Consider the following 72,089-nt stretch of genomic DNA (forward strand, 5'->3'; position numbering starts at 1 on the left):
TTTTTCATTCTTCTTTTTTTTTATTATTATCATGTTTTCTTTTTCTTTCTCTTCTACTTTCTGGTGCACGAAATTGCAATAACACTTTTGCAATCCCGCACAACTAACCAGCAAGTGTACTGGGTCGTCCAAGTAATACCTTGCGTGAGCAAGGGTCGATCCCACAGAGATTGTCGGCTTGAAGCAAGCTATGGTTATCTTGTAAATCTTAGTCAGGATATCAGAAATTATAAGGATTGATTGTGAAAAGCAAAAGAACATGAAATAGTTACTTGTTTTGCAGTAATGGAGAATAGGTTGAGGTTTGGAGATGCTCCATCTTCTGAATCTCTGCTTTCCTACTATCTTCTTCTTCAAACACGCATGTCTCCTTCCATGGCAAGCTGTATATAGGGTTTCACCGTTGTCAATGGCTACCTCCCATCCTCTCAGTGAAAGCGATTGCATATGCTCTGTCACAGCATAGCGGAATTCATCTGTCGGTTCTCAATCAGGCCGGAATAGAATCCAGTGATTCTTTTGCGTCTGTCACTAACGCCCCGCCTTCAGGAGATTGAAGCACGTCACAGTCATTCAGTCATTGAATCCTACTCAGAATACCACAGACAAGGTTTAGACCTTCCGGATTCTCTTGAATGCCGCCATCAGTTCTAGCTTATACCACGAAGATTCCGATTAAAGAATCCAAGAGATAACTACTTAATCTAAGGTAGAACGGAGGTGGTTGTCAGTCACACGTTCATGGTTGAGAATGATGATGATTGTCACGGATCATCACATTCATCCGGATTAAGAACAAGTATTATCTTAGAATGGAAGCAAGCATGATTGAATGAGAAACAGTAGTAATTGCATTAATCCATCAAGACACAGCAGAGCTCCTCACCCCCAACCATGGGGTTTAGAGACTCATGCTGTGGAAGAAAACGTGTAAAAATGTCATAAGGTCATCAAAAGGTAAAGATACAATGTCAAAAGATCCTATTAATAGTAAACTAGTAGCCTAGGGTCTACAGAAATGAGTAAATGACGTAAAAATCCACTTCTGGGTCCACTTGGTGTGTGCTTGGGCTGAGCAATGAAGCATTTTCGTGTAGAGACCTTTTCTGGAGTTAAACGCCAGCTTTCATGCCAGTTTGGGCGTTTAACTCCAGGTTTTATGCCAGTTCCGGCGTTTAACGCTGGAATTTCTGAGGGAGACTTTGGGCGCCGGTTTGGGCCATCAAATCTTGGGCAAAGTATGGACTATCATATATTGCTGGAAAGCCCAGGATGTCTACTTTCCAATGCCTTTGAGAGCGCGCCAATTGGGCTTCTGTAGCAGCAGAAAATCCACTTCGAGTGCAGGGAGGTCAGAATCCAACAGCATCTGCAGTCCTTTTTGGTCTCGGAATCAGATTTTTGCTCAGGACCCTCAATTTCAGCCAGAAAATACCTGAAATTACAGAAAAACACACAAACTCATAGTAAAGTCCAGAAAAGTGAATTTTAGCTAAAAACTAATAAAGATATACTAAAATCTAACTAAATCATACTAAAAACATACTAAAAACAATGCCAAAAAGCATACAAATTATCCGCTCATCACTTTCCCTAACCACGTTTTCTTTTTCTTTTTCTATTCCTCCTATCGGTGTTGGAATTTTATTTGGGTCATTATTTTTATATGTTGCTTGTGGATTGTTTAGGACTTGTTTAACAATTATATATTATTTTTTAAGGGTTACTTGCATGTTCAATCTAATATTTTCTATACCTTATTTAACATGCATGCTATGTGTTTGTGAAAACGCCCATATATCATTATGCACTATTTTTCGACTAATCTAAATGCTTGCTTTTCACAAATACCCCTTCTATATTTTATTGCTTAAATATAATTGTTATTACCAACAGATTATTAGTTTGAAAGACTTGGTAATATAATTTGGACATTGAATGCTTGATCTATGCTACTCATGCCCTTTGTCGGCATGCCAATAAACACCTTGCATTCAATTTTCATCACATGCACTTGCTATATTTCCATTGTTGATTTGGCACATGTAGTCATGACCATGTGTTCACTTCATTATCCCTTCATGTGCATTGATTATCACATTTCCCTTTCTTTTCCTTGCTATAACCCATGAGATATTTATGTCTTTACTTGTTTCCTTTCAGGATGGCCACCAAGAAAGGCAACAAAAAGGCTACCACCAAATCCCCAGCAAGGAAAGGCACAAAAAGAGCATTAGTGGCAGAGCCTTCTTCTACTGCAGTCAAGCCCTTAACAAAAAGAATTAAAAGGATTATAAAGGTTGATGAAAAGGAGAGAGCCTTCCCAGCAAAGGACACTGCACGATTTCCCAATCGCTACTATGAGTAGATGTTTCCTATTCTGGCAGCTCGGAATTACAACAATGAACACCTTCTTATCCTTCCGCCTTGTATTGCCGAATTTGCTGAGCCGCAAATTGCACAAAGACATTGGGAATTCCTACAGAGACAGCCACGACAGGTTAATCTTTCTTGGGTAGTTGAGTTCTACTCCAACTTCCACCTGCCGACCCTGCAGTCTGTTTACATACATCAGAAGCAAGTCCCCATTACAGAAGAGGCCATTCAGCGAGCCTTAGATCTTCCCCCTGCTCCAGAAGGATTGAACGCATTTCAAGAAGCCACACTCAAGCGCCAGGCATACAACTTTGACTGGGACGCTGTTCTCAGAGTTATCGCTTAACCTAGCAGCAAATGGATCTACGGATACCATCGTTCCGTCCTAACGGAATCTCAGCTTCCGTACTCACCTTAGAGGCTCACGTATGGGCACAGATTATGTCCCATTACGTCTTCCCGAGCACTCGTGAGTCCTCCTTCACCGCAGACATGGCCGTTCTACTATGGTGCTTCCTCACAGACCAGCCTCTAAATTTACCGAGACACATCTGGAATGCTATGGGACACGTGCAAATCGCGGGCAACCTACCTTTCCCCGCCTTGGTCTTAGATCTTGTCTCAGCAGCCGGAGTCTCCTACAGAGCTGGGGACACCAAAGCCATACTTCCACAAGATGATCAGTACGTCCCTAATGGGAGATATCTCAGGCCAACACTTGCCACTACCAGCCAGTCTACAGAAGATGCTGCAGTTCTTCCACCATCTACTAGTCAGCTACTGTATCAAATACTGAAGCAGTTGGACCAACAAGACCAGAAAGCAAAGCTCCGAGAGCGCTGAAACCACCGCCGATTCAAATACCTCAAGGAGCTACTCACAGGCAACCATAGACCTGACGAGGACCCAAGCACTCCGGACTCTACTTCCTTCACCAGCACAGGGAGCCATGACGGTCCCGACTGTGGAGATACTGCCACCAGCCCACCCTTGTTCCTGACAGATGGCACAGAGGACGGTGTAAAACCTTAAGTGTGGGGAGGTCGGTCAGTACCTAACTTCCGGAGGTAATTCTTTTCCCCCTAACACCAATTTCTTTCTTCTCTAGAATAGGATAGATTGCATATTAGTAGGTTAATTGCATGCATGTTCTACCTGTTGAAAAGACAATAAGTTTCTTTTAAGACCATATATTTTTCAAAATTTCACTAATTTAAATCAAAATATTTATGGTAAATTTGTTTGAAGTTGAAATCGGAACATAATTTTTGAGCTAAAAAGGACACACAACCCGTGAGACTTTGAGCCTAAATACATGGTTACACTATTTAACCATAAACATTTCTTTTCTTGTGTATTTACTTCTCTATGATTGTAATATGAATTTTGTTTTATCCTATATGTCCAAAATTAATGTGTTATGTGCATGCATATGATTGAGGCCATTGTTTGTTTAGCTCATGTATCCCAAATAAGCCAACCCTTTTAATTACCTTTGTTAACCACTTTGAGCTATTTTTAACCCCATTCATTCTATATTTTACCACATTACTAGCCTTAAGCGGAAAACAATTGAAAATCCCAATTGAATCTTAGGTTAGCTTAAGATAGAAATTGTGAATTAATTGAGTATGGGAAAATTGTGGGAATAAAAGGTGATAGAAAATATGTCATAATAGAACAAAGGGAATTTGGGTACCTATTCATGTAAAACAAAAAAAAAGGAATTACAAATCTATGTGCATTGATAAAAAAAATTTCTTTATTTTAGTAAATGAGGGGACAAAATTACCCCAATAATAAGTCAGAATTTAAATAATCAATGCACATGTGATAAAAATTAAAATAAAAGTTGAGGCATGAATATGGAATGCGAAAAGGAGATTTTGGGTAGCTAAGATGAATGTTGCAATTATATAGAATATATGTATGTTAGGTGAGAGCTTAGGTTAATTAAAGATTCAATATACAAGCTCACTTAGCCATATGTGTACCCCCACCTTTACCTTAGCCCCATTACAACCATGAAAAGACCTCATGATGTTTGCATTGGCATTTTAAAATTGTTGATTGATTAGGTGAAAAACAAAAATTTTTGAAAGCATGATTAGAGAAGGATAGAGTGATTACCCCATATACTAGAGTTGATTAGAGTGCACACGCACCAACAGTAAAGGTTCGATGCTCAGTCCTGTATTCCCTGCTTTCACAAGTTATCTTCTTACAAATTTTTTTGCTTTTACAATATGAATTGAATTAGTGAAATCTGCCCCATGTTTTGTCTTAGAGAACTTATCTATTTTTAATCATGTAGACAAACTCATATAGTTGCATTCATATGTATATAGGTTGCATTGCATTGCATGAGTCTTACATGTTCCTACTCATTCATATTTATCTCCTTCAATTTAGCATGAGGACATGCTAATGTTTAATTGTGGGGAGGTTGATAAACCACTATTTTATGGTTCATATTGTGTTTAATTGTGGGGTTTTATCCAGTCTTCACCCACTTATTCATATGATTTGCATGTATTTACAATTCCTTCCTAAAAAAATACTCTATGATTAAAAACTTGCTTCCTTAGAACTTTTAGTTGTATATTTTTATTTTCCTTTGTACCATTCGATGTCGTGATATGTGTGTTAAGTATTTTAGGCTTCATAGGGCAGGAATGGCGTAAGGAATAAAGAAGAAGCGTGCAAAAATGGAAGGAACACAAAGAATTGAGGAGATGACCAGCGAGAAGTTACGTGGTCGCATGGCTGACGCGACCGCGCGAAACGGAAGAAATCATAGTGACACGCTCGCGTGCCTGACGCAACCGCGCGGATTAGAAGCTGCACGAATGACGCAAATGCGTGGACGACGCGCACGCGTGGTATAAGATACGTTGAGTGACGCGATCGCATGGACGATGCGGCCGCATGACGTGCGCGATCTGCAGAATTTCAGAAGTCGCTGGCAGAGTTTCTGGGCCGCATTTCAACCCAGTTTTTGGCCAAGAAATGCAGATTAGAGCCAGGGAACATGCAGAGACAGAAGATAACATTCATTCTACATAATTTGAAGTTTTTTTTAGATTTGAATTTACTCCTCCCCTAGGTTTCTCACTTGAACATTCATAATTAGGATTTTGAAGATTTTGGCTTTAGCTTTTGAGAAGAATCTACCTCCGGTACTAGTCACTATAGTTTGTTATTTACTTTTCATTTATTCTTCCATATTCTTAATTCCTCCAGAGTTGACATTGGATTATTTTCACAAGTTATTAATATAGAACTATTTTATTTTTAATTAATCCCTTTCATTATTATTTATTATGTCTTCTTTTATTTTTCCCATTGATTCTGTAAAGTCTATAATTATGATGAGTGAGTAGTTCCATAACTTGATTGGGAGATGATTGAAAGGAAACCTTGAGTTGGATTACTCAATAGAAAAGTTGTAATTGGGTTTATTGTTGGATCACCCTCCAGTCATTGACACTAGCCTTTCCCAAGGGAGAGGATTAGGACTTGTGACTAGAAATAGCTTTCCAATTTGCTTGACTTTCCTTTACCTAGTAAAGGATAACTAAGCAGAGCAACCTTCAATCATCAATTAATCTTGAAAGTACTTCAACAAGAATAGGGCTTCCAACTAATCTACTCTCAGTCAAGGCTTTTATTTAAATTATCTAAATTCTCTGATTTAATTTCCTGTTTATCAACTCTACCATTTTTTTTTAAAACACCTGATTAATAAAATAGCACATCTTTCTGCAACTTGTTGGGAGACGACCTGGGATTCATACTCCCAGTATTTTAATTTCAATATTGTAACAACCCTTCTAAATTGATAAGCGGATTTTCGGCTGGTTAAGGACTGTACTTGCAACGTATATCTTATAATAATTTCTTAACTCGCCAATTTTCGCCACGTCAATTTTTGGCGCCGTTGCCGGGGAGTTGCAATAGTATGCTAATTTATTGATTGGAATTTATTTAATTGCAATTTTTCTTTTTATTTTTTTTACTATGAGCTGCACTTTTCTTTCGTTAAATGACGTGTTCACTTCCTGATCCAAGCTTGCTAGTATTTAACCCTGAGATTGAAAGAACTATTTCACGTATAAGGAAAGCTCGGCGTCGGCTAGTCCTCTCTGAGGACGAACCTGAGACGTCATCTAAGGAAGAAATAAGCTCCCTCTCTACTGATCTAGTTGATTTACGTGCAGGTGACATGGCAGCACCTAGGAGAGTCACTATCCAGGAGGAAGGAGCCCATGATTTTACACTACAACCATTCCAGACACACCTCCCAGCAGTGGCTATAGATTTTGAAATAAAGTCTGCACTACTCAACTTGATGCCCAAGTTTCATGGCCTACCTGCTCAAGAGCCTATCAAGTACCTTAGGGATTTTCAGACTGCTTGTTCTACTATTTAGCGTGATGGTACTGACGAAACTTCTATTCTGTTGAAACTTTCCCATTCTCTCTTGAGGGGAAGGCAAGAGAGTGGTACTACACTCAACTCAGAACAACTGTATCCAATTAGGATACGCTTAGAAGAGAATTTTTGGAGAAATTTTTTCTGTTCATACCCTGGGTCAAGCTGTCCGACCCGGGATGTTTAGCGACAAGCCGACCGACCTCTTCAAGTCAGACTATCCGACCTCTTCTCAAAGAGCTCGGCCAATGCCCGACCTCTTCTCAAAGAGCTCGGCCAAATCACCAAAGGAGCCCAAAGCAGGCCCAAAACGAAGAAACACAGCCCAATCTAAAGGCAGCCAAAGCCAAGAAAGATAAAGGCGGTTCCCTTGAAGATAAGATGACCTCACTTAAAGATAAGATAAAGATAAGATAAGATAACTAACTTATCTTATCCACAGGAGGCCACATCTCACCATTATAAATACACTGGAGCACCCAGGTATAACTCATACTCTGATTCTACTCAATACCTGCTCAATACCCTTGCTAACTTAAGCATCGGAGTCCCTTACAGGTACCCCCCACCCTCCAGGGACGAAGGATCAGCACCACCACCAAGTCCAACAAGTCAGACACACCAGCTCCGGCCGCCGTACACCTGCCGGACACGTCGACTCCGACCAACACAGAAGATCTCATCCGAGATCGACCTACAGTTTCAGGTAACCCTCGGAACACTTTCCAGCTGAGGTTGCTGATAAAGTGAGGAAATACATGTCCATGATCATTCAGGATGTATCTGAAATTCTCTATGAATATTTGGAACACTTCAATAATCTTCTGGAAGCATGTCGCCACCATATGATTGACAAGATAGTGCTGCTCAGCTACTTTACACAGGGGATGAAATCTCAAGATAGAACCACATTGGAAGGTGCTAGCAATGGGTCTATGAAAAAGTACAAGACTACAGAAGAGGCATGGAAATTGATTAGCGACCTAGCTGAATCTACTAGGAATCACAGGCAGAAACAAAGTCGGTCAAGAGCTGTTTCAGAGGTATCCTCTAGCAAAGAAACTGCTGCTATAACTTAGAGCTTATGTGAAATAACCAACTTATTGAAGCAGATGCAACTAAGTCAACAACAGGCTCAGCAAGTTCAGCCTTCTCCACCACAGCACAGCCAAAAGTTAGTTCCACAAAGAGTATACGGGGTCTGTGCAGATTACAGTTATTATACTAATGAGTGTCCACAACTCCAACCGGAAGACCACACTGTGGCAGCCACTCATAACTTCTATGACTACCCGAATCAAGGGTACAATCAAGGTGGAAGCTACAACCATGGATGGAAGGATAACTCCAACCAAGGCTGGAGAGATAATTATAACCAGGGTTGGAAGGACAATCATAACAGAGGAGGCAGAGATAACAATGGAAATCAGAGGTAGAATAACAATAATACCTTCAGGCAGCAGAATCAGAAGCAGGCCTATAGAGCACCTCATCTAAGGCAGCCTCAAGCATCTCAGCAGACCTCTCAGATCACTTATCCCTCTTTATCTCCTAATAATGAGTTACTACAATCTATTTGTCGGAGACAACAGGCCATGGAAAATAACCTTACTTCTACTCTGAATGGTCTGAACTCTACTTTGCAAGCCCTTGTCTCACAGATTGGATCACTGAACAACTCCAATAACCAGTCTTCAAGCTCTGGTGGACTCCCCTCTCAACCATTACCCAATCCAAAGGGTGGCATTAATGCCATCACCCTAAGGTCCGAAACCACATTGCAAGAGAGGAATCAGGAAGAGCCAAACCCGCCAGAACACGCCTCAGCTGAAGAGGTAGTGAAAATAGAAGATGTTGAGGAGGAAAAGGATATACAAGACTTGGCTGAAGAAGAAGAAGCTCAATCATAGGGAGAAGCACCAAAGGGCACAGACACTATAGAAAACACCATTCCTATTCCATTTCCACAACTTGCAAGGAAGCCCAGGAAGCAGTTGGAACCTGATCCCAAAATGGTAGAAATATTCAAAAAGGTTGAGGTAACTGTTCCCCTTTTTGATGTTATTCAACAGGTACCTAAATACGCAAAGTTTCTAAAGGATTTATGCATACATAAAGACAAAATTAATGAATTAGAAATTATTCCTTTAGGTAGTTCTATATCTGCTTTAATGGGAAATATACCTGAAAAATGTAGTGACCCAGGCCCATGCATGGTTAACTGTACCATTGGAGGTGTGATATTTTTCTGACTGCATGTGTGATTTAGGAGTATGTGTTAGTATAATGCCTTTGTCTATATACTATGTTTTGAGGCTCCCTCCCTTAAAAAGGTCGGCAGCTCGTTTTGTGTTAGCAGATAAAAGCATTATTACAATGGCTGGAGTTGCTGAAGATGTATTAGTGGGTATTAAGGGACTCACATTCCCTATTGATTTTTACATCCTGTAGATGCCCCAAAATGACTCAGAGAAGCCTTCATCAATCCTACTCGGAAGACCTTTCTTGAAGACCTCGTTCAAATTAGATGCCTTTTCAGGAACATACTCTTTTGAAATAGACGGCCGAGTAGTAAGCTTCAATCTGAATGGAGTTATGAAGCACCCTCCAGAAGATCATTCTATCCTCCAGTGTGACATCATAGATGAAACCGTAGCTGAAGTTCACCAGGAGGAGTTTGAAGAGAAGTACATAGGACAAGGTTCGAGTGTGGCGACACTTTCTGCGGACAATGAAAGTACTTTACCATTGCCATCAGCTCCAAACAATCCAGAGCCTGACCATGAGCAGAAGTTAGAACTGAAACCCCTCCCTCCACACCTCAAAAATTCTTACCTCGAGGACAAGCAGAAGTTTCCAGTTATCATTGCACGGGACCTCACTTCTCAACAGGAAGAGCAGTTACTTAGTGTGCTGAGGAGGCATAAGAAGGCAATTAGGTGGAGTTTGGCAGACATAGTAGGCATCAACCCTCAAGTTTGTGAGCACATAATATTTTTAGAAGAGAGAGCAAGACCCATTCGTCAACCCCAAAGGAGACTGAACCTCACTATCTTAGAGGTTGTCAAGAAGGAAGTGACCAGACTACTAGAGGCAGATATCATCTACCCCATCTCAAACAGTGAATGGGCGAGCCCAGTACAAGTGGTGCCTAAGAAGTCTGGAGTCACTACAGTAAAGAATGAGCAGGGAGAACTCATAACAACCAGAGTACAAAACGCCTGGAGGGTCTGCATTGATTACAGGCATCTCAACCAAGCCACTCGTAAGGATCACTACCCTCTTCCATTCATTGATCAAATGCTGGATCGCCTGTCAGGTAAATCACATTATTGCTTTTTAGATGGTTACACAGGCTATTTCCAGATTCATATAGCCCCTGAAGATCAGGAAAAGACTACTTTTACATGTCCTTTTGGAACTTATGCCTATAAGAGAATGCCCTTTGGCTTATGCAATGCACCAGCTACTTTCTAAAGGTGCATGATGAGTGTTTTCTCTGACCTTCTTGAGGACTGTATGGAGGTTTTTATGGATGATTTTAGCGTTTATGGTGATTCCTTTAGCCTTTGCTTGGATAGTTTATCTAGAGTACTAGATAGATGTGTCAGTACAAACCTTGTATTGAATTTTGAAAAATGTCACTTTATGGTAAGACAAGGGATTGTACTAGAACATGTTGTGTCTAATACTGGCATTTCTGTAGATCCAGCAAAGGTGAATGTTATTTCTAGTTTGCCTTACCCCTGCTCTGTGAGGGAAGTCCACTCGTTCCTTGGCCATGAAGGTTTTTACCAGAGATTCATTAAGGACTTTAGTAAGGTAGTACTTCCCTTATCCAGGCTCCTGTAGAAAGAGATCGAGTTCGAGTTCAATGAGGATTGCAAACAAGCATTTGATAAGCTAAAGACCGCCCTGAGTCAAGCTCCAATTGTGAGAGGACCTGACTGGATCCAGCCATTCAAAATCATGTGCGATGCATCCAACTATGCAGTAGGAGCAGCGCTGGCTCAACGTGAAGGTGAAGATCCTTTTGTCATTGCTTATGTGTCTAAGACTTTCGACACTACTCAGCCTAACTACACTACTACTGAGAAAGAGCTTCTTGCTATTGTTTTTGCTCTGGATAAATTCCGAGCCTATTTACTTGGTACTAAAGTAGTAGTGTATTCAGACCACGCAGCTCTAAAGTATTTATTAGCTAAAAAGGAATCCAAACCAAGGCTTATACGTTGGATACTGCTACTACAAGAATTTGATTTGGAAATAAAGGATATGAGTGGTAACCAGAATCTAGTGGCAGACCACTTGAGTCGCCTTGAGCACATTAAAGATGACTCCACTCCTAAAGCTGCTAATTTCCCATTTGATAACCTACAAGCAGTATCTGAGGTAGTCCCTTGGTATGCACCTGTCGCTAATTATCTAGTTAGCCGCTCCTTTCCTCCAAACTTTACTAAGCACCAAAGAGACAAGCTGAAAAGCAAATCTAAATATTATATATGGGATGACCCATATTTATAGAGATATGGCACTGACCAGGTAATTAGAAGGTGTGTGCCTCAATCAGAATTCCAGTCCATTTTAGAGGCCTGTCACTCATCTGAGAGTGGAGGACATTTCGGCCCTCAAAGAACAGCTAGAAAAATCTTAGACTGTGGATTCTGGTGGCCTACTATTTTTAAAGATGTTGCTGAATTTTGTAAATCTTGTCCCCCATGCCAAAGGTTTGGTAATATATCTCGGCCCTCACTTTATGTTTGGGGCATTGACTTCATGGGTCCATTTCTAAATTCTAATGGCCACCTTTATATACTGTTAGCTGTAGTCTATCTTTCTAAATGGGTAGAAACAATTCCTACCCATACTGATGATGCTAACACCGTTGTTTCCTTTGTTAGAAACCACATTATTTGTCGATTTGGATCACCACGAGCAATCGTGAGCGATCAAGGCACCCATTTTTGTAACAGGAGACTAACAGGATTACTGAAGAATCATGGGATCGTTGATAAAGTAGCAACAGCCTACCATCCTCAGACTAATGGGCAAGCCGAAGTGTCTAATAGAGAGATAAAATGCATATTGCAGAAGATAGTCAAACCTCATAGAAGAGACTGGAGCACCAGGCTACAAGATACACTCCGGGCATACAGAACAGCATACAAGATACCCATTGGGATGAGTCCTTTTCGCTTAGTTTATGGAAAAGCCTGTCATCTTCCAGTTGAGGTAGAGCACAAAGCTTTTTGGGCAGTAAAGGAATGCAACATGGGATTTGAGAAAGCCAGAGCTAAAGGGAAGTTGCAACCGCAAGAATTGGAAAGCCTTCGCCAAGAAGCTTATGAGAACTCAACGCTGTACAAAGAAAAGATAAAGGATGTACATGATCAGCACATCAAGAGGAAAGAGTTCCAACCTGGGGATTTAGTCCTCCTTTACAACTCCAGACTGAGGCTCATGCCAGGCAAGTTGAGATCAAGGTGGGAAGGTCCATATAGAGTCGAGAAGGCTGAGTTGTACGGAGTTTTTTACCTAAGTCACCCTTCAAGCTCTGAGCTCATCAAAGCTAATGGACATCGTTTGAAGCTTTACCATGGTGAGAAGGTGATGAAAAATAAGGAGTTAGATATCTTCCTCTTGGAAGATTTACTCACAGCAGAAAACTGAGCTAATGGAGCGTCCAACTTAAGGACGTTAAAGCAAAGTGCTAGGTGGGAGACAACCCCCATGGTATGATCGTTCCTTTCTCTACTCTTAGTTTTCTCTTTCAATAACTCTTCTCATTATTAGCACATTTAGTTTGCATCTACATTTGCATAAAAAAAAGAAGAAGAAATCGCACGCGATGCCCTAGCGTCGCTGATGCGTCCGCGTCGCATGCACGTTAGAAAGAAAGAAAATGGGACAGAGAGTTACGCATGAATGTTGCTGGAGGCGCGCCTTTGGCACAATTTGATCCACACGACTGCGTGGATGACGCAACCGCATCATTTGTAAATCAGCCTCCCCACGCGTCCGCGTCGACCACACGAACGTGTGGCTCTGCCATTCGACGTAAAAAGGGGTGAATGGCCGAAAGTTGAGCTGGACTTGGGCTGCATTTATGCTAGTCGCACAAGCCATGTCACGCGACCGCGTGCCCCACGCGTCCGTGCCGTTATCTTCATCTGGCCATCCACGCGATCGCGTCCACCACGCGATCGCGTCAACCCAAATTTTGACAAAACATAATTTAAATAGAGAGTTGTGCGAGCGCGAAGCTGCCCTCGCGCCACTAGCGCAAATCACGTCACGCGTCCGTGTGACCGACGCGTATGCGACACCTCACTTAAGGGCTTTCCACACGACCGCGTGCCCCATGCGTCTGCGTCGGTTTCGCCGCCCAACTCATTCAAATCTGCTAGATTATCTTTTCTTTTCTCATCCTATTCCTATTTTATTTCTCTCCTTCCTTCTTCCTCCTTTCTCTCTCTCTCTTCTACCCCCTCTCTCCCACCACCATTATCAAGGTTTTTTCTTCTCTCTTCTTCCCCCCCTTACTTTTTCCTTCTTCTTTTTTTTATTATCATGTTTTCTTTTTCTTTCTCTTCTACTTTCCCTAACCACGTTTTCTTTTTCTTTTCCTATTCCTCCTATCGATATTGGAATTTTATTTGGGTCATTATTTTTATATGTTGCTTGTGGATTGTTTAGGACTTGTTTAACAATTATATATTATTTTCTAAGGGTTACTTGCATGTTCAATCGAATATTTTCCATACCTTATTTAACATGCATGCTATGTGTTTGTGAAAACACCCATATAGCATTATGCACTATTTTTCGACTATTCTAAATGCTTGCTTTTCACAAATACCCCTTCTATATTTTATTGCTTAAATATAATTGTTATTACCAATATATTATTAGTTTGAAAGACTTGGTAATCTAATTTGGACATTGAATGCTTGATCTATGCTACTCATGCCTTTTGTCGGCATGCCAATAAACACCTTGCATTCAATTTTCATCACATGCACTTGCTATATTTCCATTGTTGATTTGCCACATGTAGTCATGACCATGTGATCACTTCATTATCCCTTCATGTGCATTGATTACCACTTTTCCCTTTCTTTTCCTTGCTATAACCCTTGAGATATTCATGTATTTACTTGTTTCCTTTAAGGATGGCCACCAAGAAAGGCAAGGAAAAGGCTACCACCAAATCCACAGCAAGAAAAGGCACAAAAAGAGCATTAGTGGCAGAGCCTTCTTCAACTGCAGTCAAGCCCTCAACAAAAAGAATTAAAAGGATTATAAAGGTTGATGAAAAGGAGAGAGCCTTTTTAGCAAAAGACACTGCACGATTTCCCAATCGCTACTGTGAGCAGATGTTTCCTATTCTAGCATCTCGGAAATACAACAATGAACACCTTCTTATCTTTCTGCCTCGTATTGCCAAATTTGTTGAGCCGAAAATTGCACAAAGACATTGGGGATTCCTACAGAGACAGCCACGACAGGTTAATCTTTCTTGGGTAGTTGAGTTCTACTCCAACTTCCACCTGCCGACCCTGCAATCTGTTTATATACGTCAGAAGTAAGTCCCCATTACAGAAGAGGCCATTCAGTGAGCCTTAGATCTTCTCCCTGCTCTAGAAGGATTGGACGCATTTCAAGAAGCCGCAATCAAGCGCCAGGCGTACAACTTTGACTGGGACGCTGTTCTCAGAGTTATCGCTCAACCTGACAACAAATAGATCTTCGGATACCATCGTTCCCGTCCTAAGGGAATCTCAGCTTTCGCACTCACCTTAGAAGCTCACATATGGGCACAGATTATGTCCCATTACATCTTCCCGAGCACTCATGAGTCCTCCTTCACCGCAGACATGGCTGTTCTACTATGGTGCATCCTCACAGACTAACCTCTAAATTTACCGAGACACATCCGGAATGCTATGGGACACGTGCAAATCACGGGCAACCTACCTTTCCCCACCTTGGTCTCAGATCTTGTCTCAGCACCCGGAGTCTCCTACAGAGCTGGGGACACCAAAGCTATACTTCCACGGGATGATCAGTACGTCCCTAACGGGAGATATCTCAGGCCACCACTTGTCACTACCAGCCAGTCCACAGAAGATGCTGCAGTTCCTCCACCATCTACAAGTCAGGAGCTGCATCAAATACTGAAGTGGTTGGACCAACAAGACCAGAAAGCAAAGCTCCGAGAGCGTCGCAACGACCGCCGATTCAAATACCTAAAGGAGCTACTCACAGACAACCACAGACCTGATGAGGACCCAAGCACTCCGAACTCCACTTTCTTCACCAGCACAGGGAGCCATGCCGGTCCCGACTGTGGAGATACTGCCACCAGCCCACCCCTGTTCCTGACAGATGGCACCGAGGACAGTGCAAAACCTTAAGTGTGGGGAGATCGGTCAGTACCTGACTTCCGAAGGTAATTCTTTTCCCCCTAACACCAATTTTTTTCTTCTCTAGAATAGGATAGATTGCATATTAGTAGGTTAATTGCATGCATGTTCTACCTAATTGAAAAGACAATAAGTTTCTTTTAAGACCATGTATTTTTCAAAATTTCACTAATTTAAATCAAAATATTTATGCTAAATTTGTTTGAAGTTGAAATTCGAACAGAATTTTTGAGCTAAAAAGAACACACAACCCGTGAGACTTTGAGCCTAAATACATGGTTACACTATTTCACCATAAACATTTTTTTCTTGTGTGTTTACTTCTCTATGATTGTAATCTGAATTTTGTTTTATCCTATATGTCAAAAATTAATGTGTTATGTGCATGCATATAATTGAGGCCATTGTTTGTTTAGCTCACGTATCCCAAATAAGCCAACCCTTTTAATTACCTTTGTTAACCACTTTGTGCTGTTTTTAACCCCATTCATTCTATATTTTACCACATTACTAGCCTTAAGCGGAAAACAATTGAAAATCTCAATTGAATCTTTCGTTAGCTTAAGATAGAAATTATGAATTAATTGAGTATGGAAAAATTGTGGGAATAAAAGGTGATAGAAAATATGTCATAATAGAACAAAGGAAATTTGGGTACCTATTCATGTAAAACCAAAAAAAAAAGGAATTACAAATCTATGTAAATTTTTAAAAAAATTTCTTTATTTTAAGGGGACAAAATTACCCCAATAATAAGTCAGAATTTAAATAATCAATGTACATGTGATAAAAATTAAAATAATGGTTGAGGCATGAATATGGAATGTGAAAAGGAGATTTTGGGTAGCTAAGATGAATGTTGCAATTATATAGAATATATGTATGTTAGGTGATAGCTTAGGCTAATTAAAGATTCAATATACAAGCTCACTTAGCCATATGTGTACCCCCACCTTTACCTTAGCCCCATTACAACCATGAAAAGACCTCATGATGTTTGCATTGGCATTTTAAAATTGTTGATTGATTAGGTGAAAAACAAAAATTTTTGAAAGTATGATTAGAGAAGGATAGAGTGATTACCCCATATACTAGAGTTGATTAGAGTGCACACGCACCAATAGTAAAGGTTTGATGCTCAGTCCTGTATTCCTTGCTTTCACAAGCTATCTTCTTACAAATTTATCTGCTTTTACAATATGAATTGAATTAGTGAAATCTACCCCATGTTTTGCCTTAGAGAACTTATCTATTTTTAATCATGTAGACAAACTCATATAGTTGCATTCATATGTATATAGGTTGCATTGCATTGCATAAGTCTTACATGTTCCTACTCATTCATATTTATCTCCTTCAATTTAGCATGAGGACATGCTAATGTTTAAGTATGGGGAGGTTGATAAACCACTATTTTATGGTTCATATTGTGTTTAATTGTGTGGTTTTATCCAGTCTTCACCCACTTATTCATATGATTTGCATGTATTTACAATTCCTTCCTAAAAAAATACTCTATGATTAAAAACTTGATTCCTTATCTCTTTTAGTTGTATATTTTTATCTTCCTTTGTACCATTCGATGCCGTGATATGTGTGTTAAGTGTTTCAGGCTTCATAGGGCAGGAATGGCGTAAGAAATAAAGAGGAAGCGTGCAAAAATGGAAGGAACACAAAGAATTGAGGAGATGACCAGCGAGAAGTCACGCGGTCGCATGGCTGACGCGACCGCATGAAACGGAAGAAATCACAGTGACGCGCTCGCGTGCTTGACGCAACCGCACGGATTAGAAGCTGCACGAACAACGCGAATGTGTGGACGACGCGCACGCGTGGTATAAGAGACGCTGAGTGACGCGATCGCATGGACAACGCGGCCGCGTGATGTGCGCGATCTGTAGAATTTCAGAAGTCACTGGCAGAGTTTCTGGGCCGCATTTCAACCCAGTTTTTGGCCCAAAAACGCATATTAGAGCCAGGGAACATGCAGAGACAGAAGATAACATTCATTCCGCATAATTTGAAGTTTTTTTAGATCTAAATTTACTCCTCCCCTAAGTGATTTGAACATTCATAAGTAGGATTTTGAAGATTTTGGCTTTAGGATTTTGAGAAGAATCTACCTCCGGTACTAGTCACTATAGTTTGTTATTTACTTTTCATTTATTCTTCCATATTCTTAATTCCTCCAGAGTTGACATTGGATTATTTTCACAATTTATTAATATAGAACTATTTTTATTTTTAATTAATCCCTTTCATTATTATTTATTATGTCTTCTTTTATTTTCTCCATTGATTCTGTGAAGTCTATAATTATGATGAGTGAGTAGTTCCATAACTTGATTGGGAGATGATTGAAAAGAAACCTTGAGTTGGATTACTTAAGAGAGAAGTTGTAATTGGGTTTATTGTTGGATCACCCTCCAGTCATTGACACTAGCCTTTCCCAAGGGAGAGGATTAGGACTTGTGACTAGAAATAGCTTTCCAACTTGCTTGACTTTCCTTTACCTAGTAAAGGATAACTAAGTAGAGCAACCTTCAATCATCAATTAATCTTGAAAGTACTTCAACAAGAATAGGGCTTTCAACTAATCTACTCCCAGTCAAGGCTTTTATTTAAATTATCTAAATTCTCTGATTTAATTTCTTGTTTATCAACTCAACCATTTTTTTGAAAACACTTGATTAATAAAATAGCACATCTTTCTGCAACTCGTTGGGAGACGACCTGGGATTCATACTCCCAGTATTTTAATTTCAATATTGTGACAACCCTTCTAAATTGATAAGCGAATTTTCGGCTAGTTAATGATTGTTCTTGCAACGTATATCTTATAATAATTTCTTAACTCGCCAATTTTTGCCACGTCAACACTCCAAAAAGAAAGTCACAAATCACAAAAAGTCATCAAAGTTATCATATTTTCACAGTTTATCAGCAAAGGGAACTATCGACATCAAACATGCCAAGTGGAAATCATTAAAGATGCAACCTTTTTCAAATCAAACAGTTCATTATTCCAAAGCTACAAACAAAAAGAGATCCACGTATGAAAAAGTCAGGTAAAAGAGACTGAAACAAACAAAGTCAAGCCTTTTTGGCCCAAGCAACGCAAGATAAAAAGAACAGATGTGAAAAGTAAAAAAGAGAGAAGAAAGAAAAACCAACCTGCAAAGGGAAAGGGATGATAACTGATTAAAGATTGAAACAACCAACGCCAAATGATCGTCTCTTCAAAGCAAGGGAAAGCGCAAAAGTGCATAAACAAAGGGGCAAAGAGAAAGGGAAAAGTTACAGTAAGCACGGAAAAGGGAAACTGAAAGGAGAGGTTGAGAAATTCAAATGAAGATACAAAGAGGGAAATAAAAGGAAACGACAAAGAGTTAATGAGTATTTAAACCTTTGCACGTTTCCAAGGAAATGCAAAACACACGCTCCAATTAAAAAGGAGTGAGACAAAACGCTCTGCATCCAAAAACCTATTAAGGAGTTCTACAAAACGGGATCGACAATGCTCAAGCTCGACTTTCCCAAAAAGAGGTCAAAAATCAGTCAAAAGACACGACTTCATAAGAAAGACCAAGCTCAAGCAGGGGCACTATTCATGCCCTGGGTCGAGCTGTTGACCCAAGCTGATTGAAGACAAGTCGATCGACCTCTTCAGGTCAGAATTACCCAACCTCTTCATAAAGAGTTCGGCCAAATCGCTACAAAGGCCCAAGTAGGCCCAAACGAAGGAACACGGCCCAAATCTAAAGGCAACCAAAGCCTAGAAAGATAAGGCGGTTCCCCTAAAAAGATAAGATAAGATAAACTATCTTATCTCTAGAAAGGTCACTTTACACCATTATAAATACATTGGAACACCCAGGTATAAATCATACTCTGATTCTACTAAAAACCTGATTAAAGCCCATGCTAACTTCAGCTGCACCAAGTCCAACAAGTCGGACACGTCAGCTCCGACCACCACCACAGATCTCGTCCGAGATCGACCTACAGTTTCTAGTAACCCTCGAAACAGTCAGCTATGTGAGAAATACTTGCAATATCTTTCAAAATAAGATTAATACAATGGGAAGCACAAAGAGACCAAAATATATTTAGGTATTTTTCATGAATAAGTTTTCCAGCAGATACATAATTAGTAGCATTATCAGTGACCACATGCACAATGTTACTAGGCCCAACCCACTCAATAACATCAGCAAACAAATTAAACAATGCATCGGCATTTTTTATCACATCAGAAGAATCAACAGTCTTAACAAATGACATACCATAGAATAATAAACTAGAAAGTTAATTAAAGTTCGTTGCCTTTGATTAGTCCACCCATCTGCCATCAGCGTACAACCGGTGCTTTTCCATGAGCTCCTATACTTTTCAACAAGCAACTGACACTCTCTCTTAAGACCGGCCAGCAAATGAACTCTCATTTCATCATATGATGGTCCCTTGAAACCAGGTCCAATTGCAGCAATACCATCTAATGCAGGTTGAAAGTAAGGTGATTGAATTACATTGAAAGGAATACGTGCATCAACGATCCATTTGGCAAGTCCCAACTTAGCCTTGTGCACAACTTTTTTACTAGCCAAAACACTTTTCAAAGTCGGTTGAGATCCTAGAGTAGTCCTTTCTTTAAAGTAACTTCCATTTTGTATAGCTACTATAGCTCTTCTTTTTCCTTTGTCTCCGGTTGTTGTAGGAACAACAACTTGTACAGGGTTAGGCGATTCATCCTCTTGCGCATGTGTTTTCCCACCATAAGACTCCTCCTCAAATTTTCTTTTTTCCATATTATTTTTTTTGTTTTCCATCAGAATCCTTTGGAATTGAAGTTCAACTTCTTCAGTAATTTTGTTACATACTTTAATTTGTCCAAGAATTTTTCCAAGATGATATTTCATCCTATATATCACCCCTCCATTATAAGTATTCAAACTAAAGATGCATGTATATTGTACCGTATGATTTTTATCATACTTCACAGTGAAATATTTCCTAGCTGGGTTAAATTTTCCTCGAGAGGAACCTGTCTGAGATTCTTGTCCAGCATTATGTTGTTGTTGCTGATCATTTTGTGACTGTTTCATCTAAATTCAGAATGCCAGCAATCTGTAATCTAGACCAATATATCAATTCATAGTTCATACAATTCATATGGCATTCAACATAATTAAATGTAGTAATTCATCTAGTTAATTCAACAAAGTAGAATTGAAAAAATAAAAATATTTAACCTACATCAACAGAGCGGAATTCTAAAATTGAACATACATCAAATTTATTCAACATTACAGAATGATTAATCATATAATAAATAAAATAAAAAAATTAAAAAACAGAACAAGAGAGTAGAAGAAACTCTGCATCTAAAGAACATGAACCTACTTTAAATCTACCCTAAATTCTTCACTGAATTAAAATTTAATTGAAAAAAGTCAAAAACCACAGTACTCAAAACAAAAACTCAAAATGACTGAAAAAATAAAAAATAGAAGAACAGAAGAAGAGCCAGAACTAACCACTTCGGTGAGGCTTCGACCTACGACGGTGAGGCTTCGACCTGCGACGGTGAGGCGACGACCCGCAACAGTGGCGCTTGGCTCCGACGTCTGTTTTGTTTGACAGTGGCATTTGTCTTTCATAGGCAGAAGCTCGAAGAGATTAGGGTTGGGAGTGGGAGGTGACCAGGTCCAGGAGTCTTTTTCGAAGATACTAGGGTTGGAAAGTGGCTGCAATGCATTCAGACTTCACTTCACTTCATCCTTCTATTTTTTTTCAGCACCAATCGACGCCATTTCGTTACCTGGGGGGAGAACTGGTGCCTGCTGAAACCCGGCCGGTTTGCTCAGTTTGCCGGTTCGCCACCAGTTCGGCCAATTTTTTTGCAGGTTTTTTGCAGGGCAATTTTACAGGTGGACCGGACCGGCTAGGTGACCGATTTTTGGTTAACCCAATTGAACCGGCCGGTCCAATTCGATTTATAGAACATTGAGTATCACCGTCTTTTGATGATTATACCTTTCTTTAAGGTCTTTCCATAGATCTGCAGGATTTTTTAATGTGAGATGTTCATTTTTCAATCCTTCATCAAGATGACAACGAAGGAAAATCATGGCCTTGGCTTTATCCTTCTGGGATGCATTATTTCCATCCTTAATGGTATCTCCAAAATCCATTGAATCAAGATGGATTTTAGCATCTAGTATCCATGATAAATAGTTGTTTCCAGATATATCAAGAGTATTAAATTCAAGATGAGAGAGTTTTCATATAATGAAAATTTGTTGCCTGGAGTCTTCCTAAAATTTGATCAGAGTCTCGTAATGATAACGTGTTGTAGAATAAATAAATAAGAAAAAATATAAAATAAAAGTGTAAATAGAAGACTCTAGTTTTAATATTCACCAATATAATTATCTCACTATAATAATAGAAGTAACTTATATATTTACTACTATTATATATATTAGGAACGTATAAAAGAGAGAGAGGAGAAAAGTTTTTGTATAAAGAGAGAGAGAGGTATTTATTTGTTATGTGTATCTATTCCTTCAGAGCAAAACTCCTATTTGTATACCTTTTCAAATTTATTTAATAGTATATACCTATTTTGGTCCTAAAAGAATTTCAGACTAGACACTTTAGTCCCAAACTAAAATTAATTACTCGATTGGTCCCTAACAATTAACTCCATCAGTCACTTAGATCTTTTACTCCGTTAATTCTAACGGATGACAAAATAGTCCCTAACAACTCTAACAGGGGACAAAATGGTCCCTGATCTCCTTTGTTTGGAAACGACACTGTTCTCTCCCAATTTCCATCATATCTCGTATAACACTAACAGTCTAACATAGTAATTTCAAACTACATAATGCACACTCTATATATTTAATGTTCACAAGAAAAAAAATCCTGAACTTGTTCTTAACCAATTCATACTCAGGAAACTAATGCCTATGTTTCTCAACTAGTTGTCATCTTCGATGGATCCCATGAATCTAGATAGCAAGTCTGATTTGTTAAGACTCATCACCGTCGTTGCCATCTCTTTCCTCCTCTGCCCTAACATCTTCATGACCACATTGTCCACCACTCCGATCGTTTCCTTCAGCTTCTTCTCTGAACCAATGTTCAGTAATCGCTTCAGTTTCTATATAAGCTGCAACGGCGACATTGCTCGTTGTAATAGCTTGGATGCGAAGTCGAAGCTGTCTGCCAACTTGGACTCCGGAAAAGAAGGAATGAAGCACTCAGTGTCTATTTCAAATGAGAATTTGCATATGATGTCGAAGGAGAATCTTCTCATAATGTCCTAATGTCCAACAATCTATATTACTTGCTGGAGAGTGGAGAAAGGCGTGCCCTTGGAGTAGTTATGGTACTTGGTCTTGAGGATGTCGTGGACATTGTCGAGGTTGGAGGTGATATTATCAAAGACATGGAAGTGGATGCTTTTGGTGGGTGAAGTGCAGAGGAGGTGGATGTACTAGTCACAAAGATTTAGGAAGTGTGTGGTCCATGACATGTTGAGGTAGGTGCGACACGTGTGACAATTACACTATGGCTTAATCTTGGAGCTAAAGAGGAGGAAGGAAAAGATGGAAAAGAAGACTGTGAAGGTGAAGAAGCAGAGTATGAATGTTAGGGTTATGCGAGATATGATAAAAATTGGGGAAGAACAGTGTCGTTTTCGAATAAAGGGGTCAGGGATTATTTTGTCCCTTGTTAGAGTTGTCAGGGTTTATTTTGTCCCATGTTAGAGTTTTCAGGGACCATTTTGTCTTCCGTTAGAGTTGACGGAGCCAAGGACCTAAGTGACTGACGGAATTAATTGTTAGGGACCAATCGAGTAATTAATTTTAGTTGGGGACTAAAATGTCTAGTTTGAAATTGTTTAAGTACCAAAATGAGTATATACTCTTTAATTAATTATACAATCTCTTTTAATATTATCAATAACATAGAGAAATGGTCATCCACCTCAGAACTACTTCACACTTATCACAACAGTTTATATTGTATTTTCAAAAATCGTATTCATTTGTTTTTCAATATTTTTGGACACCCAACTATTTTTTTCATTTTCTATTTTTGGTCTGCCCAGACTAAAGTCCACGTAGCAGAAAATTATTTTTGGCCAAAAAATTTCTCAAATGTCCTTCCAATAATTCATTTCTCAATTACCGTACTTAAGTAGTGATGTGATTCACGTGTCATTACAAGATTAGTCTGTTAAACTTTAATCATTCTTAACGATCCACAGAAGTCACCTAATTATATATTAGTAAAGTATTGGAGTTAGATCTGACCCATTCAAAGCCCTAGTAATAATTTGTTTATAAATGAAACACACTTTGATACTTAGCAAGCAACCTCTTGTTGTACATAATGCAATGCAGAGTAGAATACTAACGAGATAAACTTGTATATAAATGAAGGATATGTAAGTTATGTCTTAGAATATAAAAATATCAAAATCTGATACTTTCGTTTTCTTATCCACTATCTTTGGGATTAAGAATGACAATGAGTATCCCTGAGACTCGTAAAATCTGATACAGTGATACTTTTGTTCTCTTATCCCCTATCTTTAGGAAAAAGAAGCTGTAAATTTACTATAGTATCATGATAAATAAGAAAGTATTTTCAGTAATACCTAGATTTCTATAGATCATGTGAAGGCACGATACAATGAGCAATTAAACTGCATTATGCAGGCACTTTATTCTTCAAGCTATCTCTACTCTATGCACACACAATTGATACAGTAGTATCCTGTAATGATATACATTTTCAACTATGTACATTCTTATGTATGTGCTGAAAAGAATATAATTACCACACTGCATTATTCTTGCTTATTTACATATAAACCACTTCACTTACCATCCATTCCCATGCAGAACAAGCAAGCATGCCCTGTACAACTCACTTCTTGATGAGGCACCAACACCAAGTGAAAAAAGAGCATATCATGAAAAGAGAAATGGTAATAATGGGTACCACATGATTTTAGAAAGTGAGTTCAGATCAAGATAGCTTATTATTGTAGTCAAATAATAAAACTCATGGATCATGAATATCCCATGAAGGCTAAGCTGTTAAGCTCTTGAGGTTGTATGATTGAATTCCACTGATCAAAGAAGCCAAAATTGTAGCCTTTGTTTGTATCCATCACAAGACTTGGCTTATCATCACTATTATCAACATCATCACCAAGTTCTAGGCTTATTTTCTTATTTGGGGGAGCATATTCCAAATGGTTTTCTTCTTGTTCAATGAATTTTCTCTTCAGAGGATTATTATACAAGCCCTCCATTGCAGATGCTAAGAACTGTGCTCCTATTACATTCAAGTTGTTGTCTTCATGCACTGAACCATATTGTTTCATATCACAATTTCTAACAAAGCCTGTGCTTGAGGACACACCAATGGAATTAGGCAAAGTACTCCTAGAAGCCAGAATATAAGGTAACATTGGAAATTCGTTGTGCACAATGGAGGCTTTTACTAGTTCAGGATTGAAGTTCTCATCATTCATTTGTTGAATCTTTTTTGTTGGTTCATAAATCAGTTCACTTGGATCTTCCAAAGTGCTTCTTGGGCTGCCTGTTTTCTGTCTCACCCGGCATAGCACCCACTCATCAAGCTGTAGCAAAAAGAAAAACAATTAAACAAAAACTTCATGATATTATTCTGGCTTTAAACATATTCCATCAAATGTTTGTAAGGATATAGTGTATCAAAAATACAAAATAAATAGTAGATACATATTATAAATTAGCCAATAAATTAGTCATCATGTATTGGTAGATAAAAAATCTGATTATAAAATTTCTAAAATTTAATTTTGCATTAAAAAAAACCTCTTTTCATAAGAAACGACTCAGTACCATTCCTCTCCTCTCCCGATGCGACATTGTTTCTCCTCTCTCCTGTCATGATTCGTCTCCTCCATATCGCGTTGCGGTGCCATTCCTAACGGGATCCTCTCACGTCGCACCGGTTACGGCCAATACATGCATCGACATCCAAGATCTTCTTGCAGAGTCGCGATTTGTGCACTCCCTAACGTCTAACACGTGGGGTCGCCGAGCCAGACCACCCTCGCTCACATCGTCTCGTGTTGTCATGGTTCTGTCCGCGGGAGTTCGACTACTGCAACGACCACCTAGAAAGCAACTGCGTCACCACCCCTTCCATCTCCTTGTGCAAGAACGCTGCAGTCTCTCCCTCCATCTCCTTTTTCTAATTTTTTTTATAGTTGGTTTTGTCCGCTTTTAGAATTTTTAAGATATCCTGGTTTTGTAAAATTTTGGATGTTTTTTTTGTTATGTTTTGAATTTTTTTACTTTAAAATTTTTAAAATAATTATGGTATTTTTATAATGAATTTTGAATTTTTTTAAATAATTTTTGGAATCTTTTAAATAAATTTTAAAAATAATTTTACATTAAATTTAAATGTTTGTTATTATTTGATTTTATAGATAGTTTTTTTAGATTTTAGATATTTTTCATTAAATTTTAAATATTTTTCATGATAATTTGAATTAATGTTTTTTAAAAAAAAATTTTAAATTTTGAATATTTTATTTTGTTAGATTTTGGATGTTTCTTTTTATTGTGTTTCAAATATTGTTTTTCAGTAAGAATTTTTTAATTTTTTGAATTTTTAAAATGAATTTACAATAATTTTAGATGTTTGTTTTTATTTAATTTTAGATTTTAGTTTTTTTTTCTATTAGTTTGTGGATGTGATAATTTAAATTGATGTTCTCTTCAAAAAAAAATAAAATAAAAAAAATTGCTAATTGATTACACCTATTATTGATTATCTAGTAAAATTGTATAAATATATGTATAATTTAATTCAATTTTACTATATATTTTATGCGAATCACTGTTTTTTTTATACACATAGTATTATTAAAAAGGAAAAGTATAGGGTACCAACATATTATCTGCCAACTTCTGCCAACTCTTATTTATATTTGTGTTTCATGGAAGTGTGTTCGTAGATGTGTCTAATAATTAATATATTTTAATTACATATATAAAGAGACACATCCATAAAATATATTTATAAAGACACTTCTATTAAACACAGTTATAAAAAAGACATTTTTATTAGACACATCCACAAACACACTCCCATGAAACACAATTATAAATAAGAGTTGGCAGAAGTTGGCAAATATGCTGTTGGTAACGTAGCAGAACCGTATTAAAAATATTATGCTTCCGCATTCTTAGTAAGTATCTTTTATGTTTTAGTTTTATTAATAATTTAGTTTATTCGAACACAATTTAAGTCCAAATACTTAAATTATTAACAAATCTAAAATGTGAGAAACAAAATAGCTATTTCAAAAAAGAGTTAACACTACATAAGTAAAAAATTAGATATTTTAATGTATTAAAAAAATCTTTAAAATGAATTGATTCTTCTTTCGTTCAGCCAATGGCCTAAACGTACAATGTGTACAATGAGCTAAATCTTTGGTTTATGAATAAAATGAACATCACTTATACTATTCAGAATAACCATCCGAATACATTTTGGGTTTATCAAAGTTCGAACTCTTGACCTTTCGGATCTAGAATTCTAATACCATGTCTTAAAACCATTCATCCTAAAAATGTAACCTGATAGGAGAATATAACACTAATAATCATATCTCTAATACTTTCTAAACCTTCATTGTACACATTGTACGCTTAGGTCATTGGTTCCCTATACTTTCTCTTAAAATAATCTATTAAATAAACCAGAAAATGTTTATCATTAACCATGTTTTATGAAAAAGAGATAGAAATTCAGAACTCATGCATGCAATTGACCTACTCTCATGGAGCCTCTTTTGTGAGAATTTGAGAGGAGTGAATCATGCAACCTATACTCATGCATGATCCAATCAGTTTTGGATCCCTTTGGGGGACGTCCCTTGTAGAAGACAAGGGCTTTCTTCACTCCAATGCTCTTCATACCACCTGACGTGATAATTGGTTTGTCAGTTCCAGTGGCCTTCCAGTAACCTGCACCAGCTGCTCTGTTTGGTCTCACTCCATTTGGGTACTTCCTCTCTCTTGGAGTAAAGAAATACCACTCTTCTTCCCCAAACAAAGCTTTGCCTATAAAAAAAAAACATAGAGTACAAAGCTATTTAGTTGAATTAAAATAATTTTTTATTTTTCACACCAAATAAAAACATCTTTAATTACATAAATCTATTTTCTTTTGAGTTGGGACTTAGATTACCTAGGTATATTTGCTGAAAATATAACTATATATCCTTTAGATTAAACTTTTAAGAGAAATAATATTATAACATGATATTATGCAAAAGTATAGAATCCGATCCTTATTGATCCTAAAAAAGAATTCTGGTATAAGGCTAACGAAAAAAAAATAAAAGAAAGCCTATAAGAAAAAAAGACTTCACACAAAGTTACAGTAAAAAAAGAGGTTCTTATTTGATGTAGTGTGTTAGAAATATAACATTTATGTATCTTGTTGTATGAATTTAAATTTTTGGGAGAAGTGACTTATGACAATGATTTGGTTAATTTTTAAGAAAAGTAGTGGAATTGCAATTAGTTTATTATGTTGATTTAAATAAATCAAAATTTTTATTAATACAAATTAGAGTGTGATTGTTATATAAGAGGAGTTATCTTTCATTTATAAGTCAAAATGTGCATGAAATGAACATATACAATTAAGACTAAATGTTTTGTACGGGAAAGAGAAGTAAAAGATGGAAACAGAAACCAGATATATAGTTGTACACATACTTGGAAGCTCCCATGGATTGAACTTGTAGAGGTCTATCTCTGCTATGAATGAGGCAGGAAGTGGTGAAGAAGTGACTTTGTTTCTTAGATAGTGAACAATTAACTCTTCATCAGAAGGGTGGAATCTAAATCCAGGAGGGAGATGGATTTCCAAACTAGTATCCTTGTCCATGAAGAAGATGGAAACTACTATAACGCTTTCGAGGAAAACTAGGAAACTGTATCAATCAGCTGCCGGTATTATCGATTAAGGTGGTGGTAAGATTGAAAACACTGTGCATGTGTTATATATATACACATACAAACATAAGTGGTGCTTGGTCATGGTGAGAGGGACAATTATGTAGAAATATATTATATAGTATATATATAATTGTTTGGCTAGATTGCATTAAGGTAGGTGTGGGGAAAGAGTTGATGAAAGCAACCAATTTGTCTCATGTTCTATGACCCACATTCTTCCAAGGGTGTTTGATATAATTTAATTAGCACGCTTACTTTGCAATTTAGCTAAAAGATTTGAGTCTAGCTAATGGTCTCCAATGTGAAGCTGATTTAACAGGACATAGCATGATTTTGAAACTCTAGCGACAAAGGTTGTCAATTTTATTTCATTTATTAAATCATCTAATATTTATATGCAAATTACTTATGTAATATGACTAAATTTGATCAAATTAGTTCCTTATATGTCTGTTGAATCAAATTAATTCATCATTTTGTTCTCTGTTTGTGTGTCCTCCGATCTATGCTAATCTCACCGTTAAGTTTTAGTAAAACGTAGTAAAATAATATCATTTTTGTGGTGGATATCGATATATTTTTATAGTGTGTAAATAGGTTAACTAATAAAATTATTTAGATCAGATAATTTGAAAATACCTATTTGATTCATCCATGAGCAAAATTTGAATATATGGTAATTAAGAAAATATAATTGCAATTTCATAATTGAAGTCATGTTAGTTGTTATGATTACTCTGGATATTGATTCCAAAAATCATACCGTAGTCCATCAGAGGAGTGGACAGAGTTTACTTTACCATGTCAAATATCAAGATAGAATGGCTAAGTAAAGAAGGCACTAACTTATGATAAATGCTAATAGTCAGTTCCTAAATTTAAGAACATATGACGATGAACTTTGGTGGGTCAGTTTTGATAAGATGAGATCATTATAATATTTAGACATTATATAACAAAATTAAGAACAGGTGATATAAAAGTTTTTGAAATACAGTTAAATATGTTTAAGTATACAAGTATATTTCGATATAAGAAAACAGTTCTATGCTCTGTGGAGCAATATGTGAGAAATGGTTGCAACTAGGGATGCCAACTGAGTAGGGCGGGGACTGGGGATGCCTCTCTACTTTCCATCCCTATCTTCAGATTTATTCCCCGTCCCTGTCTCCATTTTTCGTCGTAGAAGAATATTTCTTTTAATCTCCATTCCTCACAGGGTTCTATTTTTCGTGATAATCCCATTTCACATCTATCTGATAGTTCTAACTAATTATTAATTTCAATATAAAATAGAGCTGCAAGTATCCATTCTATATAAAACAGTAAGATTTTATAAACAAAAACCTAAACGATAAGATGGTGACTTCTTTCAAAATGACACAGAGGGAGGACGCAACGGCGAATCAGAGGACAGAGCAGTGGACGAAGTCGGAGACGCGACAACATAGAGGAGAATAGACACGACGAAAGAGTTATGGAAAGAAACGCCGCAAATAGAGAGCACGATGCAGTTAGGGTGATGGCACAGTGAGGTGTGACGATGCGGTGAGAAGGGAGAGTGGTCAGGGAGTGATTGCAGAGAGGTTGGACGGAGTATGGACAGTGTTAGAAATTTCTGAATTGAAGAAAGGTTATACAAATGAGGATTAGGTGTTTTTGGATTTCTATATATATATGTGTGTGAAATGACTAAAAAACATATATGAGAAATAAACTATTAAGGATAATTTAGTAAATTCATGAATTTTGGGGATTAGCTAGCAGGGACAAGACGGGAATCCCCACTCAGATCCCCACGCTTGTCTCGAAAAAATTTTGTCCCCCATCCCATCTTCGCAAAAAAAATTATCCACGGTCGAATCTTCATTTGAAACAGTTCCCGCAGAAATTTCCGCATCTCAAAAAATTTTGCCATCCTTAATTGCAACACAGGTTATTAATGGCATGGCATGGCTCAAAATGTTTCAAACTCTCAATTATCAATTATTTGGCTACTAATTAATTTGTAACATAGAGTGAATGTATTATGCATGTACAACTCTAGTCAATTGGCAATTTAGCACTTGATAAGACTACAGCCATACCCATGTATGTTATAATAATTTAAAGTTATCTTATTTAATTTAATATTTATAATTTTATAAATTTAATTAATTTATATTTTAAGAACATATTTTAAAAAATAATAATAATTTTTTTAATATTTTTAATATATTCAATACATTTAAAATATAAAAAAATTAATTTTTACAATAACTTTTATAAAACATGTCTTTTTATAGTATATTTAACTTATGTTTTTAGAGCACAAATTAATAAAATCATAATTTTATATATATAATATTAAAATTATATACTTATTATATCTAATATTATATATTTATTTTAAAAGTAATTAAATATGAAAATTTGGACCGGTATACTTAGAATTTGTTGAAGTCTTTAAAGATATAAAAAAGATGGAACAAAATTTACAACAAAAAATATTAGAGAATATAATAGCCTAACTTTTCAAAATGTGTGTTACACACATTTGTTTTTAGGCTTAATTTATCTTATTATTATTGACGAATTTTTTTGTAGGATCTAAAATAGAATACTTGATTTGTGTACTCACACAATTAAGTTTTACATTAATAATATTTTACATAATGATATTTTTTATTTTTTTTTTTACACATAAAAATAGCGTTGAAATGAAGAAATGGAGAAAATAGAAATGATGAAATAAGAGAAAGGATTGTTGTATGGATTGATCTATTTTGTTTTGTCATTCTGTTGTGTTCTGTCTATAGGCACTGAGTACATGCATCAGCTTATTCATACTATAATATTTTGAGTCTATAATTACGATTTTTTACTGTGATAAAAAAAGTTATGATTACGATTTTTTAAAAAAGGTGACTATAAAGTACTTATGGTCACAGTTTTTAAAAAAATATGGCCTAAAAAAGTCTATAATCACAATTTTAGAAAGTGACTTAAAAAGGATTATGGTCACGATTTTTTAAAGAGACAAAAAAGTTTATAGTCACGATTTTTTAAAAAAGTGACCTAAGAAAAGATCTATCATAAAATATATCTTTTTGAAAAGATACTGATACGTAACGTATACTTCGGCTGCTATAATACACAACATATACCTCGGCATAAAACAGAATCAAATAATAACAATCCACCAAATCCGGATGAGCTATTCAAAGCTCGGAACCGCAACTAACAAGTCAAACGCTATCATTATGGATAACATCGGTAAAAACGGAGAATCCCAAAAACAAGCTCCAACCGAATAACCTAAAACGTCTATATAAACATACAAGCAACATCGGAGCAAGACAGGTCACATAACTCTTTCTGATTTTATTATCATCATTTCTTTTAAATCATATTCTTACTTGAGCGTAGGAGTGCTTTTTGCAGGTGCTTCCGCTACGATGTTCCAATTCAGCCGACATATAACTCTTCTGCCCAAACGCAGTCATAAGCAAAAGAAGTTGCCATACCTCGGCCTCATACGCACAAAAAATTTGGCGCCCACCGTGGGGCCGGAATTCATCTAACCCCACTCTTTTCTTTACCTAGCTCTTTACTCTTTTTGTTTCAGGACCTTCGATCTTCAAATATGGCCGAGCTTCTAGCTCAGATTGCTGAACTCCAGGCAGAAGTTTAAAGGATAGCCGAGCTATCTACCCATAACAATGCTGGAAAGCACGAGGAAGGAAACTCCAAAAGCTTGGCTTAGGGCAACATGGACCCTCTAAGCATCACCCCGCCAAAGGAGAAGCTGACGTTAGACAACCCCTTCTCAGAGGAGATTACCAATTTTTAGATGCCAAAGAAATTTGTGCTGCCCACCTCCTTTGAGCCGTACAAGGGGTTTGGCGACCCCCGCGCCCACATCAAAAAATTCCAGTTCATGATGTTTTTTAACGGCGCTAATAATGAACCTATACTTTGCCGAGCTTTTTCCACTTATCTTGATGGTGCTGCTTTACTTTGGTTCTCAAAATTGTCTGCAGGTACAATTTTCTCCTTTGAAGAGTTAGCAAGGCCGTTCATTGATTACTTCGCCGCAACAAGAATATACGTATATGGATCAGACTATCTCGGCACAATCAGACAAGGACAACATGAAAGTCTAAAAGAATACATGACTCGGTTTACCGAGGCCACTATGGAGATTCCGGACTTAGACCCTGTAGTTCACTTGCATGCACTCAAGACAGGACTCCGACCTGGCAAGTTTCGAAAAGCAATTGCAATAACCAAACTGAAGTCGCTAGAGGAGTTCTGAGAAAGGGCTGCTGGCCAAATGGAGATTGAAGAACTTCGCGAGGCCCAAAAGGCAGACAAATAACCAACCAGAAGAGAGGAGGAGAAAACTTTCAAATTGTCAACCAATAAAGAACAAAAGAAACCTTACAAGCTCACGCCAAAGTTCAACTCTTACACCAGATTCAATACCAAGAGGGAAAACATAATAAAAGAAATCCTTAATGCCAAGATAGTGAAACCTCCTGCCCGAGCAGGAAGCTATCAAGACCAGCGATTCGTAGATAGGAGTAAGCAATATGCTTTCCACCAGAAGTACGGACATACAACGGACGAATGCGTAAAAGCTAAAGACTTGCTAGAAAGGTTAGCTCGGCAAGGACTGCTGGACAAGTACATCGAGAGCCGAAGAAACAGAGAAACCAAACAAGACCAAGACGAACGTCCAACAGAAAAGGACAAAGGGAAGTGAACAACCCCAGACCCACCAAGAAGAATCATAAACTGTATATTAGGAGGATATGCAGGAGGAGGAGAATCAAGCTCGGCCCGAAAGCGAAGCTACCAAGCAATGCTGGCAATCGAAGGAACAATACCTCTAACAAAACATGACACAGTGGAGCCAGAGATAACCTTCAATCAATCTGACCTAGCTTCACAAAGTTCAAACCTTGACAACCCAGTAGAAATTTCTATCCAAACAGGAAAATTACTGGTAAGAAAGGTCCTTTTGGATCCAGGTAGTAGTGTTGACGTACTATTTTATTCAACTTTTCTAAAAATGCAACTATCTGAAAAAGCCATGCAACCCTCATCTGGAGAACTGGTTGGGTTCTCTGGAGAAAGGGTCCCGATAAAAAGACATATATGGCTAAAGACAACAATGGGCAACGCCCCATTAGCAAAAACTATTGATGTACAATATCTCATAGTCGACTACCCCAGCCCTTATAATATTATTCTCGGGAGACCCGCTCTGAACAATTTCAGAGCGGTAGTATCTACTTTACACTTGTGTGTCAAGTTTTAGGTTCAAAATAACAAAATAGCAACAGTGCACTCAGATCGCCAACAAGCTCGGCAGTGTTACAACGCCAGCATGAAGAAAGCAAACACAACGCGAAATACTGAACAAGAAGTAAAAGCCATCCAAACCGCGTCCGAGTTACTATCTCTTGTGGAGCAAGACCCTAGGAAGGACTTTCAGGAAAGACACCAACCAACAGACGACCTCCAGAAAATCCCTCTAACTAAAAAGGCCGAATAGTTTACCTATATCGAACGAGCTCTAGAAGGAGAGGAAAGATCGAAGCTGATAAAGGTGCTCCAAGATAATGCCGACCTGTTTGCCTGGACACCAGCAGACATACCAGGAATAGACCCAAGTGTAATCTGCCATAAGCTCACTGATAAACCCATATTTTATGATATATATTGTGCTCAATTTAAGTGATTTATTCAACCCTTTATATACTTATTCATAGAAATTGCATAAGTTTTGCTTTCCCTTCCTTATTATGTGATATATGTTTAAATACATGTTTTCTATGCTTTAAAAGTAATTATTTTAATTACTCTTTATTACCATTTGATGCCGTGATTTGTGTGTTGAGTAGTTGCAAAGCTTCTAAGGCAGGAATGACTTAAAGGATGGAAAGGAAACATACAAAAATGGAAGGAAAGCACAAAATAGAGTTTTTGAAGAAACTGGCAGCGACGCGAACGCATGGATGACGCGGCCGCATGTCCAGCGCAAAAAGGGAGCGACACGACCGCGTAACCCACGCGGCCGTGCGCCTTAAGCAGAACACAGATGACGCGAATGCATGATCAAAGTGAATGCGTGACAAGGAAAACTCCGAATGACGTGACCGCGTGACCCACGCGGACGCGTGACAGATGCCACGCACCAGAAATTACAGAAAACACTTCCAGCAGTTTCTAAAGCCCTTTTTGGCCCAGATACAGGTCCAAGAGGCAGAGATTAGAGGTTATGAAGTGGAGGAGTGCATCCATTGAGGGAGAGGCAGTTATTTTTTTTCACTTTTCATAGTTTAGATGTAGTTTTTAGAGAGAGAAGTTCTCTCCTCTCTCTTAGGATTAGGATTTTTAGAAATTAGGAATATTTCTTCTTCATCTCAGGTTCAATGTTCTTCTATTTATTTTCTCTTTTATTTGTTTAATGACCATTCATGTTATGATTTTATTATTTAAATACAATTTGAGGTATTTCAGACTCATGATTGCTCTTCTCTATTTTTAATCTAAATTATTTACTATTGGCTTTGGTTGATTAATTGGTGACTCTTGAGTTGTCAAACTCAGTAGTGGTTGAAATTGGCAGATTCTAATTGATCTAGATCGCTCTAAAGCTAGTCTTCCCACAGGGATTGACTAGGACTTGAGGATCAAGCTAATTAGTCCACTTGACCTTCCCTTGTTTAATAAAGGATAACTAAGTGGGATTAAAACCCAATTCTCATCACACCTGATAAGGATAACTAGGATAGGAATTCCAATTCTAATACCTAGCCAAGAGTTTATTTTATTATTACTATTTTATTTTTCTTATCATTTAACATACTTGTTCCTCACTTTCAAAACCCCCGATTTACAAGACTCATAACCAATAATAAGAATATACCTCCCTGAAATTCCTTGAGAAGACGACCCGAGGTTTAAATACTTCGGTTATCAATTTATTTAGGGGTTTGTTAATTGTGACAACCAAAACGTTTGTAAGAAAGGACTTTTGTTGGTTTAGAAACTATACTGCCAACGGGAATTTATTCTGAATTCTAGATCACACAAAAGTTCTCTCTTCACTCACCATCGACAAAACAATCAGACCTATTGCCCAAAAGAAAAGAAATCTCGAAACAAAAAAAATGAAAGCAACCCTCGAAGAAACAAAGAAGCTCCTCAATGCCAACTTCATCAAAGAAATCCGCTTCACAACATGGCTCTCGAATGTGGTAATGGTAAGAAAAAACTGAGGTAAATGGTGCATGTGCATTGACTTTACAAATTTCAATAAGGCTTGTCCAAAATATTCTTATCCTTTGCCTTGTATTGATAAACTGGTAGACAATGCTTCGGGGTTTAAAAGCTTAAGCTTCATGGATGTATATTCTGGTTATAACCAGATCCTCATGCATCCAAAAAACCAAAGCAAAACAGCTTTTATAACAAAACATGGAATTTTTTGTTATAAGGTAATGCCATTTGGCATAAAGAATGCAGGAGCAACATATCAACGATTGATGGACAAAGTCTTCCACCAACAAATAGGTTGGAACATGGAGATTTATGTAGACGATATGGTAGCAAAAACCTCAATACAAGGCTCACACTATGACGAGCTACAAGAGATCTTCAAGCAAATCCGAGAATATAACATGAGGCTTAATCCAAAAAAATGCGCATTTGGAGTCCCAGGGGAAAAATTCCTCGGATTCATGCTGGCTTCACGAGGAATTGAGACAAACCTAGAAAAATGTGAAGCTATCCTCAAAATGACTATCCCAAAGACTGTAAAGGAAGTACAACAACTAGCAGGAAGGGTAGCTGCATTTTCATGATTCCTACCAGCAGTGGCAAACAGAGCATACCATTTCTTTTAGACAATTTCCAAAACCAAAAAATTCAAATGGACGGAAGATTGTGAATGGTCCTTCATCGAGCTTAACCAAATATTTTCATCTCCCCCAATTCTCCAGAAACCAGAGCCTGGTAAACCATTATTTTTATACCTGTCAATTTCTAACTATGCCATAAGCTCGATGCTGGTCTCTGAAACAGGAAAAACCCAAAGACTGGTGTACTTTGTCAGTAGGATACTACAACTAGCAGAAACCAGGAACCCGAAGATAGAGTAATTCGCACTAGCATTAGTCACCACAGCAAAAAGGCTGAGACAATATTTCCAAAGGCACACAATAGTAGTAAGAACAGGTCAACCGTTGAGACAAATACTGACAAAACCCAAGTTAGCTGGACGTCTAATAAAATGGTCCGTTGAGATTTCTGAATTCGACATACAATATCAGCCAAGAAAAACTCCAAAATTGCAAATACTTGCAGATTTCATCTCTGAGATGACAACTGAAGACAACCAAATAGAGCAAAGCTGGAAAGTATATGTAGATGGCGCATCAAACAGAGAAGGAAGTAGAGTAGGGTAACACTAAAAGAAGGAGGAAAGGTTATAGCCGAACAATCGCTACAATTCTCCTTTGCAGCAAGCAACAACCAGGCAGAATACGAAGCTCTGCTGGCCAGACTAAAGCTCGCCCAGTATACTGTGATTCACTCCTAGTTGTACAAAAAATTAAAGGTGATTTCCAGGTAAGATCCTTTGTTAGAGAAATATTGACTCATAACAAAGGATCTCATTTCAAAATTTCAAACACATAAACAGAGAACAAAATACAAGGGTCGATGTGTTATCTAAACTAGCTACAACAAGGCCAACACTTCACACACCAGCACTCTCACAACTAACACTTGAAAAGCTGAGCTTTGAGCTAAACTGTGTATTGAGTATTACACAGGTAGGAGACTGGAGGACACCCTTCTTTGAGTATGTCAACGCAAAAATTATCCCAAGAGAGGAACGAAATCCACAACTCTTTCGAAGAAGAGCGAGCTTCTACACAAAAGTCGGTAACAACCTATACAGGTGAGGATTCTCGCAACCACTCTTAAGATGCATCAGCAAAGATGACGCCAAAATAGTAATGGCAAAAACACACGAAGGAGTGTGTGAAAACCACATCGAAGGTCGCACATTAGCTGCCAAGATACTAAGAACAGGGTATTATTAGCCAATGATGAAAAGAGATTGCATGGCCAAGGTCAAGACATGTGACAATTGCCAAAAACACGCCACACTCTCAACAATACCAGCCGAGAAGTTGCACACCCTTGAGGTAAGCTGACCTTTCGATAGATGGGGACTGGATATTCTCGGACCCTTCCCGAAAGCGCCAGGACAGGTAAAATTTCTTTTGATATCAATTGACTACTTTTTAAAATGGATAGAAGCATAACCCCTTGCATGAATAACCGTAGAAAAGGCGAGGTCTTTCCTTTGGAAAAGCATTATATGCCGCTATGGTATACTAATAGAAATAATCTCTGATAATGGTAGACAATTCACATACCATAACCTCGCCGTTTTCTTACAAAACTTTAACATAAAACATCATTTTAGTTCACTCGAACATCCACAAACGAATGGACAGATGGAATAAGCTAACCAAATCATTTGCAGGCCTTAAAAAAGAAGTTGGACGATGTCAAAGGCGAATTGGCTGACCTTATTCCTGAAATCCTATGGAGCTACAACACAACAATCCAATCAGCAACAGGGGAAACCCCTTTCAAACTGGTATACGAAGTAGAAGCTCTTATACCAGTAGAGATCAGAATGCCAACTCTAAGAGCCGAGTTATATAATCAAAACAGAAATAACGACGCAAGATCAACTGACCTAGATCTCATTGACGAAGAAAGAGAAATGGCAGCAATAAGGCAACGGGCAATGAAACAACTCATACAAAGGCGACATGACAAAAAGGTAATCCCCCGAGCATTCGAACATGGAGAACTCGTCCTTAGAAAGACAGAAGAAGCCAGAAAGCCTCAAGCTCACGGGAAGTTAGCAGCAAATTGGGAGGGCCCATTTCGAATCAATAGAGTTCTCGGCAAAGGAGCATACCAACAAGAGACACTTCTGGGGGATCTAATACCAGGAGACTGGAATGTATCCTCTTTAAGGAAATACCAATAATGATTTGTATCAAAGCGGATGAAGGTACTCTTTTTCCCATTTGAGGTTTTATCCCATAATAGCAGGGTTTTACTCAAAGGGTTTTAATGAAGTCGGATGCCATATTCTATTATGAAAACGACGTAAATATTTCAATCAATTTTTGCATCAAAATCAACAAACATAGTACTATCATAACATTACTGTCAATTCAAAATATATAATCAAAATCCAAACTGAGCTTCATACTCGGAACAAGTCATAACAAACAAAACTGAGCTTCATACTCGGCAAAAGTCAAAACAAACAAATGCCAGAAACCACGGCAATATTCAAAACACATCAAAGAGTCAAATTTACAAACCAAACAAACTAACTAATACTTTTCATTCTATCATATCCCCAATACTCGAACTATCACTCTGCTTATCAACCTCATCATCAATCAACTCCCCATTCACGATGATCTTTGTAGCATCCAGCTTGGCAACGTCAACCTCAGGAAACAAGACCCGAACTTGGGTGGTAGCTCGATCAAAACCTTGAGAAAATGCCTCATACACCTCATTTTCCAGCTCCTTCACCCGAGCTACAAGTTGACCATTCTCAGACTTCAAAGTTTTGGACTCTTTGGTAGCTGATGACTGCAGTCATTTTTCCTCCACAAGCTCGGTCTCTCTCTATTTAAGAGAAGATGAAAGTTCAATGATCATCTTCTTCTTCTCCTGCACAGTAGAAGATGGTTTAGCAACACTAAGAGATTCTTTCGCCTCTGACTCAACAGCAAACTCCTGAACCCTTCCAATAGCAACAATCCGAGCACCAATCACCTGCGACAAAAACCAGCCACCAAAAAAAAACCAAAAAGAATTAAGATAAATAGATATATAAAACAAGAATATTGGAGGGAAACGGCTAATCCCAGCTCGGCCAACCTCATCAATCATCTTCGAATCCGTAGGAAAGTGACACAACTCATCAGAAGAGTTGCAAAAGGAAAGAACCTTGACCACAAAGATCTCATGTTGTTATCATCGCGATACAAGTGTAGCCTCTTCTGAGACTCATAAGCAGATTCAACAATCGGTAGAATAGGCGAATCCCCCTTCTTACTCTCAACATCCTTCTCATGAGTCCTCATCCTTTTCCTTCTCTGACGAGGGTTAACCTCAGACTGCACAGCACCAGTTCCACCCTCCTTATTCACATTAGTGGTCGACCCCTCCTTCTCATTCTTCTTCCTTTGGCTAAAGAAGGACTTTAGCCCAGCAGTAATAATGGTCGGAGCTTTCTTAGCTCCAAAGTAATTACAAGAAAGCAAATATAAGGAAAGACTATATCACCGCATCAAAAATCATTTCCAAAATAAGTTACCTAAATAATCCAACACAGCTTCTTTATCCGAATCCTACTTTAACAACTCCGCAATAGATAACAGTCCTGTTGACTCCAACATCTCTAACAAAAACTCCAACACAATATTATCATCGGATGCCCTATCATCAACATCAAGTACCTGGATAGGCTCAGATGACCAAGAAACAGAAAATCTCACCTCTAAAAACTCATTCAAATAGAATGGAAAATCCTCCTCAACACTCCTAACTTTTACAAACATAGTCTTAAAGTCTTTATACGAAGACTTATACAAAGAAAAAATAGAACGACGAGGATGGCTACTAATGTTTACCCACAAAACCACGCCTAACACCCTTGGTCTAAAACAGGGAGAAGAAAACCCTAAGGGATAGAGGATACTCTAAGATATCCATCAAATTTTCAAAAGCCCGAACAAAACCCTATGAATTAGAGTGTAACTAAGATGGAGCGCAATTCATCCAAAACAAAACTCCACACTCAAAGTTACTAAATGGGAGCCGGACACCAAGTTCAGTCAACAAACAAGAATAAAGATAAAAGTAGGACAACCCATCAACCTTTTCACATACACGGTCATTCTCTCCACAAGAAAAATTTTCTATCCTTATACCATGACCTTCCCTAACGCACACATTAGATCCCAAAATCTTTACTGACTCCACATCACTAAAACAAGAAACGCAACATTTTACCTGCTCACTGAACCAGCTACAGGGATCACCCTCTGTAACAACAACCTTGACTTTTTCCATGACTTTGAAGACAAAAAAAAAAAAACAAACAGAGGAGAGGGGGAGGAACTAGAATTCTTCAAAACCTTCCTTTACCACTCATTTCTTCTGAAGACAAAAAAAGCAAAGTGTAGGATCAACCCAACAAAGTAAATTGGGGGCTCACCTAGGACAAAGCAAGTAATAAAAACATGGAGAAAGTGAAACGGTTCTTCATCTTTTAATAACCGTCTCAATCCTAACCGTTCATTTATTACAACAACACCCAATGACTAGAATAGAACCGAAAATAGAGCGACGTTTTCATGTCAATCAATTCACCAGGCGCGGGAAACAAAGCGCCAATTAAATGCGTGACTTTCTCTCTTCCAATGAAATCCAAGGCAAGCTCAGGGGGAAAGCACGTCTCCGACAACATACAAGCAACCTAGGTACACAGAGAAGTTAAGAGCTCGCCTTTGTTTTCTGACAAATACAAGGTAAGCTTGGGGGTTATGATACGTAACGTATACCTCGGCTGCTATAATACACAACGTATACCTCGGCATAAAACAGAATCAAATAATAACAACCCACCAAATCCGGACGAGCTATTCAAAGCTCGGAACCGCAACTAACGAGTCAAACGCTATCATTATGGATAACTTCGGCAAAAACGGAGAATCCTGAAACAAGCTCCAACCGAACAACCTAAAACGTCTATATAAACACACAAGCAACATCGGAGCAAGACAGGTCACATAACTCTTTCTGATTTTATTATCATCGTTTCTTTTAAGTCATATTCTTACTTGAGCGTCGGAGTGCTTTTTGCAGGTGCTCCCGCCGCGGTGTTCCAATTCAACCGACGTATAACTCTTCTGCCCAAATGCAGTCATAAGCAGAAGAAGTCACCATATCTCGGCCTCATACGCACGGAACAGATACAATTATTTAATAAGTTACAACATTTGAATAAATTACAACTCTATGAAAAAATATAAAATTTTAAACATAACTTTTTAATTATATATTTTGAAAATATGTTTTACATTTAAAAATATAAAAAAGATAACTTTAGACGGATTTAGATTAATTTTTATCATTTTTTTTAAATATTTTTATTATTTTTTGTTTCTGTCATAAGTTGCATAATATGAACCCTGGCTGGGCAGGCTTGTGGATTAAGACACATCGGTAATTATGCATGTTGAGCTTATTTTGGAGAGAAGTTTTGTGCATAGAGGGTTAGCTAGCGTATTTGACTACTTGTGCCCCAATTTGAGTAGGATAATTGAACAGCAGTACGACCTTGACCATTTTGTTTGCTCCTTAAATTGGACCAATGTCACATCTTGATATCTTTCTGTATAACCACCATCTTGAGCTGGAAGAGTTCTTGATCCGGTGACGTTGAACCAATATCGTAGCACTTCATCACCCTTAATTAAATTATTAACTCCAACCATGCTGCAATTATTGAAGTTAGCCCTACTAGTTCTATGGTGATCGTGGTACACACAAGAAATTAAACCTTTGTTGATGATTACCACTTACCAGTAAGCAATCAGGTTTCATTTTTTGTTTTAAGAAAAGAAAATAATAAAAAAGCTAACTTCCTAGAAAAATAAATGTGGGATGCGTAGCTTACGTATATTCTATTGGTTTAATATATATATATATATATATATATATATATATATATATATATATATATATATATATATATATATTAAAATCAATCACTACAATTAATTATAAATATAAAATATTTATTGAAATATAAAATATATATTAAAAATAAATTAAACTATATATATTTATATATAAATATATAATCGCTGATGTTAATATATAAATAATATTTTTATTTATATTTTAAGTTTGATTCAAGTTAACTGTATATTTACTATGAGACACACATGCGCCCACACACCACTGGTTTGTAAGGTACGTATTTTTATTACAATGTTAGCCTTTTAAAATGTTTACACACACATATTACTAGTAAATATGAGATATACATTTTTATGGGTAAAAAACTTATATAAGCCAAGGCAAGAAGGGTCTAACGTAAATACGCCAAACCGAAAATCGTTTCAGCAATAAGCCAGACACTATCTTTATGTAATTCGAACCAAGGTGGTTCGAACTACAAACCTCAATAATTCGAACCACCCAGATATACATTTTTATGGGTAAAAAACTTATATAAGCCAAGGCAAGAAGGGTCTAACGTAAATACGCCAAACCGAAAATCGTTTCAGCAATAAGCCAGACACTATCTTTATGTAATTCGAACCAAGGTGGTTCGAACTACAAACCTCAATAATTCGAACCAGGGTGGTTCGAATTAGGGGAGAGAAAATTCAAACGTAATTCAAACCAAGGTGGTTCGAACTATTCTTGCATGTAATTCGAACTGGCCTAGCTCGAATTACTTATGTAATTCGAACCAAGCTGGTTCGAATTACCCTAGGCGTGGTTCTTTATAATTCGAACCAAGGTGGTTCGAATTATGGGTGATTCGGATAAGGAGTTCGAATCACCCTCATTCGAACTATTATTCCTACCCCCTACCCCACAAAATCTCAGAGAAAACGACCCAGATTCTGTCTCGGAGGTACTCCTCCATCCGCCTTCACCGCTGCACACCCCTGCATGTTGCGCCACCAGCACAGCCTGCCCCACCGGATGATGGGGATGACATCGCATCTGTTTAGATGATTCACGTTTCATGTATTTTTTTCCTTAAAGTTCATTCATGTATGAAAGTGATTTGTATTTTTTTTGTTATGTTGTAGTCTGTTCACCTATGTTTTTTTTATTTATGTTGTTGGACTTTGATTATGTATGTGATCAATGAATCTTGAAACAGTTCAGTGTTTATTTTTTCTTATTAAATTGTGCACCTACGGAAAATGTAGCATTATACATAATTAAAGAAGCCATATTCATTACTACTCGCAACAATCAAACTAAAAGTCATGCGCACTAATGTAAATAATACTGACACTAACAACATGCGAAATAATGCAAATAACTCTAAGACTAGCAACATGCGCACTAATGTAGATAATGCTAACACTAACAATATGCATACTAATGGTGTCCTGTCTGAGACGAGCCTCCAACCTGTGGGCAACTACGTCGTGTGTGTCCGGGTTGGCGACATAGGCCGCACCTCTTTGGCCGATTCGGATCTGCCTCGTCCATATTCGTCCGTATCCTATTGGATCTAGGACGACCCTCTCTGGCACGCCTCTTGTCAGGGTCTGGAATCACCGTGGGCCCGTCGTAAGGTGGCCAGAATCCCTCCGGGATCGGAGGTGTGAATCCCATCCGATACACACTGAACACGGAGCTAATCTGATAGACGCTGTGAACGTAAGAGGTCCAGGTGACCCGTGAGTATGCACAGCATGCAAGTGCGTGCTGACACGGGAAATGAAGAGCCTGGAAGTACCCGCAGTCACATGTCCGAGAGGCAAGTGATACTCTGTAAGTACCCAAGGAGAAAGAACTAGTCGGAGTGGTCTCTGCTACAGTGAACTCGGAGTTATCCCGGTCATACAGCGTCACCGTGAAGCACCTGGCCGTCTTCATGTTGGCCTCAATACACTTCACCAAATGCTGACTGAATTGTTGTCCTGTTCCCATCTGGGCCTCAGCCTCTCTCCCCTTGCGAACAAACAGTTCCGCAAGCCTACTGATGAGCGGATAATTTATACGCTTTTTGGCATTGTTTTTAGATAGTTTTTAGTAAGTTTGAGCTACTTTTAGGGATGTTTTCATTAGTTTTGATGTTAAATTCACATTTCTGGACTTTACTATGAGTTTGTGTGTTTTTCTGTGATTTCAGGTAAATTCTGACTGAAATTGAGGGAATTGAGCAAAACTCTGAAGAAGGCTGACAAAAGGACTGCTGATGCTGTTGGAATCTGACCTCCCTGCATTCGAAATGGATTTTATGGAGCTACAGAACTCCAATTGGCGCGCTCTCAACGGCGTTGAAAAGTAGACATCCAGGGCTTTCCAGCAATATATAATAGTCCATACTTTATTCGAAGATTGACGACGTAACTTGGCGTTGAACGCCAAGTACACGCTGCTTTCTGGAGTTAAACGCCAGAAAAACGTCATGATCCGGAGTTGAACGCCCAAAACACGTCATAACTCAGAAAAAAAAAATTTATTTTCGTTTTATTTTTCGTTTTTCCAAACTATATTTTCGAAAAAAAATTTAATAAAAATACAAAAAAATTAGAAAATCATAAAAATCAAAAATACTTTGTGTTCTTGTTTGAGTCTTGTGTTAATTTTTAAGTTTGGTGTCACTTGCATGCTTTTAAAAATTTTTTGCATTTTTCGAAAATCTCATGCATTCATAGTGTTCTTCATGATCTTCAAGTTGTTCTTGATAAGTCTTCTTGTTTGATCTTGATGATTTCTTGTTTTGTGTTGTTTGTTGTTTTTCATGTGCATTTTTGCATTCATATTTTCCATGCATTAAAAATTTCTAAGTTTGGTGTCTTGCATGTTTTCTTTGCATCAAAAATTTTTCAAAATTATGTTCTTGATGTTCATCTTGATCTTCAAAGTGTTCTTGGTGTTCATCTTGACATTCATAGCATTCTTGCATGCATTCATTGTTTTGATCTAAAAATTTCATGCATTGATTATTTTTTGTTGTTTTTCTCTTTCATAATTAAAAATTCAAAAAAATCAAAAAAATATATTTTCCTTATTTCCCTCCAAAATTTCGAAATTTTGGGATTGACTTGGTCAAAAATTTTCAAAATTAGTTGTTTCTTACAAGTCAAGACAAAATTTCAATTTTAAAAATCTTATCTTTTCAAAATCTTTTTTTTTAAAAATCATATCTTTTTCATTTTTTTTATAATTTTTGAAAATTTCAAAAATCTTTTTCAAAATATTTTCAAAATCTTTTTCTTATCTTTTTTATCTAATTTTTGAAAATTAACTAACAAGTAATGTGATTGGTTCAAAAATTTGAAGTTTGTTACTTTCTTGTTAAGAAAGGTTCAATCTTTAAGTTCTAGAATCTTATCTTGTAGTTTCTTGTTAGTTAAGTAATTTTAAAAATTAAATCTTTTTCAAAATATCTTTTTCTTAAAAATCTTTTTATCTTTTTATCTTATCTTTTTCAAAAATTTTATCTTTTTCAAGATTTGATTTCAAAATATCTTATCTAACTTCTTATCTTCTTATCTTTTTCAAAATTTGATTTCAAATCTTTTTCAATCAACCAACTAACTTTTTGTTTATTTCTTATCTTTTTCAAAACCACCTAACTACTTTTCCCTCTCTAATTTTCAAAAATTCTCCCTCTCTTTTTCAAAAAAAAATTCTTTTTGTTTTAAATTTTAATTTTAATTATATCTTATCTTTAATTTTCGAAAATTACTAACCCCTTTTTCAAAATTATTTTCGAAAATTTCTCTTCTCTTTTCTTATTCTATTTAATTAACTAATTACTAACACTTCTCCTCACCTCTCTTCATCTAAGAATCCAAACTTCTTATATCCCTTGTATTTGGATTCTTCACCCCTTTCTTCTTCTACTAACAGAAAGGAATCTCTATACTGTGACATAGAGAATTCCTCTTTCTTTTCTTGTTTTCTTCTCTTTCATATGAGCAGGAACAGGGAAAAAGGCACTCTTGTTGAAATTGATCCAGAACCTGAAAGGACTCTGAAGAGAAAATTAAGAGAAGCTAAATTACAACAATCCAGAAATAACCTTTCAGAAATTTTCGAACAGGAGAAGGAGATGGCAGCCGAAAATAATAATAATAATAATAATGCAAGGAGAATGCTTGGTGACTTCACAAAGCCAACGTCCAAGTTTGATGGAAGAAGCATCTCCATTCCTGCCATTGGAGCCAATAACTTTGAGCTTAAGCCTCAACTAGTTGCATTAATGCAACAAAACTGCAAGTTTTATGGACTTCCATCTGAAGATCCCTATCAGTTTTTAACTGAGTTCTTACAGATCTGTGAGACTGTAAAGACGAATGGAGTTGACCCTGAAGTCTACAGACTCATGCTTTTCCCTTTTGCTGTAAGAGACAGAGCTAGAATATGGTTGGATTCACAACCTAAGGATAGCCTGGACTCCTGGGATAAGCTGGTCACTGCCTTCTTGGATAAATTCTTTCCTCCTCAAAAGCTGAGCAAGCTGAGAGTGGATGTTCAAACCTTCAAACAAAAAGATGGTGAATCCCTCTATGAAGCTTGGGAAAGATACAAGCAGCTGACCAAAAGATGTCCATCTGACATGTTCTCAGAATGGACCATGTTAGATATATTCTATTATGGTCTCTCTGAATTTTCGAAAATGTCACTGGACCATTCTGCAGGTGGATCTATTCACCTGAAGAAAACGCCTGAAGAGGCTCAAGAACTCATTGACATGGTTGCAAACAACCAATTCATGTATACCTCTGAGAGGAACTCCGTGAATAATGGGATACCTCAGAAGAAAGGAGTTCTTGAAATTGATGCTCTGAATGCCATATTGGCTCAGAACAAAATGTTGACTCAACAGGTCAACATAATCTCTCAAAATCTGAATGGGTTGCAACATGCATCCAACAGCACTAGAGAGGCAGCTTCTGAAGAAGCTTATGATCCTGAAAACCCTGCCATGGCAGAGGTTAATTACATGGGTGAACCTTATGGAAACACCTATAACCCATCATGGAGAAATCATCCAAATTTCTCCTGGAAGGATCTACAAAAGCCTCAACAAGGCTTTAACAATGGTGGACGCAATAGGCTGAACAATAGTAAGCCATATCCATCATCTTCTCAGCAACAGACAGAGAACTCTGAACAAAATACTTCTAATTTAGCAAATATAGTCTCTGATCTGTCAAAGGCCACTTTTAGTTTCATGAATGAAACAAGATCCTCCATTAGAAACTTGGAGGCACAGGTGGGCCAGCTGAGTAAGAAAGTCATTGAAACTCCTCCCAGTACTCTCCCAAGCAATACAGAAGAGAATCCAAAAGGAGAGTGCAAGGCCATTGATTTAATCAAAGTGGTCGAATGCATAGGGGAGGAGGAGGACGAAAATCCTAGTGAGGAAGACCTCCTGGGATGTCCTTCAAGCAAGAAGGAGTTTCCTATTAAGGATCCTGAGGAATCTGAGACCATAGAGATTCCACTAAACCTCCTTCTGCCATTCATGAGCTCTGAAGACTATTCTTCCTCTGAAGAGGATGAAGATGTGACTGGAGAGCAAGTTGCTCAATACTTAGGAGCTATCATGATCTGAATGCCAAGTTATTTGGTAATGAGACTTGGGAAAGTGAACCTCCCTTGCTCATTAGTGAACTAGATACTTGGATTCAGAAAACTCTACCTCAAAAGAAACAAGATCCTGGCAAGTTCTTAATACCTTGCACCATAGGCACCATGAGCTTTGAAAAGGCTCTATGTGATCTCGGGTCAGGGATAAATCTGATGCCACTCTCTGTAATGGAGAAGCTAGGGATCATTGAGGTACAACCTGCCTTGTTCTCATTACAACTGGCAGACAAGTCAGTGAAACAAGCTTATGGAATAGTAGAGGACATGCTAGTAAAGGTTGAAGGCCTTTACATCCCTGCTGATTTCATAATCCTAGACACTAGGAAGGAAGATGATGAATGCATCATCCTAGGAAGACCTTTCCTAGCCACAGCAGGAGCTGTGATAGATGTCAATAGAGGTGAGTTAGTCCTTCAATTGAATGGGGACTACCTTGTGTTTGAGGCACATGGCCATCCCTCTGTGACAGAAGAGAGTAAGCATGAAGAGCTTCTCTCAGTTCAGAGTCAAGAAGAGCCCACACAGTCAAGCTCTAAGTTTGGTGTTGTGAGGCCACAACCAAACTCTAAGTTTGGTGTCCAAACCCCATATCCAAACTCTAAGTTTGGTGTTGGGACTACACACTAAAATTGACCTGATCATCTTGTGGCTCCATGAGAGTCACTGTCAAGCTATTGACATTAAAGAAGCGCTTGTTGGGAGGCAACCCAATTTTATTTATCTAATTTTATTTTGTTTCTTTGTTATTTTTGTGTTTAATTAGGTACATGATCATGAGGAGTCACGAAAAAATCAAAAAAATTAAAAATAGAGTCAAAAACAGAAGAAAAAATTGTTCACCTTGGAGGCAGCGCAGACTGGCGTTCAACGCCAGTAAGATGCATCTGGCTGGCGTTCAACGCCAGAACAGAGCACCATTCTGGCGCTGAACGCCAGAAACAAGCAACAACCTGGCGTTAAACGCCAGGATGTGCACACAGAGGACAAACTGGCGCTGAACGCCAGAAACAAGCATGAAACTGGCGTTCAACGCCAGAAACATGCATTACATGGGCGTTGAACGCCCAGAACGTGCATCAATGGGCGTTTGAACGCCAGAATGATGCATGAAGGCATTTTACATGCCTATATGGTGAAGGAATGGTATTTCTTTTCACCTCAGGATCTGTGGACCCCACAGGATCCCAACCTCAGGATCTGTGGACCCCACAAGATCCCCACCTACCATATTCCCACCTTACCTCCTAATCCTATTTTTGTGATTTGTATTCCCCATGTCACAAAACCCAATACTCCTCACCAATCACCTCAATTCCTCTTCCCAATTACCCCATTCACCATTCACATCAACCCACTCTTCCCCATAAACCCCACCTACCTTCATAAAATTCAAATTCATTTTCCAACCCATTCCCACCCAAATTGGCCGAACCTATACCCTCCCCTCTCCCTATAAATACCCTTCCACTCTTCTTCATTTTCACACATCACAAACCCACATTCTCCAACATAGCCGAACCACCTCTTCTCCCTCTCTTCCATATTCTCTTCTTCTTCTTCTTCTACTTTTCTTTTCTTTCTTGCTCGAGGGCGAGCAAAATTTTAAGTTTGGTGTGGTAAAAGCATAAGCTTTTTGTTTTTCCGTTACCATCAATGGCACCTAAGGCCGGAGTATCCTCAAGAAAAGGGAAAGGGAAGACAAAAGCTTCCACCTCCGAGTCATGGGAGAAGGAGAGATTCATCTCCAAGAGCCATCAAGACCACTTCTATGATGTTGTGGCAAAGAAGAAGGTGATCCCCGAGGTCCCTTTCAAGCTCAAAAAGAATGAGTATCCGGAAATCCGACATGAAATCCAAAGAAGAGGTTGGGAAGTCCTAGCCAACCCCATGCAACAAGTCGGAATATTGATGGTTCAAGAGTTCTATGCCAATGCATGGATCACTAGAAACCATGATCAAAGTATGAACCCGAATCCAAAGAACTATATCACAATGGTTCGGGGGAAATACTTAGATTTTAGTCCGGAAAATGTGAGGTTGGCGTTTCACTTACCCATGATGCAAGGTGATGAATGCCCCTACACAAGAAGGGTCAACTTTAATCAAAGGTTGGACCAAGTCCTTATGGACATATGTGTGGAAGGAGCTCAGTGGAGAATAGACTCCAAAGGCAAGCTAGTCCAACTAAGAAGACTGGATCTCAAGCCTGTGGCTAGAGGATGGTTGGAGTTCATCCAAAGATCCATCATCCCTACTAGCAACCGATCTGAAGTTACTGTGGATCGGGCCATCATGATCCATAACATCATGATTGGAGAGGAAGTGGAAGTTCATGAGGTCATCTCCAATGAACTCTACAAAATAGCCGACAAGTCCTCACCTATGGCACGGCTAGCTTTCCCTCACCTTATATGCCATCTATGTTACTCAGCTGGAGTTATCATAGATGGAGATGTCTCCATTGAAGAAGACAAGCCCATCACCAAGAAAAGGATGGAGCAAACAAGAGAAGCTCCTCACGGCCCTCAAGAAGAACATGAGGAAGTTCATCATCAACAAATGCCTCAAGGAATGCACTTTCCTCCCAACAACTATTGGGAGCAACTCAATACCTCTTTAGAAGATTTGAGTCATAATGTTGAACAATTAAGGGTGGAACATCATGAACACTCCATCATTCTCCAAGAAATAAGAGAAGATCAAAGAGCAATGAGGGAGGAGCAACAAAGGCAAGGAAGGGACATAGAAGAGCTTAAGGACATTGTTGGTCCTTCAAGAAGAAGACGCCACTAAGAGGTGGATTCATTCCTTGTTCTTTATTTCTTTCTGTTTTCGGTTTTTAGTATTATGTTTATCTATGTTTTGTGTCTTTATTTCATGATCATTAGTATGTAACCATGTCTTAAAGCTATGAATAAAATCCATTAATCCTTCACTTCTCTTAAATGAAAAATGTTTTAATTCAAAAGAACAAGAAGTACATGAATTTTCGAATTTATCCTTGAATTTAATTTAATTATATTGATGTGGTGGCAATAACTTTTGTTTTCTGAATGAATGCTTGAACAGTGCATATTTTTGATCTTGTTGTTTATGAGTGTTAAAATTGTTGGCTCTTGAAAGAATGATGAACAAAGAGAAATGTTATTGATGATCTGAAAAATCATGAAATTGATTCTTGAAGCAAGAAAAAGCAGTGAAAAAGGAAGCTTGCGAAAAAAAAAAGTGGCGAAAAAATAGAAAGAAAAAGAAGGAGCAGTAGAAAAAGCCAATAGCCCTTAAAACCAAAAGGCAAGGGTAAAAAGGATCCAAGGCTTTGAGCATCAATGGATAGGAGGGCCCAAGGAATTAAAATCCAGGCCTAAGCGGCTAAATCAAGCTGTCCCTAACCATGTGCTTGTGTCATGAAGGTCCAAGTGAAAAGCTTGAGACTAAGTGGTTAAAGTCGTGATCCAAAGCAAAAGAGTGTGGTTAAGAGCTCTGGACACCACTAACTGGGGACTCTAGCAAAGCTGAGTCACAATCTGAAAAGGTTCACCCAGTCATGTGTCTGTGGCATTTGTGTATCCGGTGGTAATACTGGAAAACAAAGTGCTTAGGGCCACGGCCAAGACTCATAAGTAGCTGTGTTCAAGAATCAACATGCTTAACTAGGAAAGTCAATAACACTATCCGAAATTCTAAGTTCCTAGAGAAGCCAATCACTCTAAACTTCAAAGGAAAAAGTGAGATGCCAAAACTGTTCAGAAGCAAAAAGCTACAAGTCCCGCTCATCTAATTAAATTAATATTCATTGATATTCTGGAATTTATAGTATATTCTCTTCTTTTATCCTATTTGATTTTCAGTTGCTTGGGGACAAGCAACAATTTAAGTTTGGTGTTGTGATGAGCGGATAATTTATACGCTTTTTGGCATTGTTTTTAGATAGTTTTTAGTAAGTTTGAGCTACTTTTAGGGATGTTTTCATTAGTTTTGATGTTAAATTCACATTTCTGGACTTTACTATGAGTTTGTGTGTTTTTCTGTGATTTCAGGTAAATTCTGACTGAAATTGAGGGAATTGAGCAAAACTCTGAAGAAGGCTGACAAAAGGACTGCTGATGCTGTTGGAATCTGACCTCCCTGCACTCGAAATGGATTTTCTGGAGCTACAAAACTCCAATTGGCACGCTCTCAACGGCGTTGGAAAGTAGACATCCAGGGCTTTCCAGCAATATATAATAGTTCATACTTTATTCGAAGATTGACGACGTAACTTGGCGTTGAACGCCAAGTACACGCTGCTTTCTGGAGTTAAACGCCAGAAAAACGTCATGATCCGGAGTTGAACGCCCAAAACACGTCATAACTCAGAGTTCAACTCCAAGAGATGCCTCAGCTCGTGGATTAATCAAGCTCAGCCCAAGCATACACCAAGTGGGCCCCGGAAGTGAATTTATGCATCAATTACTTACTAATGTAAACCCTAGGAGCTAGTCTAGTATATATAGGACATTTATCTATTGTATTAGACATCTTTGGTCTCAGTTTTGTTTTATTCATCATCCTAGGAGATCATTGATCACGTTTCTGGGGGCTGGCCATTCGGCCATGCCTGAACCTTTCACTTATGTATTTTCAACGGTGGAGTTTCTGCACACCATAGATTAAGGGTGTGGAGCTCTGCTGTACCTCAAGTATTAATGCAATTCTATTTTCTTTCATTCAAATCTCTCTTATTCTTATTCCAAGATATTCATTCGTACCCAAGAACATGATGAATGTAATGATGAAAGTGACGATCATTATCATTCTCACCTATGAACGCACGTGATTGACAACCACTTCCGTTCTACATGCAACAGAGCTTGAATGCGTATCTCTCAGATTCCCCAACAGAATATTCGTGGTATAAGTTAGATAGATGGCGGCATTTATGAGGATCCGGAAAGTCTCACCTTGTCTGTGGTATTCCGAGTAGGATCCTGGGAATCCGGAAAGTCTCACCTTGTCTGTGGTATTCCGAGTAGGATTCCGGTAATGAATGACTGTGACGTGCTTCAAACTTGCAAGTGCTGGGCGTTAGTGACAGACGCAAAAGAATCAAGGGATTCTATTCCAGTAGGAGCGGGAACCAACCAGTGATTAGCCGTACTGTGACAGAGTGCGTGAGCATTAGTTTTCACTGCGAGGATGGGATGTAGCCATCAACCATGGGTGATGCCTCCAGACGATTAGCCGTGCGAGTGACAGCCGCATAGGATCATTTTCCCGAGAGGATTGAAAGTAGCCACCGCTGATGGTGAACCCCTATACAAAGCTTGCCATGGAAAGGAGTAAGAAGGATTGAGTAGAAGCAGTAGGAGAGTAGGCGTCCTTGAACCATACAGCATCTCCATTCGCTTATCTGAAATTCTCACCAATGAATCTGCATAAGTCTTCTATCTCTTTTATTATTTCTATTTTCTTATTTTTATTTTCGAAACCCATAAACCAATTTAATCTGCTTAACTGAGATCTACAAGGTGACCATAGCTTGCTTCATACCAACAATCTCTGTGGGATCGACCCTTACTCACGTAAGGTTTATTACTTGGACGACCTAGTACACTTGCTGGTTAGTTGAACGGAGTTGTGATAACAACTGGTGCCACAATAATGAGTTCATACAACTTTAAAGAACAGTGATCACAATTTCGTCCACCACCTACCATATGTTGCCTTCACCAGGGATGCTACAGGGAGATTTCTGACCCCCTTCAGGATAGAGTTCACACACTCGGAGATGTTCGTCGTCATGTGACCGAATCTCCGCCCTTCATCACGATGCTGAGTCCACAACGAGTAATCAATCCGGTTCGCCCACTCACACATCGCCGGATCTTCAGATCGCAGGATATCAAACCAGTAATCAAATTCAACCTCGGTCTTCGCATACGCCGCGTTCACTAGTAGCCTCCTAGCGTCTTTGCCCTTGAAGGTTAGGGCAAAATTAGCCGCTACGTGTCGTATGCAGAATGCACGGTACGCAGATGGCGGTAGCCAACCGCCGTCAGGGGCCTCAAGCGCAGCCTTGATGCCGTTGTGCCTGTCCGATATAACCAGCAGACCGGGCTGCGGGGTCACGTGCTGTCGAAGGTGCGAGAGAAAGAATGTCCAGGATTCCACATTCTCACTCTCTACTAGTGCGAGTGCGACAGGTAGAATGTTCGAGTTCCCGTCCTGTGCAATCGCGATGAGCAACGTCCCCCCATACTTCCCATACAGATGGGTGCCGTCAATGCTCACTAGCGGCTTGCAATGACGGAATGCTTCGATGCACGGCGGAAAAGTCCAGAAAAGCCTGTGGAAGTACGCTTGAGACTCGTCCACTTGTCCTCCAACTCGAACTGGGCTCGTCTTAAGGACGACAACACTACCAGGCATCGTCATCTGCACACCCAACACCCACCTAGGCAGGTCATTGTAGGACTCATCCCAGTCACCGTATATGAGGGCAATAGATTTCTGCTTCGCCATCCAAACCCTCCGGTAAGTCGGCCTAAAACCAAAGTGCGCTGCCGTGGCGTTCAGGAGCACCTTGATGCTCACGGATGCATCGGCCCTAACCATTGGCATAATAAACGCCGAAATCACATGATAATCCAAACTCCTGTGGTCACTCGAGATGGATGTGGCCAGGCAAGTGTGAGGTCCATTGTACCGTTTGACCTCCCAAATGCCCTTGCGCTTCCGGAGACTCAGTCGAATCAACCATGTGCACCCATTCCCAAACTCGGAACACTTGCCCACATACCGGCGGTGATCGGACTCCACCACCTTGTACTGTACCCCTCGCCGGATGCTGTAAGTCTTCACACTTAAAAGGGCCTCATCTTTATCCTGGAATTGCTGACCAACCTGGAACTCTGTCAGACCAGTAGTCCCTTCCGCATCTCTAGCTCTGAATCCAACAGCGTGCCCTAATACCCCCTCATGTCTCATGGCGTCCAAGTCCAACGAGGAAAAATGTGGTGGATACTGCTGTGTGCCAGAGCTAGAACCACCTACCTCCAATGCAGGCCCAGTCGCTCCAATATCATCAGCGCTGTCATCGTCAATCATATCCGGCTCGACGTCATCATCCTCTTCATCAACCAAAAAACCATCTCCTACGCCAACAGGTGCAACTCCCACTAAAGCGTTCGGCAAATTTTCCCTTTCCACTACCTCGTCGTCTTCGGTGCCATTGAGGTCAACAGCAAAAGACGGGGAGGCGACATGTTGGACCACTGGTTCGTACACAGGGATGGACGAGGAAGCAACGGCAGGCCGGGAACTAGAACCTGCTGGATTCGCTAACGTGTTCGTATTCCTGTTCGAACCGCCGGAGCTGGATACAACATCAACCAGCCATGCCAACAACTCCGGTGTCCTCACCTCCGGAAACTGCCGCCGACAAAGAAACATTACTTGCAAGTCCACATCATTATTAATCGTGAAGCAATCATACTTCACGGTATTCTGTAGCACCGTGACTGGAATGCGATAGAAAAACTTCTTTACCCGCTTCGCACCATCCACACCGAGCTTCATTAGTACAGCGCTAACAAGGTCATCATAACTCGTCGTAGATGTTACGACAATACATAGAGGATTCTTATCTGTGAACTTTACTCCGGAACGAGTTTTTCTATTAACAGATCCTTTGTGGTGCACCAAAACCACAAAACTCTCCTCACTAGCCATCTTACTCCCTCTAATGAGACTAACTCACGTTTGGAACCATATATATACAGCTCAGTCTCACACTAATTCGAACCGGTCTGGTTCGAACTAGGATTTGTGTAATTCGAACCAGCGCGGTTCGAATTACACGGAAACCGTCTCTCTCTATAATTCGAACCAGCTTGGTTCGAATTACGTTCATTCTTAATTCGAACCAAGCTGGTTCGATTTATTACCAACCAACAAAACCTAATTCGAACTCACCTGGTTCAATTTACTAACAATTAGAGTTCGAACCAACCTGGTTCGAATTATATAAAAATACGATCTGGCTTATTGCGGAAACGATTTTTGCTTTGGCGTATTTACGTAATTTTTTGAGCCAGTTGGCTTATTATGGTTTTTTATCCCATTTTTATTATAGTTTTATCCTTTTAAAATTTTTAAAATTATACTTTTACTGTTATCACCTTCATCATGGTACGTAATAAATATTTATTTTTAATGACAAATACGTTTTATATCTCTTTATCAGTATTTTAACAACTTTTATTTATTTATATTTATATCTTTGTGTATATATATCCTTTTGTGTAATTTTATTATTTTGAGATAACAAACGAACATAATATTTAATGAGTAATGTGATATAGTTAATAAATATTATTATTTTTTATCAATATTTTGTTAATAATAATTTGTATTTATATTTATAAAAATTTTATATATAAAAAATATATAATTTATATTTATATTTATTAAAATTTGTACATATAAATTAATATAATTTATATTTATATTTTTATAATTTATATATATAAATTAATAAAATTTATTTGTTAAAGATAATTTAGTATTTGTGTTGGTTCGTAGAATAATAATTTCTTAAGATTTATATATATATGCACATGGATAATATGACAACTTGATCAAAGGATATATAAACATTTCGACGCAATCACCTCCTGGGTTTGGGAAATGATGCCTTTATTTGGCACTATTCATGCATGCTGCTATAGCACAAAACTCCAACAAATAGAACATGAACCGAAGCTAACTAAGCATAGTAAGACCAAGTTGGTCCTATAATTTGGTTTATTCTTCTTGGAGTTAATCAAGTCAATTCAATGTCTCAAATTTTCATTTCCCCCTTAATGTGACATTACAACACCCTCACGACTACATTTCAATCAATCAACCATTTTATTCCATGAAGAGCCCCGCTACTCTTGATCCTTGAAAAAAAAAAAAAATACGTACTTTCAGTGTATCGTATGTGAGAAATAGAAATTAGTATATTCCAATATGTTTGCCTTGGCATTCATTATAAATTTTCACGGCAAAGCTTTTAAAACGATTCAATTTTCAGTATGGCATGCTCATATTAAAATATTGAGTGTTATCAATTTAAAATTACACTAACATTGTTATTAGTATATTAAGCCTTTAATTGAGTTAAGACAACTCGATTTTTTTTTATGAAAAATCGTCTTTAAAAAAAATAAAATCACAATAAAAACGATAAAGAAATACATATACAAATAGAATAATAAACTAATATATATATATATATATATATATATATATATATATATATGACCCAAAAGATGAAAAGTTAATTAATTACTCTCTCAAAGTTATGTACATATATACAACTCAAAATATCTCTGGGGTCTGGCCTATATAAAAAACCTTTAATCTGATGTCTAAACTAGTCTAGCCTGCTAGTCTTGTAACCTTGTCTCTCAAAAATCAAAAGTGGGAGTCTAGTACAAAAGAAACACTAAATCAGAGAGATGCCAAAAGAAGATGTTGATGTCGCTACTTAATCGCTGTCAGAAGTCAAGTTCACGATCTCTATATCCATCTCAAGATCCTCATCGCCAGAAATAACGATGACCTCTGATGTACTCTGGGGACTACCATCATTGCTGCCGCCTGCGTACTAGGAGAAATCTACTCAACTACTGAGGACTGACTAGAAGTTGCGGCGGAAGTTTCGATAGGCTCTTTGGTGAAAGGTTCAGAGGAGCGAGCAGAAAGAGACTCTATCGACATATCCAAATCTACTAGAGGAGACTTAAGGATGTAGTCAGTGATGACAAGGCTAGAATCAGGCACCGCCTGACCATCCTGCTGTGATGGAACAAGACCTCCATGCACGTGATCAAAAGGATGATGAACATAATCAGGATGTAACTAATATAGTAAAAAAGTATACGGTGCATCAGGATCAAAGAGGGGTGAAGCTAGCGAGTGCTAAAAGAGATGATCTCTAACTACGTGCTTACGGACTTGAGGCTCCATGGCCACCATATAGAAGTTGTGAAGGACAGGATCCTCGTACACATAGGACTGCTCGAGCTCATAGAAAATGACGCCGGTCTCTATCTGAAGGGGATAGGAAGATAGAGGTAAGAACTGGGGAGTTCTTAATAGGGTTGGGGTGAAACAAGTTAAGTTACCTTTTATATGTATCAGCCACATGTCCCAGATCAATTAGAACATAACAACGGAAGATAGAGCAAACAACAATTAAGAGCAAACAACACATAACATACAACCACAAGAACGAATTCAAAACACACAAGAAATATGCGTAAAGAAGTATGATGCATGTCTAGCCCTAGAGCAGGTAATGAGCTCATCCATCGGTTTTCGACCCATACCTGACATTGCAACCTTACAAACGTTGTCTCTTGTTGCCATCGCTTCGGGGTATAGTGCCTAGTACACTCTTGGGTTATAGAGCCTGTATGCTCTTGGACTATAATGCCTGTACCGCTCCTGCGATTTAAGTGACGGGTCACACTTGATGAGCGGATATTTTATACGCTTTTTGGGGGTAATTTCATGTAGATTTTAGTATGTTTTAATTAGTTTTTAATAGAATTTTATTAGTTTTTAGGCAAAAATCATATTTCTGGACTTTAATATGATTTTGTGTATTTTTCTGTGATTTCAGGTATTTTCTGGCTGAAATTGAGGGAGCTGAGCAAAAATCTGAGTTAGGCTGAAAAAGGACTGCTAATGCTGTTGGATCCTGACCTCCCTGCACTCGGAATGGATTTTTTGGAGCTACAGGAGTCCAATTGACGCGCTCTTAATTGGGTTGGAAAGTAGACATCCAGGGCTTTCCAGAAATATATAATAGTCCATACTTTGCGCAAATATAGACGATGTAAACTGGAATTAAATGCCAGTTCCATGTTGCAGTCTGGCGTCCAGCGCCAGAAACAGGTTACAAGTTGGAGTTCAACGCCCAAAACACGTTACAACCTGGCGTTCAACTCCAGAAACAGCCCAAGCACGTGAGAGGCTTAAGTATCAGCCCCAGCACACACCATGTGGGCCCCAGAAGTGGATTTATGCACCAATTATCTTAGTTTACTCATTTTATGTAAACTTAGGTTACTAGTTTACTATTTAAACAACTTTTAGAGACTTATTTTGTACCTCATGACATTTTCAGATCTGAATTTTATACACTTTGACGGCATGAGTTTCTAAACTCCAAGGAGCTCTGCAGCGTCTCGATGAATTAATGCAATTGTTTCTATTTCTCCATTCAAACGTGTGTGTTCCTATCTAAGATGCTCATTCGCGCTTAATTATGAAGAAGGTGATGATCCGTGACACTCATCACCTTCCTCAATCCATGAACGTGTGCTTGACAACCACCTCCATTCTACATCAGATTGAATGAGCTTCTCTTAGATTCCTTAATCAGAATCTTCGTGGTATAAGCTAGAATTGATGGCGGCCACTCTTGAGGATCCGAAAAGTCTAAACCTTGTCTGTGGTATTCCGAGTAGGATTCAAGGATTGAATGGCTGTGACGAGTTTCAAACTCACGATTGCTGGGCGTGATGACAAACGCAAAAGGATCAATGGATCCTATTCCAACATGATCGAGAACCAACAGCTGATTAGCCGTGCTGTGACAGAGCATCTGGACCGTTTTCACTGAGAGGATGGGAGGTAGCCACTGACAATGGTGACACCCTACATACAGCTTGCCATGGAAGGAACTTTACACTTTGGAATTGAGTTGAATATTACATTACAGGAATTCAGAAGACAAAGCATCTCCAAAACTCCAACATATTCTCCATTATTAAAGTAACAATTATTTATTTCACGCTCTTTTATTTTTCTAATAATTCCAACTGATAATTTTAATTGATATCCTGACTAAGAATAATAAAATAAACATAGCTTGCTTCAAACCAATAATCTCCGTGGGATCGACCCTTACTCACGTAAGGTATTACTTGGACGACCCAGTGCACTTGCTGGTTAGTTGTGCGGATTGCAAAAGTGTGATTGTAATTTCGTGCACCAAGTTTTTGGCGCCGTTGCCGGGGATTGTTCGAGTTTGAACAACTAAAGGTTTATTTTATTTCTTAGATTAGGAAGATTTTGGTAATTGGGTCAGAGTCTTTTATTTTCTTTTCAAAAATATTATTTTTCTTTATTGATTTTTAATTTTTCTTTGAGTCTAGTGTCTTGTTATAAGTTTGGTGTTAATTGTATATTTTATATTTTCCTTTAAAATTTTCGTATTAGTGTTCTTTATTCTTCCTTGATCTTTAAGTTGTTCTTGTTTATTTTTCTTATTTGATCTTTAATTTTTCTTGTTCTGTGTCTTTTCTTGTTTCACTTGTGTTCTCTTTTTAAAGCATTAATCTTCCAAAAGGAATATACCTATTCAGAACAAGTGTTACATTTACTGCTCAATTGGCTAGAGCGTTGGTCTATGTTCTTGGTAATTGGGTATCTTTTTTTTAAATCTTTTTCAAGAATAAATTTTCTTGATTTAATCTTGTGCCAAACTTTAAGTTTGGTGTTTTCTTGTTAATCTTTTCATAATCTTCAAAAATTTTATTAAAGTTTTCTAAAAATTTTAAGTTTGGTGTTCTTTCTTTTGTTCTTGGTGTTCTTGTGAATCTTCAAGGTGTTCTTGAGTCTTTCTTGTGTTTTGATCTTAAAATTTTTAAGTTTGGTGTTCTTTGGTGTTTTCCCTCCAAAATTTTCGAAAATAAGGAGCATTAGATCTAAAATTTTTAAGTCTTGTGTCTTTTATGTGTTTTTCTCTTTCATCATAAAATTCAAAATTTAAAAAAAAAATTCAGATTTCAATTTCAAATTTTTTTTCAAATCTTATCCCTTTTAAGAATTTAAAAAAAAATTATCTTTTTCAAAAATATCCTAACCACTTTCTCCCTCCCTACTTTTTCGAAAATCTTCATAAAATTTTTCAAATATTTATTTTAATTGTTAATTTTCTTTCTTTCTTTATTTTATTTTTATTTTTATTTCGGTTTTTATTTTATTTTATTTTATTATTTCGAAAATCAATTTTCTTTATATAATAAATTAAATAAAATAAACAATATCAACATCCATACCATCTCCCTTGCTCCATCATGGAACTAAGTGGAAATGAACAGTCCAGGAGGACTCTGGGGTCATATGCTAACCCCACTACTGCTTCATATGGGAGTAGTATCTGTATACCCTCCATTGGAGTTAGTAGCTTTGAGTTGAATCCTCAGCTCATTATCATGGTGCAGCAAAGCTGCCAGTATTCCAGTCTTCCACATGAAGAACTGGTGCACGAATTTGTAATCCGTACAACTAACCAGCAAGTGCACTGGGTCGTCCAAGTAATACCTTACGTGAGTAAGGGTCGATCCCACAGAGATTATTGGTTTGAAGCAATCTATGTTTATTTTATTAATCCTAGTTAGGATGCCAATAAGATTAATTGGATTTAATTATAAGAAGTCAAAGTATTTGGAATAAGGAATTGTTATTTTATTAATGAAGAATATGTTGGAGCTTTGGAGATGCTTTGTCCTCTGAATTTCTGCAATGTAATATTCAACTCAATTGTTTGTAAAGTTCCATCCATGGCAAGCTGTATGTAGGGTGTCACCATTGTCAGTGGCTACTTCCCATCCTCTCAGTGAAAATGGTCCAGATGCTCTGTCACAGCACGGCTAATCAGCTGTTGGTTCTCGATCATGTTGGAATAGGATCCATTGATCCTTTTGCGTTTGTCATCACGCCCAGCAATCGCGAGTTTGAAGCTCGTCACAGCCATTCAATCCTTGAATCCTACTCGGAATACCACAGACAAGGTTTAGACTTTCTGGATCCTCAAGAATGGCCGCCATCAGTTCTAGCTTATACCACGAAGATTCTGATTAAAGAAGCTAAGAGATGCTCATTCAATCTGATATAGAACGGAGGTATTTGTCAGGCACACGTTCATGGATTGAGGAAGGTGATGAGTGTCACGGATCATCACCTCCTTCACAATTAAGCGCGAATGAACATCTTAGATAGGAACACACACACACGTTTGAATGAAATAGAAACAATTGCATTAATTCATTGAGACGTTGCAGAGCTCCTCACCCCCAACAATGGAGTTTAGAGACTCATGCCGTCAAAGTGTATAAAATTCAGATCTGAAAATGTCATGAGGTACAAGATAAGTCTCTAAAAGTTGTTTAAATAGTAAACTAGTAACCTAGGTTTATAGAATATGAGTAAACTAAGATAATTGGTGCAGAAATCCACTTATGGGGCCCACTTGGTATGTGCTGGGGCTGAGACTAAAGCTATCCATGAGCTGAGGCTTTTCTTGGAGTTGAACTCCAAGTTATAACGTGTTTTGGGCGTTCAACTCCGGATCATGACGTGTTTCTGGCGTTTAACTCCAGGCGTTCAACACCAAGTTACATCGTCTATCTTCGCGCAAAGTATGGACTATTATATATTGCTAGAAAGCCCTGGATGTCTACTTTCCAAAGCTGTTGAGAGCGCGCCAATTGGACATCTGTAGCTCCAAAAAATCCATTCCGAGTGCAGGGAGGTCAGGATCCAACAGCATCAGCAGTCCTTTTTCAGCCTAACTCAGATTTTTGCTCAGCTCCCTCAATTTCAGCCAGAAATTACCTGAAATCACAGAAAAACACACAAACTCATAGTAAAGTCCAGAAATATGATTTTTGCCTAAAAACTAATAATATTCTACTAAAAACTAATTAAAACATACTAAAATCTACATGAAATTACCCCCAAAAAGCGTATAAAATATCCGCTCATCACAACACCAAACTTAAACTGTTGCTTGTCCTCAAGTAACTAGATAAATAAAATAGGATTAAAAGAAATTAAGAAGTAATATTATTTTAGAGTTTTTAAGTGGAGCTCAGATTCTTATTAGATGAGTGGGGCTTGTAGCTTTTTGTTTCTGAACAGTTTTGGCATCTCCCTTTATCCTTTGAAATTCAGAATGATTGGCATCCATAGGAACTCAGAATTCAGATAGTATTATTGATTCTTCTAGTGTAGTATGTTGATTCTTGAATACAGTTACTTTATGAGTCTTGGCCGTGGCCCTAAGCACTTTGTTTTCCAGTATTACCACCAGATACATAAATGCCACAGACACATGACTGGGTGAACCTTTTCAGATTGTGACTCAGCTTTGCTAAAGTCCCCATTTAGAGGTGTCCAAAGCTCTTAAGCACACTCTTTTTGGATCACGACTTTAACCACTCAGTCTCAAGCTTTTCACTTGGACCTGCATGCCACAAGCACATGGTTAGGGACAGCTTGATTTAGCCGCTTAGGCCTGGAATTACTTCCTTGGGCCCTCCTATCCACTGATGCTCAAAGCCTTGGATCATTTTCACCCTTGCCTTTTGGTTTTAAGGGTTGTTGGCTTTTATTCCTTTTCTTGATCCAATGATTTCTTGTAAAAAAATTTTTTTTGCTGCTTTTTCTTGCTTCAAGAATCAATTTCATGATTTTTCAGATCATCAATAATATTTTTCGTGTTCCTCATTCTTTCAGGAGCCAATATTCATAAAATTCAAGATAAAAATTATGCACTGTTCAAGCATTCATTCAGAGAACAAAAAGTGTTGCCACCACATATAGTTAATTATAATTTTTTTATTATTAAGAACTCAAAAAAAATAAATTACTTCTTTATTCTAATTATCTACTATTTTATTCATGCCTGATGATGATGATAAAAATAAATTATAACTTAATTGGAAATAAAACCAGAATAGATATACTAATTACTACTACTACTACTACTATATATATCCCCTAAGGTAAATTTCTATAATAACACTATCACAGAGTTAAAGCTAACATTAGAACTCAACAACATGTGTTTTGGGAAGTAGATGTTCCTCTGATCTGTGGGATGCTTGGTCCTTCAAGGATTAATTTCTGGCGCTTCAGCTCCCTTAAATCACGCCCTTGCTCTTCTTGTTCCTTAAGCAGTTTGCAAAGCATGCTGCTTTGATTGTTCTGTTCTTCCTTTATTTGGTTCATAGCTTCTTGCAATTTGGAAATAGATGCTTCAATATGTTCCCAATATTCAAATTGAGGAAGTTCTGGGAGGACTTCCTGTGCTCTCCTCTTGATTGGATCATCCTGCAGCTGTTGTCTGTCCATTGATATTCTAGTGATTGGCCTTTCAACTGAGATATACTCTGTTATTCCCATCTTCACTCTGGCATCTCTGCAGAGCATAGAAATTAAGCTTAGATAGGCCAATCTGGCATCCTTGGAATTCCTGTTTGCTATTTTGTATAGTTCACACGAGATCAGTTGATGGACTTCTACTTCTTTTCCCAACATGATGCAGTGAATCATCACTGCTCTTTTAATGGTGACTTCAGAACGGTTGCTGGTGGGCAATATGGAACGCCCAATAAAATTCAGCCAGCCTCTGGTTACTGGTTTGAGATCTTCTCTTTTGAGTTGATTTGGGATGCCAGTCGTGCTGGTGGTCCATCTGGCTTCGTGGATGCATATATCCTCTAGAATCTTGTCCAGACTTTTATTTACCCTCATCATTCTCCTATTAAAGGAGTCTGGGTCATCTTTCAGTTGAGGAAGCTTAAAGATCTCCCTGATTTTGTCAGGATGGGTATGAACAATCTTTCCTCTGACTAAGGTCTGATGGTCATAGAGGGCAGCTCCAATTATTCTTTGCCTCTCTGTCTGCCATAGATTAGCATAGAACTCCTGAACCATGTTCCTTCCCACTTTCGTTTCAGGATTAGCTAGGATTTCCCAGTTCCTGTTTCGAATTTGTTCTTGGATCTCCGGATATTCATCTTTCTTCAGATCAAACTTGACTTCCGGGATCACTGATCTGTGACTCATTATTTTGTAGTAATGGTCTGAATGTTCTTTAGTTAAGAACTTCCCTTGATTCCAAAGTGGCTTTGGAATATTCTCTTTCTTGCCTCTTGGGTTGGGTTGTTTTCCTTTAGGGGCCATGATCAAAGTGAGAATGTTTTTGTGATCACGGATAAGCACACCAAACTTAGAGGTTTGCTTGTCCTCAAGCAAAAGAAAAGAGAGAAGAGGAATAGGAGGAGAGCAAGTGTGGAATGGTGGATGATGAGAGGGGCGCCGAAAGTGGATATAAAGGGAGGGGGTGGGTATTCGAAAATAAGAAAAAGATATAAGATAAAAGATATGATTTATAAAAGATAAATATGACAAGAAAAAGATATAATTTAAAAAGATATGAATGATATTGAAAAATAAATTTGAAATTTATAATTTGAAAAAGATTTTAAAAGATAATTAAGTTGGGAAAGAGCTTGGAAAAAGAGTTGGATTGGATTGAAAATCAACTGTCTTTATGGATTAAGATGCATGTAAAATCTTTAAAATAGGGATTTCAGAAATTAGAGATTTTAGAAATTAGGATTAAAATTTTTGAAATTGAAGGATGATATTTGGAAACATGTTTATGCAAGAAATCATGAATTAAAACATAAAAATTAGAAATTTTTTTTGAAGAAAAATGAATTTTACCTCCTCCCTACCCTCCTGGCGTTAAACGCCCAAACGATGCATGTTTTGGGCGTTTAACACCCAATTGATGCTTCTCCTGGGCGTTCAACGCCTAGCTGTTGCTTCTTTCTGGCGTTGAACGCTAGGAAGTCCTTTGTTACTGGGCATTTTTCTGAACGCCCAGGACGCTGTTAATCTGGCGTTAAACGCCCAGAAGGTGCTTCTTTCTGGCGTTCAACGCCCAGAAGATGCTCCTTTCTGGCGTTTAACACCCAGATGGCTACCCTTACTGGCATTGAACGCCCAGTGGATGCTTCTTTTGGGCGTTCCACGCCCAAAACGTTTCTCACTGGCTTTTCCACGCTAATGAGCTTCCAGATTCCCCTGTAACTCTGTGAACTCAAACAATTGCTATTTTACCTTTTGAAGATACTTGACACATACCTGTAAAGAAAAGGAAATTTATTTAATTAGTAAATAAACTTTGTAAATGGCTGGGTTGCCTCCCAGCAAGCGCTTCTTTATTGTCTTTAGCTGGACTATTACTGAGCTCTAATCAAGTCTCAGTTTTGAGCATTCTTGCTCAAGATTACTTTCAAGATAATGTTTGATTCTCTGTCCATTAACAATGAACTTTTTGTTAGAGTCGTTATCCTGAAGCTCTACGTATCCATATGGTGATACACTTGTAATCACATATGGACCTCTCCACCGGGACTTTAATTTCCCGGGGAATAATTTGAGCCTAGAATTGAATAGCAGAACTTTCTGCCCCGGCTCAAAGACTCTGGATGACAATTTCTTATCATGCCATCTTTTTTCTTTCTCTTTGTAAATTTTTGCATTTTTGAAAGCATTGAGTCTAAATTCCTCTAGCTCATTTAATTGGAGCAAGCGTTTTTCTCCAGCTAACTTGGCATCAAGGTTCAGGAATCTGGTTGCCCAGTAGGCCTTATGCTCCAGTTCCACTGGCAAGTGACATGTCTTTCCATACACAAGCTGGTATGGAGAGGTCCCTATAGGGGTCTTGAATGCTGTTCTGTATGCCCACAGAGCATCATCCAAGCTTCTTGCCCAATCCCTTCTACAGTTAATTACAGTCCGTTCCAGGATTCTTTTGAGTTCTCTGTTTGAGACTTTAGCTTGCCCATTAGTCTGTGGGTGACATGGAGTAGCTACCCTGTGGCTAACTCCATAACGAACCAAAGCAGAGTAAAGCTGTTTATTGCAGAAATGAGTGCCCCTATCACTGATTAATACTCTAGGGGTACCAAATCTGCTGAAGATGTGTTTCTGGAGGAATTTTAACACTGTTTTAGTGTCATTAGTGGGTGTTGCAATAGCCTCTACCCATTTGGATACAAAATCCACTGCCACCAAGATGTAAGTGTTTGAGTATGATGGTGGGAAAGGTCCCATGAAGTCAATACCCCATACATCAAACAACTCAATCTCCAAGATCCCTTATTGAGGCATGGCATAACTGTGAGGCAGATTGCCAGATCTTTGGCAACTGTCACAATTAAGTACAAATACTCGGGAATCTTTATAGAGAGTAGGCCAGTAGAAGCCACATTGGAGGACTCTTGTGGCTGTTCGCTCACTTCCAAAGTGTCCTCCATACTGTGATCCATGGCAGTGCCATAGGATCTTCTGCGCTTCTTCTTTAGGCACACATCTACGGATTACTCCGTCTGCACATCTCTTGAAGAGATATGGTTCATCCCAAAGATAGTACTTTGCATTCGTGATCAATTTCTTTGATTGCTGCCTACTGTACTCTTTAGGTATGAATCTCACTGCCTTGTCTGCAAACCATGGCACTTCCTGAATGGCAAAGAGTTACTCATCCAGAAAGGTTTCAGAGATCTCAGTGAGAGGCAAGGACGCCCCTTCTACTGGTTCTATTCGGGACAGGTGATCTGCTACTTGATTCTCTGTCCCTTTTATGTCTCTTATTTCTATATCAAACTCTTGCAGAAGCAACACCCATCTGATGAGTCTGGGTTTTGAATCCTGCTTTGTGAGTAGATATTTAAGAGCAGCATGATCAGTGTACACAATCACTTTTGATCCTACCAAATAGGATCTGAACTTGTCAATGGCGTAAACCACTGCAAGCAGCTCTTTTTCTGTGGTTGTGTAATTTTTCTGTGCGTCATTTAAAACACGACTGGCATAGTAAATAACATGCAGAAGCTTGTCGTGCCTCTGTCCCAATACTGCACCAATGGCATGGTCACTGGCATCACACATCAATTCAAATGGTAATGTCCAGTCTAGTGCAGAAATGATTGGTGCTGTGACCAATTTAGCTTTCAGAGTCTCAAATGCCTGCAGACACTCTTTATCAAAGATAAATGGCGTGTCAGCAGCTAGCAGGTTGCTCAGAGGTTTGGCGATTTTTGAAAAATCCTTTATAAACCTCCTATAGAATCCTGCATGCCCCAGAAAGCTTCTAATTGCCTTAACATTGGCAGGTGGTGGTAATTTTTCAATTACCTCTACCTTAGCTTGATCCACCTCTATTCCCTTGTTCGAGATTTTGTGCCCAAGGACAATTCCTTCAGTCACCATAAAGTGACATTTTTCCCAGTTTAAAACCAGGTTAGTCTCTTGGCATCTCTTTAGAACAAGTGCTAGATGGTCAAGACAGGAGCTGAATGAGTCTCCAAATACTGAAAAGTCATCCATGAAGACTTCCAGAAAATTTTCCACCATATCAGAGAAAATTGAGAGCATGCACCTCTGAAAGGTTGCAGGTGCATTGCACAGGCCAAATGGCATCCTTCTGTATGCAAATACTCTGGATGGACATGTGAATGCCGTTTTCTCTTGATCTTTTGGATCTACTGCAATTTGATTATAACCTGAATATCCATCCAGGAAGCAGTAGTATTCATGACCTGCCAGTCGTTCTAGCATCTGGTCTATGAATGGTAAAGGAAAATGATCCTTTCTGGTAGTTGTATTGAGCCTTCTATAATCAATACACATACGCCACCCAGTAACTGTTCTTGTAGGAACCAGTTCATTTTTTTCATTATGAACCACTGTCATGCCACCTTTCTTAGGGACGACTTGGACAGGGCTTACCCAGGGGCTATCAGAAATAGGATAAATAATCCCAGCCTCTAGTAACTTAGTGACCTCTTTCTGCACCACCTCCTTCATGGCTGGATTTAGCTGCCTTTGTGGTTGAACCACTGGCTTGGCGTCACCCTCCAGTAAGATCTTGTGCATGCATCTGGCTGGGCTAATGCCCTTGAGATCATTGATGGACCACCCAAGAGCTGTCTTGTGTGTCCTTAGCACTTGAATTAGTGCTTCCTCTTCCTGTGGCTCTAAGATAGAGCTTATGATTACAGGAAAGGTGTCACCTTCTCCCAGAAATGCATATTTTAGGGATGGTGGTAATGGTTTGAGCTCAGGTTTAGGAGGTTTCTCCTCTTCCTGAGGGATTTTCAGAGGTTCTACTATTCTCTCTGATTCCTCCAGATCAGGCTGAGCATTTTTAAATATTTCCTCTAGCTCTGATTCAAGATTCTCAGCCATATTGACCTCTCTTACCAGAGAGTCAATAATAACAACACTCATGCAGTCATTTGGGGTGTCTGGATGTTGCATGGCTTTGACAACATTCAACTTGAACTCCTCCTCATTGACTCTCAAGGTTACTTCCCCTTTTTGGACGTCAATGAGGGTTCGGCCAGTTGCTAGGAAAGGTCTTCCTAGAATGAGAGTTGCACTCTTGTGCTCCTCCATTTCCAGCACCACAAAGTCAGTAGGAAAGGCAAATGGCCCAACCTTGACAATCATGTCTTCAATCACGCCTGATGGGTATTTAATGGAGCCATCAGCAATTTGAAGACATATCTTGGTTGGTTTGATTTCTTCAGTCAAACCAAGCTTTCTGATAGTAGATGCAGGTATTAGGTTGATACTTGCCCCAAGATCACATAAAGCTTGCTTGGTACAAGTACTCTCTAATGTGCATGGTATCATAAAGCTCCCGGGATCTTTAAGCTTCTCAAGTAAGCTTTTCAGAATGACTGCACTGCATTCTTCAGTGAGGTAAACTTTTTCATTCTCTCTCCAAACCTTTTTATGACTTAAGATCTCTTTCATGAACTTAGCATAAGAGGGTATTTGCTCAAGTGCTTCTGCAAACAGAATCTTTATTTCAAGAGTTCTGAGATAGTCTGCAAAGCGGACAAATTGCTTATCCTGTTCCGCTTGGCGGAGTTTTTGAGGATAAGGCATTTTGGCTTTGTATTCCTCAACCTTAGTTGCTGCAGGTTTATTACCTGTTGAAGTGGGTTGGGAAGCCTTTTTAGAAGGATTGTTATCAGCACTTGTATGTGACTGATCTACCACTGGCGTTTGAATGCCAGGGGTGGAAGCTGGAGTGGCGTTAGACGCCAACTCCTTATCTGTTACTGGCGTCTGAACGTCAGAACTATGCTTCCCTTGGGCGTTCAACGTCGGATTCATGCTTGTTTCTGGCGTTGAACGCCAGAAATGAGCATGGTCTAGGTGTTCAGCGCCAGCCTTATTCCTCTCTGGGCTCTGATTGTCCTCAGAGGGATTTTGAGTAGCCATTTGTTCATTTCTTGGCTTCCTGTTGCTTTGAAGTGAGGTATTTAATGTTTTCCCACTTCTTAATTGAACTGCTTGGTATTCTTCTGTTATTTGTTTTGACAGTTGCTTTTCTGTTTGCTTTAACTGTACTTCCATATTCCTGTTAGCCATTCTTGTTTCCTGTAGTATTTCCTTGAATTTGGCTAGCTGCTAAGTTAGAAAGTCTAATTGCTGATTGAATTCATTCGCCTGGTCTACAGGATTGAGTTCAGCAGTTACTGTTTTAGCTTCTTCTTTCATGGAAGATTCACTGCTTAGGTACATATGCTAATTTCTGGCAACTGTATCAATAAGCTCTTGAGCTTCTTCAATTGTTTTTCTCATATGTATAGATCCACTAGCTGAGTGGTCTAGAGAAATCTGAGCTTTTTTTGTAAGCCCATAGTAGAAGATGTCTAATTGCACCCACTCTGAAAACATTTCAGAGGGGCATTTTCTTAGCATCTCTCTGTATCTCTCCCAGGCATCATAAAAGGATTCATTATCTCCTTGTTTGAAGCCTTGGATGCTTAGCCTTAGCTGTGTCATCCGTTTTGGAGGGAAATAGTGATTCAGGAATTTTTCTGATAGCTGTTTCCATGTTTTTATGCTGTTCTTAGGCTGGTTATTTAACCACCTCTTAGCTTGATCTTTTACAAAAAATGGAAACAGTAATAATCTGTAGATATCCTGATCTACTTCCTTATCATGCACTGTGTCAGCAATTTGTAAAAATTGTGCCAGAAACTCTGTAGGTTCTTCATGTGGAAGACCAAAATACTGGCAGTTTTGTTGCACCATGGTAATGAGCTGAGGATTCAACTCAAAGCTACTAACTCCAATGGAGGGTATACAGATACTACTCCCATATGAAGCAGTAGTGGGGTTAGCATATGACCCCAGAGTCCTCCTGGACTGTTCATTCCCACTTAGTTCCATGATAGAATAAAGGAGATGATATGTATGTTGATATTATTTATTTTATAAAATAAAATAAAAACGAAATAAATAAAAGAAATTGAAAATATTTTGAAATTGAAATCTGAATTTTTATATAAAATTTTCGAAAATGTAGTTCAAAATTAGTTAGAAAAGATATTTATTTTTTTTTGAATTTTGAATTTTATGATGAAAGAGGAAAACACACAAAAGACACAAGACTTAAAATTTTTAGATCCAATGCTCCTTATTTTCGAAAATTTTGAAGGGAAAACACCAAGGAACACCAAACTTAAAAATTTTAAGATCAAAACACAGGAAAGACTTAAAGAACACCTTGAAGATTCACAAGAACACCAAGAACAAAAGAAAGAACACCAAACTTAAAACTTTTAGAAAACCAAGACAAATTTTCGAAAATTAAAGAAAAAATTAACAAGGAAACACCAAACTTAGAGTTTGGCACAAGATTCAATCAAAGAAAAATTATTTTTGAAAAAGATTCCAAAGAAGATACCCAATTATCAAGAACAACTACTAATGCTCCAGCCAATTGGGCAGTAACTTCAGTGTTGATTTTAAAGATGTATTATATTTATGGATAAAAGTATAATTTTTTTTTTGAAAGTTAATATTTTGAAAAAGCACAAGAAAAACAAGAAAGGACACAGAACAAGAAAAACTCAAGATTAAACAAGAAAAATAAACAAGAACAACTTAAAGATCAATGAAGAACAAAGAACACAAAGTCAAAAATTTAAGGAAAATATAAAATATGCAATTGACACCAAACTTAGAACAAGACACTAAACTCACGAAGAATTAACAATTAATTAAAAAATAATATTTTTTGAAAAGAAATTTTTGAAAAGAAACTACCCTATCAGGATTTAATGACTCTATAACAATAAAAATAAATTGTTCCTAATCTAAGAAATAAAATAAACCTTTAGTTGTTCAAACTCGAACAATCCCCGGCAACGGCGCCAAAAACTTGGTGCACGAATTTGTAATCCCTACAACTAACCAGCAAGTGCACTGGGTCGTCCAAGTAATACCTTACGTGTGTAAGGGTCGATCCCACGGAGATTATTAGTTTGAAGCAATCTATGTTTATTTTATTAATCCTAGTCAGGATGCCAATAAGATTAATTGGATTTAATTGTAAGAAGTCAAAGTATTTGGAATAAGGAATTGTTACTTTATTAATGAAGAATAT

The 72,089-nt window shown here is 38.2% G+C and overlaps 3 protein-coding genes across 3 annotated transcripts; 1 reads left to right on the plus strand and 2 right to left on the minus strand.

Moving 5' to 3' along the window:
• Positions 1–19,247: 19,247 nt before the first annotated feature.
• LOC140173648 (uncharacterized) lies at positions 19,248–20,896 on the minus strand. Its single transcript, XM_072198147.1, has 3 exons — positions 20,774–20,896; positions 19,664–20,341; positions 19,248–19,505 (listed from the first exon to the last, which is right to left on the minus strand). Exons 1-3 carry the CDS (start codon positions 20,894–20,896, stop codon positions 19,248–19,250), a joined length of 1,059 nt encoding a protein of 352 aa, XP_072054248.1.
• A 3,053-nt stretch (positions 20,897–23,949) lies between these two features.
• LOC112696506 (NAC transcription factor 32) lies at positions 23,950–28,375 on the minus strand. Its single transcript, XM_025749303.3, has 3 exons — positions 28,055–28,375; positions 27,105–27,391; positions 23,950–24,906 (listed from the first exon to the last, which is right to left on the minus strand). Exons 1-3 carry the CDS (start codon positions 28,224–28,226, stop codon positions 24,331–24,333), a joined length of 1,035 nt encoding a protein of 344 aa, XP_025605088.1. The 5' UTR covers positions 28,227–28,375; the 3' UTR covers positions 23,950–24,330.
• Positions 28,376–37,419: 9,044 nt separating this feature from the next.
• Positions 37,420–38,366, plus strand: LOC140173649 (uncharacterized). Its single transcript, XM_072198148.1, has 2 exons — positions 37,420–37,503; positions 37,848–38,366. The coding sequence occupies exons 1-2, from the start codon at positions 37,420–37,422 to the stop codon at positions 38,364–38,366; spliced, it is 603 nt and encodes a 200-aa protein (XP_072054249.1).
• The last annotated feature ends 33,723 nt before the right edge of the window (positions 38,367–72,089 follow it).

This window comes from Arachis hypogaea, chromosome 6, assembly GCF_003086295.3.
Source record: "Arachis hypogaea cultivar Tifrunner chromosome 6, arahy.Tifrunner.gnm2.J5K5, whole genome shotgun sequence".
NCBI lineage: Eukaryota > Viridiplantae > Streptophyta > Magnoliopsida > Fabales > Fabaceae > Arachis > Arachis hypogaea.

Bases quoted from the DNA above. Each gene is read 5' to 3' on its own strand.
- LOC140173648 (XM_072198147.1), bottom strand. From the start codon at position 20,896: ATGAAAGACAAATGCCACTGTCAAACAAAACAGACGTCGGAGCCAAGC. The intron at 20,342-20,773 runs GTTAGTTCTGGC...TTCTGAATTTAG, and splicing joins GTCGAAGCCTCACCGAAGTG to ATGAAACAGTCACAAAATGA. The intron at 19,506-19,663 runs GCCGGTCTTAAG...TCATTTGTTAAG, and splicing joins AAATGAGAGTTCATTTGCTG to ACTGTTGATTCTTCTGATGT.
- LOC112696506 (XM_025749303.3), bottom strand. From the start codon at position 28,226: ATGGACAAGGATACTAGTTTGGAAATCCATCTCCCTCCTGGATTTAGA. The intron at 27,392-28,054 runs GTATGTGTACAA...TTTTTTTTATAG, and splicing joins CAATCCATGGGAGCTTCCAA to GCAAAGCTTTGTTTGGGGAA. The intron at 24,907-27,104 runs GTAGGTCAATTG...TTTTTGCTACAG, and splicing joins ACAAAAGAGGCTCCATGAGA to CTTGATGAGTGGGTGCTATG.
- LOC140173649 (XM_072198148.1), top strand. From the start codon at position 37,420: ATGGCCAAGGTCAAGACATGTGACAATTGCCAAAAACACGCCACACTC. The intron at 37,504-37,847 runs GTAAGCTGACCT...AATCATTTGCAG, and splicing joins AGAAGTTGCACACCCTTGAG to GCCTTAAAAAAGAAGTTGGA.